A 61,932-nucleotide genomic window follows, 5' to 3' on the forward strand; every position below is an offset into this window, starting at 1 on the left:
ACAGAGTAACAGGAAGAAATAGATATGAGGGAACTTTAATCTCAAGGCTTAGATTTGGCCATACTGCTCTTAATAGCAGTTTGAAGAGAATGGGGAGACATGAAACTGGAAAATGTGAATATTGTAATATGGAGGAAAATGTAGAGCATGTTATAATGAAGTGTCCAAGATACGGAAAGGAAAGAAAGATACTGATGGATGTCCTCAAGGAAAATAAAGAAAAACTTAATTTGATGAACATTTTGGGGAATAAATCAGGGGATAAAAACTTGTCATTTTTAATACGTTATTTAAAGGACACTGGATTATATAATAGAATTTAGTGAAGAGTACGGTCCTGATCCACACTCCTAATCAGTAGGTGGCGGTAATGCACCTAAAAGTTAAGCCATTAAACACCAAGAAGAAGAAGAAGGAGGAGGGAGGTCGCATTCGGCCTACTTGTAGCATCATCATTGTGCGACCGGTGTTGTCTGACGTCACACCGCGACCTGCAGTGCGCATTCGATTCCACATCGGTCGTTCCTCAAGCCATTTATTGAAGGAAGAGTGTCCGTGCTGTAATTTAGGTATATAGTACCTTACTTAAATACTGTGCACAGATATGTCCTCGAGTGACTTTTATTTGAGGTACTATGTGGGCCATAAAGGTAAATTCGGCCACGAATTTCTGGAGTTTGAATTCAGACCAGACGGTAAGTCAGGCGCCAACTTAGCTTGCTAATATGCTAACAGTCTTTCTATTGAAATCTGTGCTAGCTTTTTTTTACTAGGCCGAAAACGTTTTTCTAAAGCTGTTTGAACTTTTATTACTGGTTAATTTGTGCAGTAACAGGAAAGTAGAGGGGCTGTTTGTGTAGAAAAGCAAATCAACATGTTAGCTAACATTTGAGAAAACTGCCAGTTTACCTTGATAAATGATGTTTCTGCTAGGAATTTGTTGTTTTTATGATATAATATTTCAGTGACGGTTAAATATTCTCATAAAAGTTCTCAAGATTTCATAAAATATATGGATTTGTATTATATGATATGCATTTTGTTTTCATCCAGGCAAACTGAGATATGCAAACAACAGTAACTACAAGAACGACGTCATGATCCGAAAAGAGGTAAAGGCAGCTGCGTGATGACGTCACATACACCCAACGGTTGGTCATTTTCGTTGAAGAGTAGGCTTTGTAGCTTATGAGATATTTTCCCCCTCTTTCAGGCATATGTTCATAAAAGTGTGATGGAGGAGTTGAAGAGAATCATCGACGACAGTGAGATCACAAAAGAAGACGATGCCTTGTGGCCTTCTCCAGACAGAGTCGGACGACAGGTTTGTAGGAATATATATTTGAGCTTTTATTGATTTATTTTACCCTTGCTCTGGTCTCCATGTGTGGTGTAATACTCCGCATCCTGATTGCTCTTCTTTGTGCTTTATAGGAACTGGAGATTGTCATCGGTGATGAACACATTTCATTCACAACTTCCAAAATTGGATCTTTAATTGATGTCAACCAGTCCAAGTAAGCATATTTCATAGATGGATTTTTCTTTTTTAGTTCATAAACAATCTCTTCTTGTTCTCTCTGCTTTACTGCATTTTCACTTCTGCACTATCGTGTCAATCTTGAAACCTGGCATTGCAGTAAAACAAGCTTTATTGGCTTTTGTATGATAAATTGCTTGTGATGCATCTTATTTGCAAATCACTTAAGATAAAAAGCATCTGCTAAATGATTTACTGTAATGTAGTTCTTTTCTGCTTCACTTGTAATGTATTGTCATGCAATCTATTGTTTTCCCTCTACTCTCAAGCAATGCAGCACTCTGCAGTTTCACTGTTTGTTCTCTGTGTTATAAGACTGGTAATATTTATGATCTTGATCATCAGGGACCCAGAAGGACTCAGAGTTTTCTACTACCTGGTCCAGGATCTCAAATGCCTTGTATTCAGTCTCATCGGCCTCCACTTCAAAATCAAGCCCATCTAACTACCCAGTTGCTTTTATTCTGGATGAAAGTCATGTTTTAGTTATTGTTTGAGCTATTTTCAACATTTGTATATTGCTTGGTGGTTTCGTTTAGTTTTTTTTTCCTAAATAAAAAAACTTGTTCAACTGTTGATTCACTTTACATTCCATTTCAGAAGTGCAAAATATCTTTTCAACACCTTAATGTTGATACACTATAAATGGGGTGCTTTCAAATAGAAGGTACAATATGTACACTGCTGGTTTATAGTTTAGGGTTGGTGAAATTTTTTTTAATGCTTTTGAACGTCTCTTATGCTCACCAAGGCCGATTAATTTTTTTAATCAAAAATACAGTAAGAATTAATATTATTTAATATATTTTAAAACAATTTATTCCTGTAATGGCACAACTAAATTTCCAGTCTTGTGTTAAATAGATTTTTTTTTGTTTAGTGTTGAAGATTTTTTTAAAGTAAACTCTTGTACTGTTAAAGATTTTCTTAATTTCTTTCTAAAATCTTACCCCAAACTTTTGAAAGGTAGTGTATGTGTACCTCATAAATGTATATATGTGGCTGAAATATTTGAATCAAATTTTTATTTTAATATTAAGCTTGTTACAATATTTACAATCAGAGTATTCATAATCATCCACGTTGTTACATCTTATAAGGCACAGGACAGGTCTTTCAATTATGTTACATAATTGAACAATGCAGAATTCCGCAGCGTCAAAGATGATTGACATTTATTAAAGCTGCCCATTGAACTTGAGGGGAAATACACTGTAAATATTTCAAATACAATACATTTTTAGGAAATTAGCATTTCACAAAATTACCTATACCCCATTACAATGACTAATATTTGCTTCTGGATCAGTCCCTTAAGCATGAGTTCAATATCAAGCAGTCACAGTTGTCTGTCCACACAGTGCAATACTTATTAGTTCTACCATCAGCCTTTAAAGATAATCATGTCATTAACAGTTACATTGAGTCCTTATCTAATAAAAGTAAAACAAATGCTCTAAATTAAGACTACTCCACCTACCAAGTGTTTCAATGAACTTCAACACATTAAGTGCACTTTCAATGAATGGGTTTTCCATCAAGGACTGTAAAAATGTCTTCCAAGGACTTGTGAACACACTTAAGGAACTCATGAACATTTCTGGCAGGGTAGCTGGACACGTTGCACCCGATCCATTCATCATGGACACCATATCCCACTCCGAAACCATCAGGCACCACAGGAGCAAATCCGCCCAGACTGACCGCGGGGCTGGTGAGAGTACTGGTGGACAGAATGTTGTGGTTTATGGCAGCATATGCTGGATCCTGGTAGAAACTGGGCAGGGCCATTCCTTTTGAATTAGCCAGGTAGCGCATGGCAAAGAGATGGCGATCAAAGCCTTGACCTAGATGAAAATGCATAAAAAAAGATGACAATGAGGAAATATACACGTTGAGAGTGAACTAAAATATCTAATTTGATGCCCACCCTCCCCCAAAAGTTCTGTCATCATTTACTCACCCTCAAGTCATTCCAAACCTGTATGACTGCACGTCTTTTTTTGTCCATACAATGAAAATCTGTGGGGTCTAGTGCTGTTTTGGACCACATTAACTCACATTATATGGAAAAAACTGATTAAACATTTAAAAAAAAAATCTTCTTTTGTGATCCACAGAAGAAAGTCAGTCATTCACATTGGTTTGAAACAACATGTCAATGAGTAAATAATGACAATTTTTATTTTTAGGCAAACAATATTCATTTAAAAAAAAAGTTTTGCTTCGATAAACATCATTTTTTCCCTCCTAGAATCACAAGACACCTCATAAATACAACTGACAGGATGTCAGTGCTGCACTAACCCATTGCCGCCTCTTTAGTGAGCTGCCCGTGGTATTTAGAGCATTCATTCAACAGCCCCTGTAACTGCTCCACAGTGTGCTGTCCGGGCTGCTCGACGAATGCCTTGGCACAGCGCTTTGTGTGGATGGTAGCGGGACGGATGGTTTCTGTGCGCCCATGTTTAAAGGCTGCGGTGCTACAGGACTCATATGTGGCGACCATCTGGCCGTACTGCCGTAGGAAGCCCATCTGGAAAGCCAACTGTGCGATGGCATCTGGGCTGAGCTTCTTTTTTTTAAGTTGCTCCTTTCCACCTTTCTTGAACTCCATGGCGTCGATGGTGAGCTTTGACACGGCGGCCCGGAAGTTCTCTTTTGCTTTCGTGATTCCAGCTTTTAACTCTTCATTGAGTTTAAACTCTATTCGGCATACTGCAGAGGAAGAGTCCACCGCTGCAGGCTGGGATCCAGGCCCGACCACAGGCTTCTCCGTGGTGTCCTTGAAGACCTCATTCTGGAAGCGGAGAACGGCCACGCCGTCACCCCAAGAGTGCTCAAAATTAATTGCTGCCTGTCCGTCTTTAGCCAATATGATACTGAAGGACTTGTCGTACCAGCGGTTGCAGCCGTCTCCGTGAAGCATGTTGTGGGAAATGTGAATATGGTCTCTCATCACCTCCTCATCCAGGCAGAGGCAAAACAAAGCAGTGTCTACTAAATGCAGAGCTTCGCCATTTCCAGCATCCAGTAGTTTCTGTCGTAACCCTGCCCAGGTGTCTCTATTCTCACTGGTTAGAACGCCCAAGGGGAACGAAGGAGCTTGTGTGGGATCTGATAGGATGTATTTCAAGTGAGCTTGAACCTCAGCAGACTTTATCAGGTTGCCGTCCCGATCCAGCACATCAAACACATACAGGTTGCCTCGCCTTATTATAAGCAGGTGGCGGCCCTTGTCGCCTGTGAGGAGCTCGTCGCGCTTGTACTTGGGTATACGTGTGGAATTAAAGAGGCGGAAATACTGTGACATATCCAGAGGATAGGCATTCACCATGTAGGCTCCAAACCATGAGATGGAGGGGGGCACCCATCGGATCAACCTCTTGAAACTGTCTGTGTCACTCTTGGCAGGGTTAAGGTGAAACACCTCCGGCTCGAGTAGACCGGCACTAAGGGTCTTCATGAACCGGATGGCTGAACACACCATGTTGGTGCCTCGCACAAGCTGGTCGTTGTACTCGGGTTTGGGGTCAGGGTTAAAGGACATGAAGGGGTTAAAGTTGAGTACAACAGACTCCCGAGCAGACAAGTACATGTCAAACCATGGAGCTGCAAGAAACAAAGGATAAATGTATTAATGATGTTACAATTAACACAGTACTCAATTGTTATTATTTGTTACTACATCTCCCACCTGATATATAGCTGGTGTGCTTGTTCTTCTTGTCTAAGGCCACAAGTTCTTCATGTAACTGCTTACCTACACCACTCTGGAAATCCTGTGCTACTTTCTCTGTATTACTGATGGAGATGTCGGCAGAACATTTTTAAAACATTAAAAGTTCATTTGAATATGAAATTAAAAAAATGATTTAGATACTTTTGGCTTACCTGTACTGTTCCTCGTTCAGCAGGGGTCCTTGAGCTGCCAGATACCTCTGTATTGTATCTTCCAATTTTGGGACTGGTAATCTGTAAACAACATGTTAAATTTATATATTTTGGGAAACATATCCATTAAAAGTATACAAATATTATATAATGATTTGCAATGTACACAATTATTAGAATTTTTGATAACGCGTTTCATATAATTTTTATGAATTTTATTGTGAGACATTTTACTTGGTATAATTATTTACTGCTCTTATTTAAATAGTGATTTAACAATATTTTGTGTATGCACACCAAGGTCAGCATATTAAGGCGATTTCTAAAGCATCACGTAAGACTGAAGACTGGAGTTTTGCTTTCACAAGGATAACTGCATTTTAAAATATATCAAAAAATGTAATTGTAATTATATTTCACAATATTACTGTTTTTCTGTATTTCTGACCAAGGCGACTTTTTTCAAAAACATTTACAAACTTTTAGGTAGTAGTATTACAGCCTCACCATCACAAGGCCAAGACAATTAGAGTACATTTTATTTTATTTCTTTGAATGCAACTCTACCTCTACAATTAACCACGGACCAATACTGAGGGAACTAAAATTGAAGCAAGGGGGCATATTTACGTGTAACACCATGTCCCCTTCCCCCTTGCAACCGAAGCGTAGACTTTGCACTTTCACCTACATTGTCTAATATGACCTAAAACTTTCGTAGAATAAAAAATAACAATAAAATAAAAGTTCTATTTCCATCTAAAATCAGATTGAACATTAAAGATTCAATATCAAAGCACAGCAAAATGAATTATATGTCGTGGTTTCTATGTACTTCTCTTACCTTGGTAAGCTCTTCTGGTAGTGCATGGTCGGGACGACACTTCTGTGTAAATACTCAATCCCAGCTCCATCCTTACTGCTGTATTTACGTTGAGTGTTCGTTAGAGCTGACAGAGCAGGGTTATTCCTTAACAGTTTTAACTTGCTCAGTGTTGAATTATATTGCGTAGAGAGCAAACCTGCCATCATACAACTTGTAATTTAAGACGTTATGAATTGCGTATTTTTGTTAAAGCTCAACAGTGAATGCAGTGCGTCTGACAGATCCTGTCGCTGACGGCGCGGCCAACCACAATAATCTTATTTAAATAGTGATTTAACAATATTTTGTGTATGCACACCAAGGTCAGCATATTAAGGCGATTTCTAAAGCATCACGTAAGACTGAAGACTGGAGTTTTGCTTTCACAAGGATAACTGCATTTTAAAATATATCAAAAAATGTAATTGTAATTATATTTCACAATATTACTGTTTTTCTGTATTTCTGACCAAGGCGACTTTTTTCAAAAACATTTACAAACTTTTAGGTAGTAGTATTACAGCCTCACCATCACAAGGCCAAGACAATTAGAGTACATTTTATTTTATTTCTTTGAATGCAACTCTACCTCTACAATTAACCACGGACCAATACTGAGGGAACTAAAATTGAAGCAAGGGGGCATATTTACGTGTAACACCATGTCCCCTTCCCCCTTGCAACCGAAGCGTAGACTTTGCACTTTCACCTACATTGTCTAATAGGACCTAAAACTTTCGTAGAATAAAAAATAACAATAAAATAAAAGTTCTATTTCCATCTAAAATCAGATTGAACATTAAAGATTCAATATCAAAGCACAGCAAAATGAATTATATGTCGTGGTTTCTATGTACTTCTCTTACCTTGGTAAACTCTTCTGGTAGTGCATGGTCGGGACGACACTTCTGTGTAAATACTCAATCCCAGCTCCATCCTTACTGCTGTATTTACGTTGAGTGTTCGTTAGAGCTGACAGAGCAGGGTTATTCCTTAACAGTTTTAACTTGCTCAGTGTTGAATTATATTGCGTAGAGAGCAAACCTGCCATCATACAACTTGTAATTTAAGACGTTATGAATTGCGTATTTTTGTTAAAGCTCAACAGTGAATGCAGTGCGTCTGACAGATCCTGTCGCTGACGGCGCGGCCAACCACAATAACAAACCTGTGCTCTCTTACTGTTCTATTTACAAAAGTAATTGCAACAAACTTAAAAAAGCGATTTTCAAGAATACTTTTTAATAGCTACTTTTAACAAGCAGACAAAATTCCCAGCAAAAAAATTCAGATTTTAATATTTGATTCATTACTTCCGCCTCACCAACTATCAACTTTTTCAAAATAAAAGTCCAATCTATTTAAACAGGCCATTTATATACAAAACACATGTAGGCTGATAAGTTGTGCACCTAATGATTCAATTGCATTTTTCATTATGTGTTAATTAAATTGGAACTCACAAAACAACACAAAATTAAGAGATTTCGCCAGAAATAAATTACAACTTTTATATGTACATTTAATTATATTAATTTATACAAATAATCTTAGTCTTTATATTTCGACTATTTATTACATTTTCATGTTTTGAATCCATTTCAACATGCACCCAAGGCCATCAAAGCGTGAGACCACAAGCTCCGCCTTTTTGTTCTGATCCTTTCATATGATTGGTTCAGCCACAAATGCGCAGGAAGATGATTGGTCATCGAATGTCCCTTTGGGAAGCTGTAATCATGAACGACAGACAGCATCAATGGGAATCATCCATCAGGCGCATAGCCAGCATCATCTGGACCGATTGTGCTGGAAGCGCGACATCATTTTCCATATTTAGATTAGAACCTAGTCGAAAATTATATAGCTTTATTCTAAATTAAAATGTAACTAAGAGAATGTGTACAAAACTTAACATTTTACAGACCCACAGACATATTCTACTGCGGTTCATCGTTGTCTGAGTTGACTGTGGAGGTGAAGCGCTGCTCCTCCTCCTCCTCCTCCTCCGCTGTCGCGCTCTGTAACGAATTGTACATTTTCAGATATTATAATTCTCATTTAGAGGATACAGCACCTGTCATCGATATTACAAATAGCTTACATCTCGGCCGTTCAGACCGTGCATGTATTCTAACAAATATATTAAGAGTACCAACAAGGATGATTTTCTTTTCCTTCCTGACGAGTATAGATTTCTATAATGGAATTCTAAAAGCTGTTGCAATCATCACATATATGTGTCATGGGATTCAGTATTAACCCTGAAATTAATTTTACAAACACTATGTTCTGACCTCATTTCAGCCTTGAGCTTATCTTAACCTTTGAGGCTTGCCCACACATTATTGATTTGCTTATTTAAGGTACAACATCTAATTTACGTTATTTTATTTCTCAGTGTCTAACAGTCAAAGCAATGGGTGCTCTAAGCAAACTGGGATCCGGTTGCTTGCTTCCGACTGTCCAGCACAGTCTGGAACAAGTATGGCAGCTCTTACTCATCTGCCTAGTTTGTAGGCTGTTGTGGAGACTGGGTAAGAGGGGTTATACAACACATAACATGTACTGTAATATTTTAATCCAATAAAGAAATTGTTCTTCTAAAATCAAAATGATTTACTCTCTCTCGTGTCATTCTAAACACTTTCTTTCCTCTGTTACACTCATGAAAGACACATTTTTAAAAGCCCTAAAAAGGACAAAAAAATACTGTAAAAGCCACAAGTCGGTCATGTACAATGTACAAAGTCTTTTGAAGCCATATGATACAGTAGCTTTGTGTGAGGAACATCTTGCTTGACAGCTGCGATCACCATTCACTTTCATCGTGTGATAAAACACTTTGGACATTCTGCTATAAATAACTTATTTTGTGTTGCGTGGAAAGTAGAAAATGAAAGAAAAAAAAACATAACTGTGAGAAAACTGATAGAATTGTCATATTTGTGGGAACTACTAATACTACTACTAAAGTACAATAAAAAAATAGGTATTTAAATTATCTTATGTTACAAATTATGTTGAAGCTGTATTTCCTCTCTCAGGTCTGCCCCCTTTCCTGAAACACCTGAGTACAGTAGCAGGTGGTTTTTATACTCTTTACTTGTTCTTCGAGCTGCACATGGTTTGGGTGGTGCTTCTCAGCCTCCTCTGCTACCTCGTCCTCTTCCTGTGTCGCCATTCAAGCAGCCGTGTACCCTTCCTGTCCATCACTATCCTCATCTACCTCCTTCTGGTGTATATAGATACATCCTCTCTGTTTCTTCATTTTTGTTCAATACAGGATGTACAGTAGTCAATTTGAGTACAATGGGTATACACATACACATACACACACACACACACACACACACATACAGGTGCATCTCAATAAATTAGAATGTCTGTGAAGGGTGTCTATGATTGTCTTCTGGACAACTGTCAGATCAGTCATGATCGGTCTTCCCCATGATTGTGTAGCCTAGTGAACCAAACTGAGAGACCATTTTGAATGCTCAGGAAACCTTTGCAGGTGTTTTGAGTTGATTAGCTGATTGGCATGTCACCATATTCTAATTTGTTGAGATAGTGAATTGCTGGGTTTTTGTTAAATGTGAGCCAAAATCATCACAATTAAAAGAACCAAAGACTTAAACTACTTCAGTCTGTGTGCACTGAATTTATTTAATACACGAGTTTCACAATTTGAGTTGAATTACTGAAATAAATGAACTTTTCCACAACATTCTAATTTATTGAGATGCACCTGTATATATATATATATATATATACAATGTAGATCAAAATTTGAGAACAATCTATAAATACTTGTTTTTTTCACTGTTTTACTAACTTGTTTGACAAAATAACCAAGGCATTTCAACAAAAACATTGTTTTTTTTTATTTTAATTAAAAGAACCAAAGACTTAAACTACTTCAGTCTGTGTGCACTGAATTTATTTAATACAACAATTTGACAATTTGAGTTGAATTACTGAAATAAATGAACTTTTCCACAACATTCTAATTTATTGAGATGCACCTGTATATATATATATATATATATATATATACAATGTAGATCAAAATTTGAGAACAATCTATAAATACTTGTTTTTTTCACTGTTTTACTAAACCAAGGCATTTCAACAAAAACATTGTTTTTTTTTATTTTGTGGAAAACACAGTGATCAAAATTAGAGAACAGTAACCCCTGTAGTACGAAACTGAAACTGACATTTTGTAAGGTTACAGCTGTCAGAAATTAGGAGGAAGTGTAGAGGCCCTTGCTTTGAGTGACTTTAGCACTTTGTTGCCAAGGATTTTCCAGAGATTTTCAATCAGGTTTAGATCAGGACTCTGGGCTGGCTATTTCATTATTTCAATGTTCATAGCTCCAAGGAACTGCTTTACCCATGTTTGACGGGGAGATGAACGCAGGGAAAGCATGTAAGCATGTAAGCATGTAACGATTTTGCGATTGCGACATACATGTTGTTGAGGGGCCCCCCTAGCAAATTCAGTGCACAGCACCCAGAATTCCTAGCGACACCCCTGATTGTAGGTTGTCCCCTAATTTTGATCTCCACAATACAGTATATATATTCATTGGCAGGGTGGTATTCAAGAAACATTTGTTATTGTTAAGAATATTGTAAACAGTTGTGCTTAATAGTTTTGTGGAAATAATGATAGATTTTTTTTCAGTATTCTTTGAAGCATAGAAAGTTTGATAGAATAGAATTGATTTGAAATAACATTTGTTTGTAACATTATATGTCTTTAATAACTATACATCTCCTATTTTTTCAAATTAAGGTATATTTTTGATATTATATTTTTAATAGTACGTAGGACCTGGTGAGTCAGAGATACGGTGTTAAGATTCTGTTCTTTCTGTTTCAGAGAGTTGCACATGATGGATACAACAACCTGGCATAAAATGAGAGGTCAGTCTTTGATTGTTTGTTTTATTACCTGACCTCAGTGTCCATTAGATCATGATTGTATATTTGTTTCTTATACTGAATTGTGAGTAAATTTAAAAATAAATAGTTGTTGTGGCCTCGTAGGTTCCCAGATGGTAGTGGCCATGAAGGCAGTTTCTCTTGCCTTTGACTTGGACAAAGGCATAGTGGAGAAATTTCCCTCTCCAGTTGAGTTTATGGGCTACATTTACTTTGTGGGGACGGTCATCTTTGGGCCTTGGATCAGCTTCAATAGCTACATGGATGCAGTAGAGAGTCGAAAACTTGTGAGTCTCAAATTGGAACTTTCGTTCTAAAACAAATTAGAATTAAAGGGGTTTAAGAGCATTAGGTGCTTCAACCAGCAATATATGTGTATCTATATGATGTATCTATATTACAGTATCTACATGATCTTTTTTCAGAGTGTCTCTTGGTTTTTGAAGTCAGTCTTCAGCTGTGTGAAGAGTCAGCTCTGTCTGGTAATTTCCAACTGTATTGTACCCTATCTCTTTCCATATTTCATCTCGGTCTTTGGAGACAAGCTGCTCCGCAAGTGAGTATAAGTTTGAGTTGAGAAAAATGATGTTGTTTTTCAGTGAGCAATGAGATGTAAAATATTGATTGATTCTTCTACTTCTAATATCAAATGTGTTAATATTAATTGTTGTGTTGCTGTCTGTGACTTCGTTTTTCATTTTTGACTGATCTGTTTTCATATTCTTTCCTCAGCAAGAAGCGAAAGATTAGGTATTGTCCTATTTATATTATTCATACATTTATACATTTTAATCATGTGGAATAAAGACTCATACAAATTCATACAAGCATAAAACATACATCTATATTTTATTCACAGTATATTCAGTGTCACATGATCCTTCAGAAATCATTCAGATATGCTGGTTTGGTATTCAAGGAACATTTGTTATTGTTATCCATGTTGAAAACAGTTGTGCTGCTTATAGTTTTGTGGAAATAATGATAGATTTTTTCCAGTATTTTTTAAAGAATAGAAAGTTTGATAGAACAGAATTAATTTGAAATAGAATTATTTTGTAACATTATAAATGTCTTTATTTAATGTCTATATTTTTAATGTTATAATGTTAATTGTTGTGTTGCTATCTGTGGCTAAGTAAAACATACATCTGCTAAATTTACGTGTAAAAAGAATGAAAACAATGAATCCTAATAGGTTCGAGAATTCTGTATAAATTGACTTTCATTTTTATCTGCTTCTGTCCATTTATAAAATACATTTTGGATTGAGTTTAATAATGTTTTTCGTTTTGTATTTCAATGCAGGGGCTCTGTTAAAAGGTAGGCAATGCACAAGTCTTTAAATAGTTTAGTGCCTATGCGGATCTGTCTCTGATCTGTGATAACCTGCAGCTTTGTGATTCTCCTCATCAGGTGGCTACAGGCCTATGAGAACACCCTGTCCTTCCATTTCAGTAATTACTTTGTGAGTTACCTTGGTGAGATGAGCACCACACTGGCAGGTGCTGGTTTCACTGAGGAGAAGGACAATCTTAAGTGGTTTGTATAAATTGTACAGATTCACATACTGTCAGCATCAGAAATTAAATAAAGGACATATCTAGCAAAAATGCCATTGAACATGACAAACATGCCCTAATTACTTTTGGCTGTCAAACCCAGAATTGATCAATATTTCATGACCGTCTATCATTTCTTTTCTCAATCACTCTTTTTAATGCAATTTCTTTCTTATTTTTCAGGGACTTGACAATAGCAAAGCCGCTAAATGTAGAGTTTCCCAGGTCTATGGTCGAAGTGGTCACTTCCTGGAACCTGCCCATGTCCCGCTGGCTTAACACATGTATGTGTTTTTTAATTAATTAACTAATTTATTTACTTATGTATGTATTTCTTTCTTTATTTTTATTATTTGACTTCTTTGTACTTTACTCAAGTATGCTTTTGTATTGGTTTTAATACACTGTTCTAATGCATATACTTGCTTATTGGTTTTAATACACTCTGAAATAAATTAAATATGTATTTTACCTCCCAAAAGACTTGAATGACATTTTATTTAGAGCAGGCTTTCGTGTCTTTTTTTTAACCTTCAAATAAATGGGTAAGTCACATTTCTCCTTGCTTTTTTTTTAGATTGTTTAGGAAGGCTCTCATTTATGGGAGCTTCACAGCCATTATCTTGACATACACAGCGAGCACCCTGCTACATATGAGTGCATTTTGGCTCAATTCATTTGAACTGATTGCATTCTTTCTCAGGTGTAAGTACAATATTGTATTTCTGTGCCCACAGGGTCTAAGCTTCCACATTGGGGCAGTATTATTTACACTAGGCTTCATAACATATATTAAACATGGTGAGTATCTGTTCAGGTGCATTTGTTTAGACATGAACACATATTATTTCTGAATTCACTTTGTTTTCAGTTATCACAATATCTAATACTTCTTTCAAATGTTTTAATCAGTTAAAAAGCATTATGTTTAGCGGTTCAGCTGACAAACACATCTTTTCAAAGTATTGATCGTCTTTCAGCTTGGATCTCGGTTGTGTGTTTAATGGACTGTGCCTTTATCTGTGTTTTAGTGCTTAGGAAAAGATTGTCGGTCATTTTAAATGCATGTGTCCTCTCCAAGAGATGCCCATCTGACTGCAAACACAGATATAAAAAGGTGTTGTATGTGTCATTATGGCTATAGAACCACTTGTGCTTCTGAATATCTTAAAAATAAAATAAAAAAGGCAAAAAAGGGCCATAAATAAATTAAGCCTTTACTAAAAGATATTTTATTTTGTTTTGCCATTTCAAATCTTACAATGTTTTTTTTTTTACTATTTTATATTAATATTCAAAAGTTAAAAATTCTTTAAAACTGATACAGCTGTCATGTATGTGCGTAGCGCTGTGTTTTTTACAGTAGGGGGCAGCAGCGCGCAAGCATTTGGACAGCGCAACTTTGAGACAGAAACTGAAGCAAAACCCATTACAAGTGGGACAACATGGCGATGTCCTCAAGCATGACACTTTTTTGCCGTTTGACAGGCAGATCTTTAGGGACCGTACTCGGTCACGGCCGCGGAAAAACTCTCACAGCTCGGAGATGGTATATTTGTGCCAGTGCAGGAAACAGTGAGTAAACGCATGCTTTCCACGCACCTCAATGTTGACTCCAGTCAAACCGGGAGGTCAAGAGGAATTGAAATAATATTTCAGGCTATAATTTCACGTCAAATATCTCCTTTTTATTAATTATCATCACCTGATGTTGTACGGAAGCTCAGTAATGTGATATGCAGAACACAAGAGATATCAATTCTGTTGTAGACAGCATGCAATAGGACATATGTTCTCTCACATCAAGAGCGTCAGTGTTTTTCTTTTACCCGTTCTCAAATTACAGTTCTTTGATACCAGAAAAATATCACATACAGCTATTGCTATCACTAATTGTGGCAGGGATGATTAATTAATATGGTATCTCCTTCATTCAATTATAAGCTTTCAGAATATTTCTGTAATTTTTTTAAATAACTTTTACAACAAAAAGTACTACTGTAGCTTAGAGGTGTAATAATTGGGTACTAGGTAACACCATAATCATAAAACTGATCTCCCAGTCCGAGCAGCTGAAGTCCCCAACCCTCCTTATTTATTTATAACAGATTTGCAGTTTAAGCTTGATGAGCGGACAGCCCACAGCAGCCTGGACCTTTTTAAGAAGGACACGGGTGTGATCTATCGAGTGCTTGGTGTGGACCCCACTCTCGTGCAGGACACCCCTCTCCGATTCCGGGACTGGGCTGTGGTTCTCGCTGACACCCACATTGACTCTGGACGACACTACTGGGAGGTCACTGTGAAAAAGTCCCATGAATTCCGGGTGGGTGTGGCCGAGGTGTTGACGTCACGTGATGAATGCGTGGGCACCAATTCCAGTTCCTGGGTGTTCGCGTTTGGCCAGAGGAAATGGTTTGTTATGACCACTGGAAAGCAGGTCCCAGTGCCCTTGGTGGGGAAACCCGATCAGGTCGGGCTCTTGCTGGACTACGAGGCTGGACGGCTCAGTCTGGTGGACATCCAGAAAGCTGAAGTGGTGTACACGATAAAAACACAGTTCCGCTCACCCATCTGTCCTGCGTTTGCACTCTGGGATGGGGAGTTACTCACACACTCTGGACTGGAGATCCCACCAGGGCTTTAGCGACTTTTAATTCACACATGGATGCTACATGCCTCTTAATGGATAGAGAAGGAGATGTAGGGGCCTTATGAAAAGACTAAGGAAGTCAGTGGGAACACAGCTGCTTTTCACTGCCATTAAACCAGATTTGAGCAAGATTTGTCCATTCAGCTGGTGAATACATCCTCACAGTCTACTGTTTGTGATATGTAGATGAACTAATGAATCCATACATGCACAAATGAATACTTGATATGCTTAAAAGTCATTTTGCATCAGTGCCCAAGTACAGTGTTCAGAGAAGTTGTTCAATAAAAAGACATTCTTCACCAGTGATGTTCTTTATTTAGTTTATACATCCATTTTTTTCTTATCTCATTTCATGTAATTTTGTCCACCTTACACTTTTTCACTTTCATATGGAACAAATACACTCTTTTAACTATCTGAATTATTATTTTTTTCCCCAAAACGTCCAGTTTTGTATCCAGCAATAAAGTGAGTCCATGTACCAAGTTTTAAATACATTAATTTCTGGCAAAATACACACCAGATGCTTGCCAAGCAGGTTCAGTTAAAGCTTTTGTGCCCTACATTAAAATAATGTCTTTTAAATTATGTAATACCATAAAAAAATGTCTATTAACAATCTTAAGAAATTCAAACATCTTACAAATATACAAATACTCGCTCATAATGTTTAGCTGAAGATTATTAATAACCTAAATGACATGGAAAGCTTTATGAAGAGTACTGGTTTGCTAACCTCCTTAAGGTAATATGACATGATGACATTTCTAGTATGGTAACTTTATAAATAAACTACTTTTTAATGTGCATGCATGCTTTTCTTGATAGATAGCCTGCTAAATTTACATTAGCTTAGTACTTTGTAAACTAGAGGCAGAGTCACAAAAAATCTTCCTATGAAAGAAGTCAAGAAAGTTCTTAAGATAAATTCCGACAGGTTTAGATGATTTTTGAATAGATTTATATATATATATATATATATATTTATTTCACTTTTTTAAATTTTTGAATAGTTCTCATATTTTCTTAAGAACATCTTCAAGAGCAATATTTCTTAAAATGTCAGTCTTTTATATTTTATAATTGTATACTAGTTTGCTCGTGGCTGCCTTATATAATACAACAATTTCAATGGTATATCTTTTTATTATGGTATATCTTAATATGCATTTATCCATCTATTAACATTTTAGATAGTAAGCCATTCACAATCATTTTTAATAAAAGTAAAGTATTCCAGTAGTAATATGTATTATATGTAATCTTATAACAATTTAAAATAACTGTTTTGTATTTTAATATATTTTAAAATGTAATTTATTCCTGTGACGGCAATTTTCCAAATGCTTATTATTTGAAACAGCCCCAAAAATGAAATAAACATCTCACCTTTAGGGATTTAAGAATTCAAAAAACATTCTCTCAAGAATTTGAATACTTGCATTTTGTCTTAAGAATGCTTAAGAATCTCTTTTCTTAAGTATTTTGGGAATACAGAATACAGTCAGTAACGAAGAAGAAAATAGCAGTTAAGAAGAATTTTAATCTAAAGAAAGTTTTGTGAATCTGGCTCCTAGTTACTAAGGTTACTGGCTAAGTGATAGACGTGAAGGGAAAGGAAGCTTCTGCATTTCTAAATTGGTCCAATCACAAACCAAACTGTCCTTGAGGAGCTATACCAGAAAATACTTGGAAGAACCTGGTAGTTTCATAATCCCACATTAGACTGATGGAGGTCTGAGAGACTACAGTAATGATCATCTTAAACCATCAACAGAAGCTAGCTGAGGTCTACATACAGCAGAGCTTTGGTTTGAAGCACTATCTCTATAACACCTGCGCGCACCTGCTCAGCATGTCCTTACACAGGCTTTGTCATAAATCTCACACCCACATGCTTCCCAGAAGTCATGAGCGACTGAAGTTTGGGATGTTCATGGTAGTTCTTGCTCATACTAAACCCTCCAGAGTCTTCATGCTCTTCAGTTCCTCTGCGTCCATGGTGGAATCGGGACACGTGTCTGCGCTGAGCTCCTCTGGCATTAGTGTGTGTGTGTAAATGCTCTGGTACTCTTGTAGTACCTTGACCACGGCGTTGTGCCCAAACTGCATAGCGTCATCAAGAGGTGTGTTCCCCCATCTGAAGAACAGATGCATTTTAATAAAGGAAACAAAAACAGAAAAAGTGCAACAGAGGGGAGTTCTGCCGTACCTGTCCTTTGCATTGGGGTTGACTTTGCAGGTATGTGTTAAAAACTTGACTGTATCCAAGTGCCCTGAAATCAGAGTTTTAGAGACCTATTAATAAATGACTTGTTAATTCCAAAAGTGGAATTTTGTGAAACATTATAACAATTTAAAATAACACTTTTGTATTTTAATATATTTAAAAATGTATTTTATTCCTGTGATGGCAAAGCTACATTTTCAAAAGCTATTACTCCAGTCCTCAGTGTCACGTGATCCTTCAGAAATCATTCTAATTTTATTTTTATTCTATTTTTGTGGAAACTGGAAATCGTTTTTCAGGATTCTTCAGTGAATAAAAAGGTCAAAAGAACAGCATTTAATTAAAATAGAAAGTTTTGTAACAATATAAATGTCTTTACTCTCACTTTTGATTAATTTAATGCATCCTTGCTAAGTAAAAAAAAGTATTAATCTCTGAACCTAAACATTTAAACAGTAGTGTAATTACACCAATAAACAAAGCAAATGGTCTTATTACCTTCTGCTGAGGCCACATGTAGGGCGGTACGGGAGTCATAGTCAGTCAACTCCATATTAACTGCAGAGAGAGCGATTCTGCGAAACAAATTAATATCTTACTGTTACTCATGACCATTCTCATGAAAATGTTTGCATGTATTTTTATTTGCAATAAAAAGAGAAAATTTTTACCTTCTGAGAGCTGAAACATCACCACTGTACGCAGCAAACATCAGGTCCACCACAGACTTGTTCTGTAATATAAATATAATGATCGATCACAACTCTGAGCTAGCTCATATCTTTTAGCTTTACTTTGTTAGCATTGTGTGAAATTGAAAATGTGGTCTGTGGTCTCACCCTCTCGTGGCCTGTCTGTCTGCGAGGGTCTAACTTCTTCGCAAAGTGTCTCAGGTTGTCATAGTTGTGGAAGTTAAAGAGGGAGACTAGCTCCTAAAGGAGAAACAAATTCAGTTAATGGTCTCGGAGAAAAATGAAGAAATAGAAAGAGAGACAAGCAAAGCTCATGAAAAGGTACCTGGCAGAAGTGAATACCTCGGATGCTATTGCCAACACGGTCAAGAGCTGGAGACCAGCACATAACCCCCATGATATTAGGAACCACGAGCAGCACTGCACCAGACACCCCAGATTTAGCAGGCAAACCCACCTGAGGAAGAGAAACACAAACAACAACAGTGATTTTATTTAAGCAATTAGCTGAGGTTTAAAGCAAATGACTGAAATAGTTTAATCTAGCTGTAAAGTCCTCTGTGTATGTGTACTTTACCACACTGAGGAATTCAGCAAGCAATCAATCAGCTGTGTGTGTGTGACTCACGTGAAAGGCAAACTGGCCGGAGAAGTCGTACATGCCACAGGAGTGCATGAGACTGAGAGTGTTCCGGACGGCCTCGGCACTGAGCACACGCTCGCCTGTGATTGGACAGATGCCTCCATTAGCTAAAGTGGCTGCCATGACGCTTCCAGACTCACATGTCACCTCAATAGAACACAGCTGGAAATGAGAGAAAGACAAAGTCTTTGTAGTGATTTAGTATGAGCGATAATAGCAAGTACTGTTATTAAAGACAATTATGTGTCAGAATGACTGATTTACCTGAAAGTAGAAGTCAAGGGCTGCCGTCATGTCAACTCCACTGGGAAAACACTACAGGAAAAAATGCAAAGTAGTAGGTTAGAAAGCAATACAAATCCTGTCAATATGCTTAAGAAAATGACACTCACTTTTTTCTCTTTGAGATAATAGCCAATTGCATAGTTCCTGTCACCGGTCTCTCTCTCTGACTGGAAACTTTAAATATTTAAATATCAGTACATATTAGAAACCAAATTTTAGGTTCACCTCTAAAAGAGTGTAATTTGATATAAATAATGAGGTTATATTTAAAACTCACGTCGCATTACTGAACGCAACATATTCTCTGCCAGCCATTCTCTTCAGATAATCCATCATCTGACCCACAAACAGAAATCAATATTTTTAACAAGCGAGATAACAGCTAACACCTGGGATAGTTCACATGGTGGAAATGTTGCAATGTACTCACAAAGTCAAACTTCTCTGCCTTGTTGGATCCAGGCTGTAATAGAGACAAAAATGGAGAACGTGAGAGAAGACGACAGAAAAATCACCAATACCCTTGTGAAAAAAGTACACTTCACCATAGTTTAAAACTGAACAGAATGTAATGTTTTCAGACACTTCATTGCTGATAAAAAGTTTAATGGTAAATTAAAATACATTTGAATGTTATTTCTAATGAAACTTGATAAAGTTGCAATTTAGTGCATTTAAAATATATCAAGTTCAAATGGAATATCTAATCAAGTACTAGTATGTTAGTCAACACATCAAATTTTTTTTACTTCTTTAAAGCACCAACATAGATTATTAAAATATGATTCAAAATGTACTTTAAAGTGTAACGTTTAATTTGGCATTATTACAAAGTGCATATTTTAAGTGTACTTAACTGTGCTAAGAAACAGTCATGAAAGTGTACTCTCTTTGTGCACACTTAAGTGGCCTTTTATTTCATTAATATTAGACTATCTATAAATGCAGTTTCACACATTCAATTTAACCCATAAGAACCCGGACCAATTTCTCCTCATAGGAAAATTATGGGGCATATAAAACAGACCAAATGGACCACTTATAACATGTTTCTGCAGTTGTTTTTGAAATACAACCCCTCCTTGTGAAAGATCTGTAATGTGACATATATATGACATTTGGCGTTTATGATACATTTTTAATGTTACATATATGTTACATTGGGCGTTTATTTCTCAGTTGAAAAAAAAAGATATTTTGTCAGTTTTTTGCTAAATAACAGCTTTTCCACAACACGTATCAAAATTATTAAATTTCTGGGAAGATAAAACAAAAACTTTTTCAGAAGTAATACAGTTTTGCATTTTATTTGCTTTGCCACACTTTTCACAAGGGAAGTCAATCCAATAAAACTAACCTGGAAGGCTAATTCAACTGAAAGGCTAATTCACTGGTTTATGAGTAAATTAAAGTCTGTGCTTAAAATTACTTAAAAGAACTTCCAAATATTGTTTAACAATATAAATTACACACAATTATACCTCAGATGTGAGATGCTTTAAAATGTAAGTTGCTAACAAGTTACATCCTTGTAGTATATGTAATCTGTCTTTACTCATACAAATCAAACATTTCAAAACCCCATTAGAAATTTCTGATGGCTAACCCAAGGCTAATGCTAATCCTTTTTAAGACAACAAATTGAACAGCTCTACAGACAGTCAAAAAGATCCAGAAGGAAAGAGTAAGATGTTAAACACATTCAACATTCACAACGTCCACTGTAGTTTTTCACATTTAGTCAAATGTGCTAAAAATGAACTCCATATAAATAAAATGTGATTATTTAATTTAATTAGTGATTCCAGTGACACAGTTTACTTTGGAACTGATCCAAAGATCCCTCTGCATACAGTAAAAGAGTGCAGTATTTAGACACATGGTGGCAGTGTGCACAAACGTGTGCAGGTATGGACAGCACAGAAAAGTATGATATGAAATCATAACTGTCTTATCCTATAAAAATGCATAGAAATCTATAAAAGGTTATGAGTTTGTTGAATGTGTTATGCACGTGAAACCATAATTAGCATCTTAAATGAGAATAAATCTTATTGTCAAAGAAAAGATTTTGCAAATGTGGACATGATCATTATCAGTCATGTTTTTCATTGCACTGTTGCAGTAAACATGAAGTTAAATGACAGAACAAGAAGGACGAATATAAAGCCAAACGATTTGACATGAACCGCTGGTCCCTAAATGGTATTGAGTTTCATATGTCCTAAGGTGTGATGTTAAGATGACCAGTTCCACAAGGTCCAAAAGTGAGTTCCATGTGCAAAGGTCAGTGCAATGCGATCACAGCTGTGAGATGTCTTCATCTTAAAAAGTATTCCTGTGTGTCTGTGCTCAGTGATGTTGTGTAACATATTTAAGGACATAGGTCAAACTAGAAACACGAACACTTTTGAACTTGAAATAAAAGTGGGGAGTCCCTTAATTATACATGCAGTTAGGTACTGTTTTTATATCAGTTCATTTAAACCACTGAAAACTTTTAATCTTCCTTTGCAGTCTTTTTAAACACGCTGAAAGGCGTATTTCTCAGCTCATCCTCTGATTGGCTGTTTAGACACACCTCTTGACCACTAACTGCTCTTATTTTGCCATTTCTAAAAGGACCACCCACTCCCCCCATTACACACAAACACACACCTTGTCAGCTATTTAAAACCAGGTCAAAAGGACAGACATATAATTGTGTCCAATTAAAAGCACTTTGTCTATCATAGCAATCATTTCTGAAATCAATAACATGCAACACAGCATTGCTGCTGAATTTAAAGTAACTATTCAAGGCTTGTGTCCCTGTAAAGGCTGGGACAAAAATAAAATAAAATAAACCTTAAACCTAAATAAAAATTACCTTTAGGAGAGAGCTGATTACAATGGCTCCTGCATTTACCATGGGATTATGAGGTTTATCTAGGAAACAAAACAAAAAAAGTTTACAAATTGTCAAAACTCAGTGTCAAAGGGGCATTGTGCTGACTGGGAATTATTCCGTATCAGATTCAGTACAGACTGCAGATGCAATGTTCCTCAGAGGTGAGGAAATCCATTGATAAGATTCATACTGAAAGGACAACTGACAACTGTTTTACAACTTCCTCTTATACCCGGACTTCATGTTGCAATAGAATGCTATGAGCCTGTGATGTCGCTAATTTTGAGTCATGCCATTGGTTTGGACCTCTGCAGTTTCGTCCAGGGCAAATAAGAGAAAGATTATAAAACATAAGTATACTGACATATATATATATATGTGTCGTTTTAAGTGGCCAAATACCATTCAAGACCACTTATTTCTATTGTAGATAGCATCTACAATAGAAATAAAACAGATTGTGATGGATTCTCACCCTCTTCATCTAAATAGAGTTTGTTGAATTTGAGGCCACTGGGTTCTTTCCCCACATATCTGTGCACATGTTCAGTGCCAGCCTCGTGCACAGCCAGCGCATACTCCAGAGGCTTCACACATGACTGCAGACAGAATGGCATATTGGTGTCTCCTATAGCATGCCTATGTAAAGAGAAAGAGAACAAATTTTTCATACAATGAGTGAGAGCGAAAAGCAAAAGAAAAACTAAATTATCATTCAGGGTCCAGAAAAATCAGAAAGCATCACATGCGAGTGAAATTTGGGTTAGGCAGGTTAATAAAACATTAATTTGAACTAAATAATTTATATAATATGATACATTTGATGTAAGTGATATCCATGATTTAAAGACTGTCAAAGACTTGAATACATTACAACCAATGACCTACACTCTTTAAAAATATGTAAAGAAAAAAATAATTATTTTGTTGTTGAGACAGAAAGACATCATTAAAATAACTATAATAATTAAATATTAATAATAATTATTTAAATATAAATATTATATATATAAATATTTATAATGAGAAAAATATTGTAAAATATTGTTTTAATACATTATCATTCAAAAGATTGTGGTTGGTAAGATTTTTGAAAGAAGTCTCTCTTGATCAAAAATACAGTAAACAGTAATATTGTGAAACAATTTTAAATAACTGTTTTTTCATTTTAAAATGTAATTTATTCCTGTGATGGCAAAGCTGAGATTTTAAAAAGCCATTACTCTGGTTCTAAAGTAAAAATTATTATTATTACCAACACTGAAACTGGTTGTGCTGCTTAATATTTTTGTGGAATGTTTTTTGATGAATTTAAAGTAAAAAAACCCCAACAGAAACAGACATTTTTGTATCATTAAAGGGGTCATATGATGCGATTTCAAGTTTTCCTTTCTCTTTGGAGTGTTACAAGCTGATTGTGCATAGATAAGATCCCTGAAGTTGCAAAGACTAAAGTCTCAAAACCAAAGAGATATTCTTTATCAAAGTTAAGACTCTGCCACGCCCCCCTAAAACGGCTCGTTCTAACACGCCCCCACATATCTACGTCACTATGTGGAAATATTTGCATAATGCGGCCCAAATGTGACGTGGAAAGAAGGCGTGGTTTCAGTAACCGCAGTTAGTGTTGAAGCAGCCATGTGAGGGAGAAGCTGTGTGTTTCTAGGCGAAAGCAAAATCACTTTATTTGGCCTTCCGAAAGTAGATGCATTTAGGAATCTTTAAGATTACTTACAACAGAGCAGCAATGCATTTTACCAATCAGAGCAGACTGCGCTTGTTGAAAGGAGGGACTTTGTAGAAATGAAGCGTTTGAGGGAGGCGAGCAATAGAGGACCTAAAATAATGTACAGTATTTGAAAAATAATGTGTTTTTTGAACATTAAAGCATGTAAACATATTCTGTTACACCAAATACACAAAATAATGATCTTTAAAAAAGCATCATATGACCCTTTTAAATATTACATTATATAATATATATATTTCACTGTCACTTTTGATTAATTTAATGCATCCTTGATGAATAATATTATTTACATAAAAAAAACTTACTGACCCCAACATTTTCAATGGTAATGTCTTTATGGTAAAAAAAATTGTAATTTCAACCACAATTATACATGTATGTACAGGTGGACCAAAAAGTTAATTCTGGACCCTTCTCTCATCACAATGATGTGAGTAAAGACAGTCAAAAGAAAGCATATTTTACCTTTGACCATCCACTGTGCACAGAGAAACTCCCCACAGGTCCGGACTGAACTTAGCTAACTGAGGGATGTAGTTTGCTACCTGTGCAAACACACACATAGACAAATACAGAGATGAGATGTTGACAAATGTGTTTGTGATTGTGATTCAGAAACAGTGATAAGGAAAATCAATGTCTTACTTTCCCTCCTTTCTGAGCCTGTGTGTTATAATACAGATGGTTTATGAGGGATGTAAAGGCTTCGAATTCTGGAATGATGAACTTCCTTTGGAAAGCTTGAGACAGGAGGACTATGTTACTGCCAACACATCTAGAAACAGAAACACACATATGCCCATGTGACACAACTGTGACTTAACAGCCACCTGTGATCTGTAATGTGCTAAGAGAGTTGTACATTGCCGAACATGATATTTGATCCATGTTTATTAACACCGACAGAGCTGGTTCAAAAGCAACTTAAATGGTGCCTCACACGAGTAACAAACACGTTTATCACTGCTTAACATGGCTTAGCTCCAGCCACACATGTTCCAGCAGAATGCATGTACACAAACATACAACACAACAGGTGGCTTGTTGTATTTACCTCTGTTGGAGAACAGAAAGTCAGGTCAGGAATTTGTATGTGATGACATGTGTGTATGTGTGCATGATGAACTGACTGTTTGTATTTCCAGTCTTCCAAGAACATTGAGATATCGTTTACCTGTAAGGGGCATGAGTGTGTGTATATATCATAACAGCTGCAGGTCATAAACGATAAGTGATGTCATGGCATATCACAAAAATCTCACACAAACACATACTCTCTCAAGCTTTGAATTGCTGCGTCAGTTTTACACTTACTTTCTGAACAGTTCCTGGTCCATCATTGCTGTTCCAACAGACTCTTGGACAGCTTGGTGAATCTGCCGCATGCAGTCTTTTAAACGGGGGTCAGAGGTCAGCAAGCCTGTGCTTCTGAGTGCCTAAGAAATACAAGGTGAACTCCATGCCCAAGAGGGTTAAGGCAGTGCTGGAAAATAATGGTGGCCACACAAAATATCGACACAAAATATGACTTTGGGCCCAATTTGGACATTTACACTTAGGGGTGTACTCACTTTTGTGGCCAGTGGTTTAGACATTAATGGCTGTGTGTTGAGTTATTTTGAGGGGACAGCAAATTTACACTGTTATACAAGCTGTACACTCACTACTTTACATTGTAGCAAAGTGTCATTTCTTCAGTGTTGTCACATGAAAAGATATAATAAAATATTTACAAAAATGTGAGGGGTGTGTACTCACTTCTGTGAGATACTGTATTTCAATATTGGAACAATTAAATGTTGAATTGTTCAGTGAACAATTACTGTTTGAAAATGTTAGCACAAATTTAGGGTTGAACTACTAGCACTGTGATATACAGTTGTAAGGTATAGTAAAATAAAGAAATGAAGAATTATTGCCTGTGCCCTATATATTTACAATAATTGTAACATATGGATGTCTTTAATCAAAGGTTAGAAATATTAAGTTCTTATGGTACAATACAACAGTGTTTACACTAGTCAAATGAAAGAGTTAACCATCAATCATTTGGTAGGAACATGTTTTCCTTGGTCAATGATATATATAATTTGAGCTGTTAAATTGCAGCTATGGTGGAGATGCCCATCATATATAGACAAAATAATCCCATGCACATAAATTATAGCAACAGACCTCTTAACACTTTAATGGGTGTCTATTTCTGGGTGTCATGTGTACTGAAGCGCACACACACACAGACACAGACAGAAGGTGCAGTATACCATGTCTAGAAATACAGAGATTAATGTGTTACCCTGATTAAAACAGTCCATAATTGTATGTATTCCTCCCTGTAATATAAACTCAAACATCCAAATATGGATCCACATGTTTAGGAATAGGTATATTTATTAGGTTCTTTAATGGAGCTAGCCACTTGGCCCAAAAATGAAGTCTATTTATAGTACCATTATATAACACCAACGATTTATGATTATAACTTATGTAAGAATAATGGTGTCTTATTTTAATTATACTAAATGGAAATAGCATGATGTTTATAGCATGTATTTGATTCCCTTTCCCTCTGACAAATAGTCACTACACTACATGCTGACCAAATCACACACACATGCACAATGTCATCAGCACTCTGACTATTAGTGCAACTCACAGCCAGGAAACGTCCCACTGAGATTTTCTCTTCTCCCTGGGTGATAGTGTAGAACAACATGTCCTCCAACCCAGAAACCGTCTTCTTACTGTTCAAAACACAAAACAATACAGAAAACAACGTTTTACCCAAAACAATTGATTTTAAAACCTCTAAAACCATTTTTTAAAATGCCGTTATATGATCTCTATGGCAACAGAGCCAGCAGGTAACGCCTCTCTGAGGATTTACCTGTACGCCCCGGCGTCCGTCTCTGTGATCACGTGCTGATGGCGCGGATGCTGGCCTGGAGTTGCGCTCGTGTGCAACGGCCGAGCAGGTGAGCGTCTTCTGTCCAAATTTCCCGCAACTCTCTCCCATTTTCTAGCGTTTCTAATGAGCAGAATGCCAGCTCTGGACGCCCGTAGGGTTTTAACAGAATGCATAATCAATCCAGAAGGTTTGTACTTCTAAACCAGCGACCTCTAAGAGCTCTAAAACAGTCCGAATAAACAGCGCGTGTCTTCTGCTTATGAATTCCTTCCTAGTGGATTCAGATTGCCTGATCGTCCCACGAGGCATGGGAGTGACTTCTGTTGACAAATTTAGCCGGTAACCGAGGAATCACAGGCAGGTGAGGGCACGCACCCTGGCGGATGTTAGGGGCGTGGCGGTGGGAGAAAAAAAGGAGATGGATTATTGGTGGATCCCAGAACAGACGTAGGCTATATGTATATGTCAATAGTAGAAACTAACTATGTAACGTAGGGCAGACTTACTGAGCCTGGGCATTTTGCTGCTTAAACATTACCAGTCAAATTTACTTTTGAGCTTGAAGGGTAAAAGAGTTAAAAGTAAATGAAAATGCAGACTGTTCTTATTCACATAAACCACATGAACATAATATGGTCAGTGGGGAAAATTTATGAATTAGTAACTGATTGATTCACATTCAGTTACCAGTTAATAAAATAGTATATATATATATATATATATATATATATATATAGCCTATATATATATATATATATATACACACTACCGGTCAAAAGTTTGGGATCTGAGCGATTTTTTATATTTTTTACAGGAGTTTCTTATGCTCATCAAGGCTGCATTTATTTGATCAAAAATACAGGAAAAAATGTAATATTGTGAAATATTATTATAATGTAAAATAACGTTTTTCTATTTTAAGATACATTCAAATCTAATTTATTCCTGTGATGTAAAGCTGAATTTTCATCAGCATCATTACTCCAGTCGTCAGTGTCACATGATCCTTCAGAAATCATTCTAGTATGCTGATTTATTATCAGTGCTGGAAACTGTTGTGCTGCTTAATATTTTTTTGGAACCTGTGATACGTTTTTTCTAACTTTGATGAATAAAAATTTTTAAAAAAGAGCATTTATTTAAAATAGAAATCTTTTCTAACAATATACACTACCGTTCAATACCGTTTTGGGTCAGTACATTTTTATTCTTTCTTTTTTTGAAAGAAATTAAAACTTTTATTCAGCAAGGATGTGTTAAATTGTTAAGAAGTGATAGCAAAGATTTATAAAAAATGTAATATTGTGAAATATTATTATAATGTAAAATAACGTTTTTCTATTTTAAGATACATTCAAATCTAATTTATTCCTGTGATGTAAAGCTGAATTTTCATCAGCATCATTACTCCAGTCGTCAGTGTCACATGATCCTTCAGAAATCATTCTAGTATGCTGATTTATTATCAGTGCTGGAAACTGTTGTGCTGCTTAATATTTTTTTGGAACCTGTGATACGTTTTTTCTAACTTTGATGAATAAAAAGTTTTTAAAAAAGAGCATTTATTTAAAATAGAAATCTTTTCTAACAATATACACTACCGTTCAATACCGTTTTGGGTCAGTACATTTTTATTCTTTCTTTTTTTGAAAGAAATTAAAACTTTTATTCAGCAAGGATGTGTTAAATTGTTAAGAAGTGATAGCAAAGATTTATATTGTTAGAAAAGATTTCTATTTTAAATAAATGCTCTTTTTTAAAAACTTTTTATTCATCAAAGAATCCTGAAAAAAGTATCGCAGTTTCCCAAAAAAATGTTTGGCAGCACAACTGTTGCCAACATTGATCATTCTAATATTAAATCAGCATATTAGAATGATTTCTTAAGGATCATGTGACACTACTGGAGTAATGACTGATGGAAATTCAGATTTGCATCACAGAAATAAATTATGTTTTAAAGGATATTAAAATAGAAACCATTATTTTATATTGTAATAACATTTAGCAAGATTACTGTTTTTGTTTCTGTATTTTTGATCAAATAAATGCAGCCTTGATGAGCAGAAGAGACTTCTTTAAAAAAACATTACAAGTTTTACTGATCCCAAACTTTTGAACGGCAGTGTGCGTATATATACATATATATAAGTACATATGTTTAAAAATAAATAATATAGTGAATTAAAAACACATTTTATTTATATTATCATTCCCCCTTTTTCCCTAAATTGCAGAAAAGTCAAAAAAGTGTTTAATTGGACTATCCAGACAGTAAAATACATGTGATCACATGGCTGAAAAAAATGGGATAAATTTGATTAATTTGCAGCAATTTATATAAATATAGTTACAAATAAATTTAGGTATATATAAATGTAGGTACTACACTTTCTACGTCTATTGCTGTAACAATATTAAACACCGCAAGGATGAACCTAGAAAATACAGAAAGGAATACACAGATAGGTATACCTGGAAATTACATTAAAATAAAAGCGAAAATAATCTAGAAAAATCTTCGGTCAGAAAGTAAAATAAGGTGTTATAAGGTTTGCACATATAGAATATTAACAATTTAAAAAAAAGCAATGCTTTCACTTTGAGGAGGTTGTGAGGTCAATGGGGTCTTTCTGAAAGATGATGCAGTTTTGAGTGGCAGAGAATCTGTGGTGGGGATCTTCTATGTATGAGTGGCAGAGGAAACCAGACTGATCCTGTTACAGCTGGAAGATTTGCTTTGAGGTTATGTTATGCATTCCTGAAAAATGCTTCCATGTTCACAATTAATTCCATGTTCATAATTAATTTCACAAGAAATGTCCTTCCTTCCTTTCGTTCTTTCTTTCTTTTTCTTCTTTTTAATTCCACTAGTAATTTTTTTTTAGATTTTGCATCACTGCTTATGAAAAGTTATTAGAAGAAAAAAAAAGATAACATTTTGCTGGGTGGAAAAAGTTTCCATTGTTGTCATACTCATATCATACTCCGGATCGTTACTTGAGGTCATAGGGTGTGGAACAACATTTTATGACTGGCCCCCTACACCCCCTATGCCTGACAAGTAGGGATGCACGATATATCGGCCACCATATCGGTATCGGCCCATATCGGCTCATTTTTTCTGTTATCGGTATCGGCCTGATAAGAAAATTTGGCCGATATCTTAAAGCCGATAAATAATGCATTATTTCCTTCAGAGACACTTCAGATGTGCGCTGTTCGTTTGCAGCCTTTTGTGCAATTGTACATTGTAATATTGTGTTTATTTGATGTATATCTGATTTATCTCATATAGAATGCGTTTGGTTAAGTTAAAAGAGCGCTTCAGTTTACCGGTGATCGTCTTTAGCTCAGCACACGCAGCTCAAACAGCAGTGCACAACATTAATAACTATGATTGGGAATGTCATGTATATAACATTTTCATCAACAATATGGTTTAGTAATTAAAATCATTTAATTATTGTCCGTGCAGAGGCTATTCCGTTTTATTGATCTATGGCGCATTCATTTTGATTCTTTACACGTGTAATGATGTCCAGTGACTTGTTTGCATTATTTATGCATAATTTTATTTATTTGTAAGACTTTTTTTATGACTAAATTTGGTAATGGGAGCGTAAAAATATTTTTAAAACGTACACCGTTCAAACTAGGCTGCTTATGTTGAAGTGTTTGGGATGTGGCTTTTAATGATGAGACCTTTTTTGTAATCAGGCTCTCAAAAAGTATATAACAATTTGGATATAGATTTATCGGCCAACATATCGGTTATCGGCTTTCAAAAATAAAGAATAATCGGTTATCGGTATCGGCCAAAATTTTCATATTGGTGCATCCCTACTGACAAGCAGGCTAGATTATATAATAGTGGACCTTAGTCAGCTCACCTCACGGGCCTGAGACAGCATCTCATGATGGCCTTGACCATACTACTGACATTCTAAACCATCTGGGACGTCATTTCGGAGTCTTGGGTCAGCATGACTCATGGCTCAGAGTCAACCTTGCCTTGGCTTTGGGACAAAGGTATACCTCAATACCTTATACCAATACCGTATACCATATCCAATGACCCCTTTACACTGGCCACATCAAACCTGGTATCACTGTATCCAATTAACTTAACCTTGCTCATGGTTTTTACACATTTGAGCCTTTGCAATAACTCATAACCATTACACGAGCTCATATAGCCTGTAAGTGATAGGTTAGGTATCTGCATCCAAAAGATTTGACTAAATAGGCTTACTCGATTTGAACTCCCCCTGCTGGACATTGGTGTAGCTACACAGTTCATAACTCTGACTGAACTGATGCACAAGTGTGTCCGTTGAACTTTTCTGTCTAAAACTTACACTTTTAAAAGTAAATTTACACTTTTGAATGCATTTATTTACGTTGAATTGCTTGTAACATCCATATAATCTGACTAGACTAAAATGAGGATTATAACCATATCCAATGACCCCTTTACACTGGCCACATCAAACCTGGTATCACTGTATCCAATTAACTTAACCTTGCTCATGGTTTTTGCACATTTGAGCCTTTGCAATAACTCATAACCATTACACGAGCTCATATAGCCTGTAAGTGATAGGTTAGGTATCTGCATCCAAAAGATTTGACTAAATAGGCTTACTCGATTTGATCTCCCCCTGCTGGACAGTGGTGTAGCTACACAGTTCATAACTCTGACTGAACTGATGCACAAGTGTGTCCGTTGAACTTTTCTGTCTAAAATTTACACTTTTAAAAGTAAATTTACACTTTTGAATGCATTTATTTACGTTGAATTGCTTGTAACATCCATATAATCTGACTAGACTAAAATGAGGATTATGTGGCAACAGGCTGTACCCACCTTTGGGTCCCGTATCCAACAAGGAGCGCAGTTAGTACCCCTTTTTTCCTGTAGAGGGCAGACCGTACCAACTCACCACTATAAACGGATACGGAGTATCAATCGAGTTCAGCACCAACATACCGACTAACCTCACCTTTCCACAGCCAAATGTTAGTTGAGACATTATCCTTTCAGTTACACTTGGGGTTTGTTTACAGTCTCAATTTGTTCAGTTTGTTGAAGAGCATAAAGAAGTGAAGTGTGTTCTTTTTTTTTTAACTCTACACTGACATAATTGAACGTGAACTCTGAATGAATGCATTCCAGAGAGGCTGTGTGGGCAATTGTACTGTCTTTGGGGACCTGTCACACACTTACTGGCACACACACATGCTCACACTAAGAAATTGAACCTTTTACTTTTTACCCACACTCTCAGAAAAAAGGTACAAAAGCTTTTGCTGGGCTGGCACCTTTTCAAAATCGCACCATTTAGGCACTAAAATGTACCATTTAGGTACTGATATGTGCATTTTAACATTCCAATATGCACCTTTTCTGGGATAAAAAAAAAGTCACAAAGGTGCACCTTTTGAAAAGGTACCACCCTAAGTGACAGCGTTAGTACCTTTTTTTGAGAGTGTGTGCCATTTGAGTTTCTCTCCGCTCTTTTCCTCTACCAGCTCCACTGCAGCTAGTAGATATTGAAGCGAGGGCTCCTTTTAACCAGAGCCTGGAGTAAAATTACACCCACTTATCATTAGATCAAACACCCCTTCCCCTCATATCAAATCCTTTCGTGTTGGCACACATACATCCATACACACGTGCACGCACACCCTAACCCGTGCCCTACTGATGACCATGCGTCTCTTGGTGGAGAATGTTTTTCATTCCTTCACTGTGTCCATGAATGCTGGCTTTGTCTACCTGCTCCATCTTAAAGCCCCCTCTCTTCCCTCCATCTTCCTCCTTTCTGCCTCTCCCAACATTCTCTGATCTCTGTACTGCAGAACTGCTATGTGTGTACACTCAAAAGGTAATACGATGTCAAGAATTTCAACAAACATTCTGACAAACACAAATATTCATTAAGTGCTCATTATTGATTATCAATTTATCCTTTAACACATTTTATGACCAAAAATTCACATTGCACTTAGTGTACATTACCCTTTAAAAATTAGGTGTCGGTACAATTGTTAAATATTTTTGAGGGAAATCTCTTATGCTCATCAAGGCTCCATATATTTGATCCAAAACACAGTAAAACTAGTAATAGTGTGAAATGTTATTAATAGTATGAATATTTTTATTTCTATTTTAAGACATTTTAAAATTTATTTTTCCTGTGATGGCTGCTGAAAATTCAGCTTTACCATTACTGCAGTCTTCAGTGTCACATGATTCCTCAGAAATCATTCCAATATGCCGATTTGGTGCTCAAGAGACATTTCCTATTATAATTATTACAGTTTAAAACGGTTGTGCTGCTTCTTTATACAGTATATTTGTGGAAACTAAAATTTTTTCTTTGAATATTTTTTGATTCATAGAAAGTTCAAAAGAACAGCATTTATTTGAAAGATTTTTGGTAACATTGTAAGTATCTTGGTTTTGATCAAAATTAATGCATCCTTGCTGAATAAAAGTGTTGATTTCTTTAGAAAATCAAAATCTTGCTGACCCCAAACTTTTGAACAGTAGTGTACAGTTTTATGAAGCTCTGTATTTATTTATGCTTATACAAGTAATTTACTTTACTTTAGTACTATATATTGTAGGTAATTATTTTGATTTACATTCACACATACAGATTGTTCTTTTGTGATTTTTAAAATGTATTTAAATGTATTTAAAATGTCAAGCTCTTGGATTGCAATGTCCACAAACAGGGTCAGTTTCTCAGGCCAGTTCACAGGACTTAACTCTCACCCTTTAATGTGTACCAGGGAGCTGCTAAGAGCCCAGAGGTGAATGGTTTGTTTTGTTTTGTGTGTGTATGTGTGCATGTGTTTTTTCTAAGATACAACATTGGTAAACACTATTGGTTCCACTGAAAGTAGACAGCATGAAGTGCCAGCTTTGCACAGAGCTCATGATATAAAATCACACCTGAGGAAATATTCCAAAAGTCTCAGTGATCTAGTGCAATATTTTCAAAATCTTTAATGCCTTATTAGATCCCCAATTATGATAATCAAGTATAATATAATATACTAAAAGTTATACATTTTTACTGTGACATATTTTTACTGTGTGAGAAAAAAAATAATGGATATAAGAATATGAATATTATGAATATGAATATTATGAATAAGGAATGTTATCTGGAAAATATTTAAATTGATCATGTGTCTGTTTCTGCCCACTATAGTACTGCTAGATCTGTATAAAAGTTAGATTTTTGTATGCATTTTTCCTGAAATTTCCCATGGACCCCCTAGCACCCCCTTGAGTGGGGGCCCCTGAACCACCATTTGAAAAACCCTGATCAAGAGTTTTGATTAAATCAAATAGTGAATGCAGGATCAGAGATGAAGCACATTAAGTTTTGGAAAAAGTAAAAGGGGAGCTATTAAACCCAGACAGTGGTGTCCTGGTTGAATTAAACCCATTTGTGGCCTAAATTACTTTATCAACAGGGACCTTTCATTCAGAAAATCCTCCGTCCCAGGACACCAGCCACTCTGTTTTGCCATAGCTTATCTCAGAAGTTATGAGAATAAATAGAAAGCTTTATGAGACCAAACAAAGACAGAAAGAATCCTTCCCCCACTTCAGGCACCCCATGTGGACTGTAATATCAAACAGAACAGCACGATTTCCCACAGTCGTCACAGTCTGACAATACTAAAGGCGAAAACGCAGAAAATGATATTTTAATTCACTGTCATACTAATTTGAGAGATCAAATATCCCATCTGTTAGAGTATTGAAAGAACAATTGTGCAGCACTTTAATTACGGTGTAGTGTCGACAAAAACGACACAATTGTTCACTCATGTGAGTCCGTTGGGCATCTTATCTTGGCACATGGATCAGAACATTTTGTAAAGTGAATATTTCAGGGTCTTGCAAGCCATCTAGTTGATTTTATTCACTTTTAAAGGGGTAGACCACCCAAAAATAAACATTTTGGCAACATTTACCCACTCTTGTGTTGTTTCAAACTTAGAAGTATGACAGAGTATGACTTCTGTGGAATGTAAAAAAATATATTTTGAAGAATGCTCATGAACATTTTAGGTTCCCCTTAGGTTCCAACAGTTTAGGTTCCCATTGACTTTTACTGTACGGACAAAAAATACAATGTAAGCCAATGGGAATAAATGCATTCTTCAAAAAAATTAAAATAGTTTGTGTTCCTCAGAAGAAATAGATGTATTCAGGTTTGAAACAATATGATGGTGAGTAAATGAATTTTCGTTTTTGGTTGGACCATCCCTTTAATTCAGCTTTATTCCCCTTTAGCCTTCAAAGAATGGTGAAAAAGCCTCACATTTAAAAGAAAGTTTGGTCGGTGCTTAATCTTCAGGCACGTATCAGCCTTCTAATGCCTGATGCCAATCACGGTCAGTGTTTTGCTCTCGACACGGGTTCTCGTACCAATCGGCAGACCTCACATCATCTGATCCACAGCAACCCAGCCACCCTACACACCCCTGGAGCCTCGTCATGTTTCTGCCACCACTCTTCTCCTCTCCTCATCCATCTACCTTTCCGCACCCTCCCTCCATCCACACCCGTGGCTCTCTTCTCCCCCACTGCCCGGTGCTCTCTCACATTCCTCAGGTCTGCACACAGAGCCGCATTGTGTGTGTGTCTTACAGAGCACACAGTCAGGTCTCATTTCGGACGCACACACATCCAACAGGGTGTGTGCACAGTCGCACCGATGAGCACACACACATACACATATGCCTTCATAAAACTAATAGACATGCATTCATGTGTGCACACGACCACAAACACACACACTGATTTTCATATGTGCATACTTTATACACACTCATCTACATACACAGGATGTCTCACACCGAGGCTGAGATTCCAGTGTCCGTATTCCTTCTTTTATGCTTTCACTCGCTTTTTGCAGTTTGATCTTTTAATCCCTTGAGCATTACAAATTTTCTCTCCTCCTCTGTTCCCACAGTGAGATAGATGATGGTAGATGTTTTATAGTGATTGAATTGTGGAACAGTTACATAAAGGAAATAAACTTTACAAAACTGGGGAAGACACGAACAAAAATACTATGATGGAGATTTTTTGCTAGTTTTAGTAACAAAATAAGTCGCCATTTATAAGCAGGCAACTTTACAGTTATATATTCAAAATATCAGTTTTTTTCAACAGCTGTGAAACATTTGAGAAAAAAATACACATGAACAGTGTTATTTTTGTATGTTATTGTAGTATTTATTAACATTTGAAATCATAATTTATTGTTATATTTTCAGTTTTCATTTTAATTAGTTTAATTTTGTAACTTTTACTTACTTGATTTGTTTGTTATATTTTATATTTCTTGTTAACTTTATTATTTTTTTTTGCAGTTTTAACAATTTTATTACCTCAACTGAAAAGCTTATTTCAGTTAGTTGCCATTGGCATCATTTCTAATGTGAATTAATGAAAGTGATTGTTAATAGTTTTAGCTTTAGGTTTGGTTTTATTGTAGACTTAGTTTTACTTTTAACAATAACAAAACTGCTTGTGAAACAAAGAGCTGCTGTTATGTTACTGCTTTGGCTGAACAGGACATTTATTTGGACTGTAATAACAATAACTCTGAAGTAGCTGGCGCTCTACCGGAGAAATAATGTTTAAATTTAGTCAGGTTGTGCCAAGTATTGGAGGTTTGTCGTTTGTTAGTTGATAAAGGTTAATACAAGTTTAGTAAGTTGGAATTGTGACATTGTTGAATCAATTAGACAATATGCTGTATGATGTTTCTTATCTTATTCACAGTGATTTGTGGGACATCCATAATCAAGATGTTCACTATAGCACCAGTAGCATGGTTTTTGGAATTCATAACCCCTTGCAAAAATGTCGACGTATTATTGAAAATGCAAACTGCAAATATATCTGATGCATCAGGTCTGACACCTTTTGTATAACCTCCCATGGTTCTCATACTCACAGTATTTTGATACTTCATGACATTATCTTGAGTTTTTAATGGTCATGTGCAACCTAGTGGGTCCAAATCTTTGAAACAATGAATGTATTTTGGTTCTCCAAGTCTCCTTCTGAGCAAAGGCCATTCTGATGCACTTTCATACAAAAGCACAGCGAGAAAGGCCACCATTTGCCAGGAAAGGGCAATGAGGGGAGGGGTGGATGGGTTTGGATGGAATTGTTCTTGAGACAGAGGAGTGGCGGAGTTTTTTCCCCCCTCTTCTTTCCCAATAGTGTGGGGTGGGGGGCTGATATGGCTCGTATTTCAGCGCTCATGGGGGTCGGGGTTGGACTCACTTTTTGGGATATACTAAGATTCATAAATGCGCCAGTGGACATAACACCGCGGAGCTCTGACTGACGCGGTGGGCTCTGCCTGTGTGTGCCTGGCGTCGGATCCTCCCAAATACACCCACATCCACTTTCACACTCCCCGCGAGCACAGAGCTGCCGCTCCGCCGGTTCTTCGGCGACTTTCACCCCTGAGGACCTGCATGTCTAACCTTTAGACATGTTCAGATTAGTGGATTCACGGACTCTCCTGCTATTTGTAGCAACGCATTGCGTTTTGCTATCCCTTGTAAGATGTCAACAAGAAGATGACCGTAAGTTGGAGTTTTTCACATTGAAATTCAAAGTATTCTGCTAAAAAATTGTACGGTGTTGCCATGGTGACATGAGAGGAAAGTTTGGAATGGATCAGTTTGGTTTGCGCGTATCACCTCTGGACTGTGGAATGTCTTGGCTCATTTTTTAAATATAAGACCCCATGCTTGTATTTTAAGTCTAAGTCTGCTGTTATCCAAAGTTTGACTGCAGTCTACAATGCAAACCAGCGACGCGTTAAAGCGCAAAAGCTGCTGTATCCAGCTCCATTGATGTGAACATTCTGGTTTTCGCTCTTCGGTCACGCGCAGTGCTGACAGAATGACAGATGCGGAGGTTGTGCGACAGGTTAACACGCGCAGACTCTTGTGTGTATTATTTCAAAGTTAGCTAAATGTTAAAGAACAAAACACCTAAAGTAGGCTATCTACGGATTCAGTTTGAATTAACGTTTCTAAACAAAGGTTCAGCAACCACAAAAGTTAGAATGCAGGTTAATCAGTGCGCAAAACTGATGCTCGCCAAGTAACTTTCTCGTGAGGAGGTTACTATAGCAACAATACACCGTTCGAGCACTTTCATTGGGAAAGGATCAGTATCATTACGGTACAGTGACAAAACGGATGTTTCTCTCATTACTTATCACTTTAATATACATTGAATGTTTTTAAAACAGTTAACTGATAGCTAATTGTGCTAGTAGTCGTGCGAGACCACAAAATTACTGACAGGAAAAAAACAAGCTCCATAAAAGTCATTGAATTATTAGATGTATTATTTCTTATTTCTTTCTTTTAGTTTTTAATGCAAACTTGCTTATGGAACATAAACCAGTGTGGCAAACCGAGGAACAACAAATGGATGCCTCAAGTGTTTTAATTTTATTTCTACAATGTAAAGGAAAGGCTTATGTGTAACCGTTTCAGCATTAAAATGGCTGAATTCCATATATATAGGCCATTAATACATCCACTAGTGGTAGTGTGAGCACTGTTTCACTCAAGATTGGGAGCAAAGGTTCCTCCAAGGGATCAAACGGTGCACCATTATTACACGTGCAAATGGTTTGGAAAGCAACAAATATTTCGGGTTTAGTTCGGGGGATTTTACTTCGATTAGAAGGAGATTTGGGGAACTAGGTTTGGTGGGTGGATAGGGAGGGGGTCTGTGGAATGTTGTTTGAAATGGCAAAACATCAGACTGGCAACCTCAAAGAGGCACAAGCATCTTAGAAGAGTGTCATCTGTGATATTTGGTAAACTATGAAGGGATAGAAGAATAATGACCAGGTTGATGATCTCATTGTGTTCTCACTGTGCTCTTTAAATTTCTCACTTCTCAGTAAACAAGGAAATGTTAATTACACAGAATGCTTGCTTAGGCCGGCCTATATTTGCATCCCACAAAAGTGGATTTTCCATATTTACAGTTCAGATTTAAACAGCTATAATTGCAGCATTCATGTGCACTAGGGCTCAAAGTTAAAGTCAAATTACACTTTCATATGAATATTTGAAAAGCAAACATTTCAAGGGGTTCTGTGTGTATAAGGGCTGTCCTTTCCGACCCATGAGGGTGTATTTGCCCTGGTGGTAAGTGAGACCATTAGATCCAGATGGAGCTTTTGAGAGGGGTGTGTTTGCATAAGGCACCAGGCTGTCAATGCAGCCCAGTCTGTGTTTGAGAAAGCCCCATTCATGGCTAGTTTAGTAGATTTGGGGGTTCAGTTACAAATACGCAGACTACAGAAGCCTACATTTTACGCCAGGGTGTCAGATATGCACCCTACAAATATTAATAGCCAGTGTTGTGGTGAATGTATAATGAAAATGTAACCAGATGCCAGCTACCAGGTGGACAGAAATTAATTACAATTTTATTTATGAATATAAATATAGCCATATATATATATATATATATATATATATATGTATATATTCTAAAATATTTCAAAATTATTAGGAGATCTGTACAAGCTATATAAGTATATTTTTATGTCGCTCACCTGTCTCTTACCCCCATGCACTCCTTTCTGTTGCCCCCTTCTGGTGGCTGCAGAGGAAGACTTTGGGGGCTGCATACAAGATGGCCAGCAGTATGCAGACCGTGCAGTATGGAAACCAGAAGCATGCCGCATCTGTGTGTGTGATGCAGGGGCAGTGCTATGTGATGAGGTCATCTGTGAGGACCTGAGAGACTGTGCCAATCCCATCATTCCACCTGGAGAGTGCTGTCCCATCTGCCCAGCTGACACCGACGAACCTATCGGTCCGCTCTCTGCTCATACACCTCTCTTTGCTTATCATACCTGTCCTGCTAGCCATCTGCTTTGAGTTCTGTATCTATGGCAACAGTGCCACATACCACTAGACTACACTAGTTGGTCATGTGATTGCATTCAGAACTCAAAGCAAACAATTAAAGGGAAGAAAGCAACACTTTTAAGTTTTACGTTTGCATTATAGTGCAAATTATGTTTTTCAGTTAAAGACTGTTATGGCTAAAATGTGTCCACTTTATATTTGACTTTGATAGTAGTTTTTTTCTTATAGAAAGAACACAATCTTGACACTAGTTTGCTGTGAAATCCATTATTTTTAGACAAGATATTTGGTCACTTCTTCAAAAAAGGAAATGTAGGATTGTATTGGTCATGTTTTAAGCTAACTTATACTTTAGTCTCAAAATATTTAATTTGACTTTTTTAATGAAAAGAATTATTGCAGCATTTTATTTTATTTTATTTTATGCTTTCACTGAGAGACACACATAGTTAAAATAGATTGATATTCAGTTTTTAACACAAAAAAGACAATAGATGTCTTGAAAGTGGACTCACCTTGGCCTTAGACTGCTTTATTTTGGAAAAAGCTGAAAAACAAGAAAATGAGTCTTTGAATGGGAGGTCATGGCACAACCTCATTCAAACAACCTAATTAACAAAAAATTTAGAAGTGTTCTTTCAACTTTTTTCATTTACTTCATGCTCAGTGAACCTTGACAGCTGATATTGTTCATTTAAAAAATGGTGTGTGTTGCTGCTGCACAGATACACACAATAATAAGATGAACATAGTTAACAAAATATGATGAAACGTTTTGATTTTAATATACTCTAGCTCACTGTAATCAGCTCATGCACTGATACAGAATGAGTTTTCACTAAATATTTTATTCTAACTTCAGTTTTTAACACAAAAAAGACAATAGATGTCTTGAAAGTGGACTCACCTTGGCCTTAGACTGCTTTATTTTGGGAAAAGCTGAAAAACAAGAAAATGAGTCTTTGAATGGGAGGTCATGGCACAACCTCATTCAAACAACCTAATTAACAAAAAATTTAGAAGTGTTCTTTCAACTTTTTTCATTTACTTCATGCTCAGTGAACCTTGACAGCTGATATTGTTCATTTAAAAAATTGTGTGTGTTGCTGCTGCACAGATACACACAATAATAAGATGAACATAGTTAACAAAATATGATGAAACGTTTTGATTTTAATATACTCTAGCTCACTGTAATCAGCTCATGCACTGATACAGAATGAGTTTTCACTAAATATTTTATTCTAATTTGCTGAGCAGCATATAGCCTAATATTGCTTCTAATTTAAAGATGATAAACATTTGATCATGTTTTAAACTGATCATGAACTTGCATCTTATTGTGCTTTTAACAATTTAACCAAAGCAGATTGGGAAGAGAATGATGCTGTTTTGGTACACGGCCTAGTGGGGTGCCGCTGAGTTGGTCTTTTCAGCTATGTAGTTTCAGCAGGGAGTAGCTGTTCATTAGTTCTTACAGTAACACTGAGTGTCTGACTAGTTTACCGTCCTCATTATGAGTCAGTATTAGCTGATTGCTGAGCCGTTTTTTTCCTGACCCTTTGGTGACCTCTAGTTTTTTATGATGAGCCAGCAGTATTGTTATGAATGTATGATTCAGATGTTACAACTCCAGACAGACTGTTATTCTACAACATTGGTTGTTTTTGTATGTGTTTGAATATTTGCTAATTGATTTAATACATCCAAAACTACTTCCTCCTGTGTCTAACTATCAATCTTTATCTTCTTCATCCTGTAACATGATTCAGCAGGGTCACTTGGTGCAAAGGTGAGACCTTGACTTTATCTTTATTTAAGAAATGCATAATATTCTTAAGGTTTAGTTTGAATACTGAATAGAATTACCTATGTAAATTATATATTAAGTCTTACTCTGCACAGGGACAGAAAGGAGAACCAGGCGATATTGCAGATGTAAGTCATTTCACCAGTAAAGATCTTTGTGTTTTGGACTGATTTGACCAAATGTTAAAAGCTGGAGTTGGAAAATAATATTTATTTGTTTGTGTCTGTAGGTTGTAGGACCAAGAGGACCTGCTGGCCCAATGGTGAGATGAACCATAAACACTTTGTTAGTTGGTTTCTGAATAATTTCACACATCATTGCACTTCTCCACTAGGGGGCTCTCCAGAACGTTTATTTGAATGTACTGTTGTCCTTTTCATTTCAGAGACCTACAACTTTACTTGTTGACTTTTTTGTTTTTTAACTTTTCTTTTTGTGATTTCAGGGACCCTTAGGAGAGCAGGGAGCACGTGGCGAGAGAGGACCTAAGGGTGAGAAGGTAAGTAACTTTTTTCTCAAACTTGTTTGGTAAAGTAATGTCAGACCTTATTAGCAGTTATCCGGTTACATTAAGGGGGCAGTGGACACACTCTGCAGGATGCTGTCATGTGAAAAGGCTTTAGTTAATCTCTGTTCTTTTCCAATTATGTTCTGTTTTTTTGTTTTTTTGACTCCCACCCCTTAGGGAGGTCCCGGACCAAGAGGGAGAGATGGTGAGCCTGGTACACCTGGAAACCCAGGACCCCCTGGACCACCAGGACCTAATGGTCCTCCTGGACTTGGAGGAGTATGTTTCTCCTCATTTAATCTACTCTCTAAATTTTTGTCTGCCCTTTTGCGGGGTTACTGTAAATTTGTTTTTCTGTGTGTGTGTGTGTGTGTGTGTGTGTGTGCAGAACTTTGCTGCTCAGATGGCTGGTGGTTTTGATGAGAAGGCAGGAGGTGCTCAGATGGGCGTGATGCAGGGACCAATGGTGAGAAAAACTGTGTACACAAACTATATGTATATTAAATAACTTTTGAAATTGTATGAAATACTTTTTTTTTCTGGTTTAAACTGCAACCCATTTTGAAAGAATGTCACATATAAGTCAATATTTTATAAGTACTAATTTTGGCTAATATGGATCTGTCAGAATAATACAAATATTAATAGTTATCATAGTATATAGTTCTATAATTCATAAACTGTTATATGAAAAGTTTGTAAGGTCTGCCCCCTTGCGGAATGCTCTGGAATGATATTTCATTTCAAGCTGGAATTTTAATTTAAAATTTTTACTCTGCATGTCCGTTTTTTCAGTCATATTGCCAAAGCATTTCATACAAAAAAAGCAAAAACAACATGCACAAATTAATAAAAGTCACCTGAAGTTTCAATATTTGAGCATTGTGCTCTATTTAAGGTGCTGCATTATAATTGTACTTGAAGAATTCTATGACTGTAAGCCATTTTTTTTTTTCAATTTAAATACATTTTTGTACTCTGCAACATAAAGAATAATATCAGGAGAGTCAAATGCTGTTGCCTGTTTTTAATCTTTAGTGCCCCCTAATGACTTATTTAGTCACAATAGCATTTTCAAATGCCACCTGTTCTCAGAACGTTACAGTGCTTGACAGATTCAAAGCTTGTAACATACAGTATAAACATATATCCAAAATAAATGTAAACACACATTGAAACATAATTAATCTTAAATGATTGGAAAACACAACAGTCATGCTGTTTATTTATTTTTTATTTCAAAGTTGCTATGCTGCATTTCAACTTTATCTGTTTCTACAGGGTCCAATGGGTCCCCGTGGACCTCCCGGCCCCTCTGGAGCACCTGTAAGTAAACACACATCATTCATATTCATAATCATGTCATATTTCCAGAAAAATACAACATAATGCTGATTATATCCTCAACAGAAGCTACCATTGACGAGACAGATATGAGTAATATGTTAGCACACACCAACACCAACTCCTAAGCCCACACTGTCATTTGTTTCCATTCCAGGGCCCACAAGGTTTCCAAGGCAACCCTGGAGAGGCTGGTGAACCCGGCCCTGCTGTGAGTGTCCAAAATTTTGCCAACATGCATACACATACAGTATGACATTTTATGTACTCACATATTACATGGCCCACACAGATGATGCATTCAGATGCACACGGAGAATGGCATGGCTTTGCAGACTGCTTTACTAGAACACAATGCAGTTTAATCAATTTATAACAATTGTTTTACTATAGGGTCCCCTTGGACCCCGTGGCCCACCTGGGCCCCCTGGAAAACCTGGAAGTGATGTGAGTAGTTTTTGCCACTGGATTGATATTCAACCTTGTCAGATACAAACTTCAATGTCTCTGCGCACTCTTTTTCCAGGGTGAGGCTGGCAAACCTGGTAAGGCTGGTGAGCGTGGAGCCCCAGGGCCTCAGGTAAACAACGTACACAAACAAAGACCAGGCTGCAATCGTTTTAGTCCCTTGTTTGTATTCTGATAATAGTCATACAATTTAATATAATCACATTTTTACAAAGATGGAACATAATCACTAAATATGTTTCTTATTTATATATATGACAGGGAGCCCGTGGATTCCCCGGAACCCCTGGCCTACCTGGCATCAAGGGACACAGAGTGAGCTTCATCTAGAATTAATTGTTTTTCTGTATGTTTACTTCTGTATAAATACATGCATTTAACCTTTGAATGTGTTTGTAGGGACACCCAGGTCTGGATGGAGCTAAAGGAGAGGCTGGTGCTGCAGGTGCTAAGGTAGAGCAACATAAAAACAGTCAGCCAAAACGCTAAACTCTGACAGATAAACTACGTAAAATTCATCCTAATACACTGTCTATAATCATATCTGACAAAAAAGTTTCACAGGGCATCAGAATTCTAACATATCAAATGTATGTAGTTTTAAGGCATTATTGTTTGCAAATCTGCTTTTGAAAAATATATATATTATTGAATAATTTAATTTAATTTAATTTCCAGAGATATTTTAAACTATAAAGATGTTTTAAAATAAAAGAACTCCTATAAAAACCTTTGAGAAATGGAGATTCACTACCTGCTCATTAACACCCAACTGTAACAGATAAACTACGCAAAAGTCATCATGACACTGTCTATACTCATATTTGACAAAAAGCACATAAGAATAAAATGCACACAGATTTCACAGGGCATCAGAATTATAACAGACATTTATCAAATTATTTGTATTTGTATTATATTGTTTTTGTAGTTGTAAAGAATTATTGTTTGCAAATTTGCCTTGGAACAATATATATGATTAAATAATTTAATTGAATTTTAAGTTTATTTAATTTCTACAAATAAACATATTTTAAACTATAAAGACTCATATAAAGATACCAGAACTTTGAGCAATATATAGTGAAATATATAAGCCTACCAAATGCTAAATGTGCTAATTCATTTTAATTATGTTCTGAGCAAATTGATTTGACCTAACATTATACAACTGTAAGGTGTAATCAGTCTCCTCTCTCTTCTTCCAGGGTGAAGCTGGTGCTAATGGTGAGAACGGTGCTTCTGGACCAATGGTCAGTATCTAGAGTCAGAAATGGCCTGATGATTAATTTAGCTGTAGTTTTCTGACACTGACATAGTGCATCTAACACTCTCCATCCTGTTTTTTTTTTGTCTATCAGGGTCCACGTGGTCTGCCCGGTGAGAGAGGTCGTCCTGGGCCTCCTGGTGCTGCTGTAAGTGAACTGGCCTAATTAACAATACAATATATGATCAAAATTTCTGCAGCTGAAGGTGGCTTCAGACTGTAATGGTCTACATATGTCTGTCCACAGGGTGCCCGTGGTAATGATGGTCTGCCTGGTCCTGCTGGTCCTCCTGTAAGTGCATTTCCTAACTTCTTCAACTGCAGGTTCTCACATACTAGAAGTCTATATACACTTAAAATCATGGTCTCCATTCTGTTTTTAAAGTTTAACTTCATTAATGCTATTGCTAATGATAACTAATAGAGATATCAAGGTGGACGATTGACGATATAATGCAGATATATATATATATGTATATATATATATATAATTAAAATTATTATCTAGCCAATAATTTCACTCAATATTTACTAAAAATATTTTGAAAATGTAGTTAGAAGGAAGTAAGCACACCTCTTTGATCATTTGTTGATGTTTCTGTCCTCAGGGCCCTGTTGGTCCTGCTGGTGCTCCAGGTTTCCCAGGATCCCCTGGTGCTAAGGTAAAATATCAGTCATCTATAGCACTTCACTGCGAATTCTTAACCCATTCTCAAATTTAAGCATTTTTAATTTGCACAGATCCTTGGTAATGATATATGATGTTCACTCCTGCAGGGTGAAGCTGGTCCCACTGGAGCTCGTGGACCTGAGGGTGCACAAGGACCCCGTGGAGAGGCCGGTACACCTGGATCACCTGGACCCGCCGGTGCATCTGTGAGTAATATTACAGATAATGTGACAAGCAAAATATGATTTGATTTTCTTTATCAGTGTAAACAATATATGCAGTATTTTGAAATTAAACGTTCACGTTATGCAGGGTAACCCTGGTACTGATGGTATTCCTGGTGCCAAAGGATCTGCTGTGAGTATAGCCATATAATTTATTGTTCTCTTTCACTCATTTCTCTGTATATTTTAAAATAATGTTTAGTCTTAACACTGGTCACACTGTTGCAGTGAATCTATTGTGAACATTTTTCTCTTTTGCAGGGTGGTCCTGGCATCGCTGGTGCACCTGGTTTCCCAGGACCCCGTGGCCCGCCAGGACCTCAGGGAGCTACTGGACCACTTGGGCCTAAAGGACAATCTGTACGTAATCATGTCCAATTAAAAAGCTCTCAGTGTTTCCCAGACATCTATTAGTAATTTCATATGGATGATCCGAATTGCACAGGTTACTGATTATTCTGCCATTTGAGGTTCGCCATTGTACTAATTGAAAACACTCTTGTGTTTATACAGGGAGACCCTGGTATCCCAGGATTTAAAGGCGAGGCTGGACCCAAGGGAGAGCGTGTAAGTAACCAACATTATACCTATCATCAGTCGTCATTTAGATTGTATACAATCATATGAAATATTATAGCAAACTAATCAGTCATATCTTTTTCCTAATTACACAGGGTGTTGCAGGACCTCAGGGTGCCCCTGGGCCATCTGGAGAGGAAGGCAAGAGAGGACCAAGAGGAGAGCCTGGTTCTGCCGGACCAAATGGACCTCCTGGAGAAAGAGTGTGTTTCTTATCTTAATTAGTTTTACTGATTAACTGAATGATAAAGAACCACACTAATAAGCCTATATGTGTTGTTATTTACTAGGGAGCTCCAGGTAACCGTGGATTCCCTGGTCAGGATGGTCTAGCTGGAGCAAAGGTTGGTGATTTAGACTCATAGTTGGTTACTCATCTAATCCACCCATGTATTTCCTCTGTACTCAAATGTTCTGTGCTATGATAGGGTGCACCTGGTGATCGTGGTGTTCCAGGTTTGACTGGCCCGAAAGGAACAACTGGAGATCCTGGTCGCACAGGAGAGTCCGGTCTTCCTGGAGCCAGAGTAAGTGATTGTGGTATTTCTGGGATTTACCTGGAAACTGATTATTCAGGGCAATTTAGATCATCATAACTGTAGATAACAGACAATACAATCTAAAATCAGCTTTTATGATGGTTGACCATTCATCTGTTTCCTCTTCTAACAGGGTCTCACTGGACGCCCTGGTGATGCTGGACCTCAAGGAAAAGTTGGACCATCTGTGAGTATCTATATAATTTAAATCACTTTCATTTTTCTTGTAACAGTAAAGAGTTACAGCCTGCAAACAGATATACACTACTGGTCAAACGTTTGGGGTCAAAAATATTTTTTTGAAAGAAAGAAATTAATATTTTCATCCAGCAAGGATGCATTAAATTGATCAATATCAATTAAGACCATTTAAATTTTAAAATAGATTTCTGTTTCAAATAAATGCTGGATCCTGAAAAAGTATTAGAATAAAGAAATGTTTCTTGAGCACCAAATTAGCATAAAATGATTTCTGATGGATCATGGTGACATTGAAGACTGGATTAATTGCTGCTGATATTTCAGCTATACCATCACAAGAATAAATTACATTTTAAAATATATTAAAATAGAAATAAGTTCTTTTAAATTTTAACAATAATTCATAATATTACTGTTAATGGACTGTTTTATGTTTGTTTTCCTCCCACACATGCTCCATGACCTAGTTTCTCCCTTGTGTTAATCATGTTTGATTATGCCCTTATTTGATTCCAGCTGTGTCCCGTTTAGTTCTCTATTTAAGCCCTGTGTTTTCCTGAGTCCTGCGTCCTGTCTAAAATGTAAATTCCCCTTCTACATGTGTGTTCCTCTGTTCCTTTGGATAAATAAAGACTTTCTTCATTGTAAATGCTCCTATGTCTCCTCACTCCTTCGTCTCCTCGTTCCCTCACAGTAGCAGCACCGTAACAATTACTGTTTTTACTGTATTTTTGCTCAAATAATGCAGCCTTGGTGAACTTCTTTCAAAAACAAAAAAATCCTTCCAACCCCAAACCCTTGAACGGTATACATAGACTCAATATCCACTGGGAAATTTCTAATTTCAGTTCAGTCCTGAACATATTTTATTCATTATAGGGTGCCCCTGGTGAAGATGGACGCCCTGGTCCTCCTGGGCCTCTGGGAGCTCGTGGTCAGCCTGGAGTGATGGGATTCCCTGGACCTAAGGGAGCCAATGTGAGACCATTGGAGTGTTTCTGCATTTCAGCTACCGGTGTTCATGTTTAGGTCCATAAAAATGTTTGGGAAGTGTATGTGTTGTACGTCATTGGATCATATCTCTCTCTCACAGGGAGAACCTGGAAAATCTGGAGAGAAAGGACTTGTTGGGCGCCCTGGTCTTAGAGTAAGTCATGGTTCAATAGACATGCATATCCAGATTACTTGGCCTTATATGTCAGAAGATACCAGATATCCAGACTAACTCCTATGAAATACAGTAACTGATAAGAAACAATTATTCATAAGCATACACCAAACATCACTATTATACCTAGTATTAATCTGGTTTACAGCTGATGAAGTCCTATAGATTTACAAACTTACAAGAAGGAACCCAAATCATAACTGTAATATCACACACACTTGGGTTGGGCTCTTTTGACCTAGCAACCATTCAGGACACCCTAGCAACCACACAGTGTGCTTGAAACCATTCAGAAAACCTTAGCAATCATATACCAACACCTAGCACCTAGTTTTTGTACAGACATGCACCAAGAAAATGTAGAAATGCATTTTTCTCATTCTTTCTCTCTTTATTTTTTCTTCTATTAGGGTTTGCCTGGTAAAGATGGAGAGACTGGAGCTGCTGGTCCACCTGGCCCTGCTGTGAGTATTACATCACATTACTCACAATGTCTTATGATCTCAATTCTTTCAGACCATGGTCTGAAACACTTCCTTGGAGACTAAATTGTGATTTCAATGTGCTTTTAGGGTGTAGCTGGTGAGAGAGGAGAGCAGGGTCAGCCTGGTCCATCTGGCTTCCAGGTACATTCATATTAATATCCAAATATATTATTCAATTCTGAAAGAGAAAACTGCACTCTTTTTAAATTACTGAAGCCAAACAGAGTCAGGACTCAAAGTATAATTATTTATATATAATAATAATCACAGTTTCATGGTATAAGGGTTTTTCTAAGAATTACTCTGTTTCTGCACAGGGTCTTCCAGGACCTACTGGATCCCCTGGTGAGCCTGGTAAACCTGGTGACCAGGTGAGCATCACTTAAGATATTTATTATAATTTTCCATTTTTGTTGTTGTGATGTTATTAGTGACTAAGTATTATGCTGAATTTCTCTCTTATTCTTTCTCGTTTATAGGGTGTTTCTGGAGAGGGTGGTGCTGCTGGTCCCACTGGACCAAGAGTGAGTTAATATCTTTAATTAACAAGTCTGGAAATCAGTAGTAATGTGTCATTACACAAAAATAACTCTTCTCTGTGCTTCTCTTAGGGTGAACGTGGTTTCCCTGGTGAGAGAGGAAGCGCTGGCTCTCAGGGTCTCCAGGGACCAAGAGGACTTCCAGGAACTCCCGGAACTGATGGACCTAAGGTGAGAACCACATCTCATCTGATGTGAGATTGTGCTCTACTGTTCTATCAAATCTGTTCATTCTTAAGCTCTTTAAATTAAAAAACTCGTCAAATTATTTAATAAATTCTTGTTCAAAAGTTTGTGAAGATTTTTTAAAAATGTTTTTGATAGAAGTCTCCTATGCTCACCAAAACTGCATTTATTTTATCAAAAGTACAGTAAAAACAGCAATATAGTGAAATATTATTACAATTTAATTACAAAGTACAAAATACAATATTTTGTACTTTGACATGTATTTTTTTTCCTTTGTTGACAAAACTGAATTTATAGCAGCCATTACTTTAGTCTTCACTGTCACACGGTCCTTCAGAAATCATTCTAATATGCTGACTTGGTGCTCATTTCTTATTATTATCCATGATGACCAGTTGTGCTGCTTAATATTTTTGTGGCAACTGTGATAAGGTTTTTTTGATGAACAGAAAGCATTTATTTGAAATAGATATTTTGTAACAATATAAATGTCTTTATCTTTACTTTTGATCAATTTAATGCATCTCACTGAATAAAAGTATTAATTAGCCTACTTTAAAAAAAATCTCACTGACTGTGCCATCTCTCAGACACCCCCTTTACATCTCTGCTTGATTTCCAATAGGGTGCAATTGGACCGGCTGGCGCTCCAGGATCTCAGGGCACTTCTGGCCTGCAGGGCATGCCTGGTGAGAGAGGAGCTGTTGGAATCCCTGGAGCTAAAGGTGACAGAGTAAGTGGCTTTAAAAATGGTACTATCCCTCTTCTCAGTGATTACATCAACCTAATGTCATATTACATATGTATTAACCTACTGAATGACTTTATGACTTAATGTCTAATTTTACTAGGGTGACACCGGAGAGAAAGGACCTGAAGGTGCTTCTGGCAAAGATGGTGGAAGAGTAAGTGCTATAAAGACAACAGATGTAAGAAATTGCTTGCTTTTTTCTTGCTCGTCATAAGTAATGATGTTTCTGTCATCTTTTTTTACCAGGGTTTAACTGGTCCAATTGGTCCACCTGGTCCTTCTGGTCCCAATGGCGCTAAGGTGAATGTCTCATCCTTACTGTGGTCTTCCACCAGTGGTTGCATGCTAAAATTAGTGAGCAGGTTGTTTAATTCTCGTTTAATGACACTTTGTCTTTGCTCACAGGGTGAAACTGGCCCCATTGGCTCAATTGGTGCACCTGGTGTTCGTGGCGCCCCTGTAAGCAACATATTTGTTTGTTTTTGTTTTAATGTGATTATTAGTGTAATTTATTACAACTAGACAGCAAATGGAAGAAAGAATGGAGTTTGTGGTTTTGTCAAAGGTTATCTTTAGGTTTCTTCTTATTCATTATCATCCTTTTATCATCCTGTTAGGGTGATCGTGGTGAGATTGGTGCACCCGGACCTGCTGGCTTTGCTGGACCTCCTGTAAGTACAAACACAGTTACAAAAAGCCTCCATTTTATTGCAGCGCTAATATCATAGACTGTCATTTATCATAAAATATCTTTTCCATTACAGTTTTTACTCCAAAATGAAAATGACTTCTAATAAGGCAACACTGCTATAATGGCTTAGCAACTCTGTAGACAGAAGATTAAACTGAACTTAAAAAAGCAATAAAAAACAACCAATTAATAATATTTAGAATGTAAAGGTATTCTACAATACAATTATGGGCACTAACACCATTATATATTATGTATTAATTTTTCAAATGGAATATTCTCGCAAGAGAAATATCTCAGGATTTTGTCATTTTAAAGAGCATCAATAAAATGATTAGCAAAACATTGTGTCAATTAATGTCATCATTTTCACATATATTGGATACCCAATAGACACGCTAAATAACACAGTACTCTATAGTTACACTTAAAAATGTACAATTCTCTATGGCTACAATGTAAAATGAGGCTACAATGACCGATTAGGGAGTGTCGTTTGTATTAAACTGGAAATTAAAGCATTTAGTCATAAGTAAGATCAATCTGATAACAACCTTTTGTCAATGTCACTCTTTAGGGTGCTGATGGCCAGCCTGGAATTAAGGGAGAGCAGGGTGAAGCAGGACAGAAAGGTGAGGCTGGATCCCTTGGACCCCAAGGACCATCAGGAGCACCCGGCCCAGTGGTGAGTGTTTCTGCCTCACTATCTATTGATACGTTGAGGCATTTTGTGAATCAGTTTTACACTGATATGCGGTTAAAAGAGGCAGTTTTTTTAGAAAGCAACTTGGTTTTGGTTACTGACACATGACATCTTTAAAATCTTTGTGATTTTCTACATAAATTAAGAGTTTAGTATAAAGCATCAACTTTGTGCTGTTTCTTCACAGATTAAATGATTATATTTGGCTCATCGGTGTTCACTGCTTGATTTCAGGGCCCAACTGGTGTTACAGGACTTAAGGGAGCACGTGGAGCCCAAGGAGCCCCTGTGAGTTACTTAATAAGTCAATTAATCATAAGTAATAATTTTCAATTCACTTTTGAAGTATTTACCAGTTACTTTGACAGTAAAAATATTTGACTGCATTGAGTTAAATTGTTTCTTAATAACAATATATTTCTCTGTTGTAGGGTGCCACTGGTTTCCCAGGTGCTGCAGGAAGAGTCGGATCACCTGGCCCCAATGTAAAGCTCCTAAATATAATAGACAGATCTCTGTGGTTCCTCCATAGTTCACTTAAACTGATTGACTGTATTATCCTAAATTTATCCTAATCCAATTTTTTTTTTAATTATTCTTTCACAGGGTAATCCTGGTACTGCTGGCCCCGCAGGTCCTGCTGGTAAAGATGGTCCTAAGGGAGTTCGTGGTGATGCCGGTCTCTCAGGCAGACCAGGAGATGCTGGACTGCGTGGACCACCTGGTGCGCCTGGAGAGAAGGGAGAGGCTGGAGGAGATGGTCTTCCTGTAAGGCTCAGCTTCATTCATACATACTTATTTTAGCATCGAAGGTGCAGGTGTATTCTGTACAGGTTCATTGTTTCTTTACTGTATTCTTAACATTTCTTCTCTCAATATTTCCTGTGTAGGGTCCTGATGGTCCTGCCGGCCCTTCTGGTCTTTCTGGTCAGCGTGGTATTGTTGGTTTGCCTGGTCAGCGTGGTGAAAGAGGTTTCCCAGGACTTTCAGGACCCTCTGTAAGTAAACAAACCCATGAGCAACATCATTTCTATATGAAAACCTCTCATCTTCATTCAAACACAGTTTAATTTCAAGTTAAAATTAATAGATTTGTGGGTTTTGTTTATAAGATCAAGAAAGTAATTAATATTAAGTGTTAATATTAAAAATTATTTTATATATAAATAATAAATATCTATTAATATCTAAATAAATATATTAATATCTATTAATATCTAAATATTTTTTTCTTAAAATTCATTTTGCATTATTACGCAAGAATATCTTTTGCCCAGAAAATCTGATACTGATGCAGTGCCCCTAATCTGACACTAACTGAAAATGATTTGTACCACAGGGCGAGCCTGGTAAACAGGGAGCTTCTGGCTCTGCTGGTGACCGTGGACCTCCTGGCCCTGTTGGACCTCCTGGATTAACTGGACCGGCTGGAGAGACTGGACGTGAGGTAAAGAACACATACATGCATAACATGGGACTTTCAGGACCCTCTGTAAGTAAACAAACCCATGAGCAACATCATTTCTATATGAAAACCTCTCATCTTCATTCAAACAAAGTTTAATTTCAAGTTAAAATTAATAGATTTGTGGGTTTTGTTTATAAGATGCAGTGCCCCTAATCTGACACTAACTGAAAATGATTTGTACCACAGGGCGAGCCTGGTAAACAGGGAGCTTCTGGCTCTGCTGGTGACCGTGGACCTCCTGGCCCTGTTGGACCTCCTGGATTAACTGGACCGGCTGGAGAGACTGGACGTGAGGTAAAGAACACATACATGCATAACATAATAAAATCAGTGCCAAACAAGGCAAAACTACACTGCAATAATCTGACTAACACAGAGATACATCTAAAGTGAAGTCAGTGAACACTTTACTGAACATTTTGTATTATAAGACCATATCAAGACCAGATCAATTCTGTTTGTCCTCAGGGTAATCCTGGATCTGATGGTCCACCTGGTAGAGATGGTGCTTCTGGTGTGAAGGTGAAGGAACAAACAAACTCATATAATATCCTTTTGTTGTCCTCTGATCTTTATAAATCACAATGCAGTCCAGCTTGAACATGTAATTTTAATTCCAGACAAGTAAACAATATATCACTATTGTCACATACACTGGGGTCCAAACTTCTGAGACCTTAAGTGAAATTACTTTTGTATTTTAGTAATTTTTTTATTTTTCTAATTTAATGAATCTTTTTTCATTTCTAAATTATATTATTAACATAATTTTACTGAAAAAAATATGAATTTCAAAATGACTTTTGGACTAAAATGTTGGTTAGTCAATGCACAGATGAATTTCCAACCAGCTATAATATAGAATGTGTTTTACTTGTGCTTTTCTAGGGTGAGCGTGGTAACACTGGCCCGATTGGTGCTCCTGGAGCTCCTGGTGCACCTGGTGCCCCTGGTCCCATTGGTCCAATTGGCAAACAGGGAGACAGAGGAGAGAATGTGAGTACATCAACTTCCAAAATCTCATTTTCAATAATATACAGATTATATCTTCTGCATACAAGAAAGCATGACTTCAATAATAAGCAAGACCATCCTTATAAAGATCAAAAGGCCAGAGCTAAAGATATTTAGCAATGTTCAGCACTTATATTAAGTATTTTTATTTATTATTTATGTACCATCTTTTCTCCTTTCTAAAGGGCCCACAAGGACCTGCTGGACCCCCTGGACTCGCTGGAGCTAGAGGCATGGTTGTAAGTACATTTTATGAAGTGTGTGGAACAAAACAGAACACTGAAAATACACATCAGGCTTTAAAAATCTTGAAATAGCCAGTATCAACATGTGTATATCACACATACACTATATGAGTATGAAGAAAATCCAGTAAATTGACCAGACGACTTCAGAAGAGTTTCTTACACCTAAACTCCATATAGTTATAATGCAAAAAGTGTGAACGATTTGTTAACATCTAAATAGACAAGTTTATTTTTTAAATAATATTTTTAAGTAAAAAATATGGATTAAGTCACATCAGGTCATTTTTGTGGCATTAGTGTATATCACTTTATAGTTACTAACATGTTGATGGAGCTTTTCCATTTCTCTGCATCAGGGACCCCAAGGATCTCGTGGTGATAAGGGTGAAGCAGGAGAAGCTGGAGAAAGAGGTCAGAAGGGACACAGAGGATTCACCGGTCTGCAGGGTCTGCCTGGACCTCCTGTGAGTCTCTTTTACAAGAATTAGTTTTTATAAACAAGTTGCAGTGGTAAAGTAAAGATATTAAATATGCTTACATTTCTGTTGTGTCTCCTCAAAAAAGGGCACTCCTGGAGACCAGGGTACTGCTGGACCTTCTGGACCAAGTGGTGCTAAAGTGAGTGTGACTCTCAACTAGTTAAACTGAGACAACAGAACAATTTAGAAACTTCATTTAATGCTCAGATGGATTACTAATGGTCTGTTTAACCCATATTACTTGAAATAGGGACCTGCAGGACCTGTTGGACCAGCTGGTAAGGACGGTACTAATGGTCAGCCTGGACCCATTGGACCATCTGGACCTCGTGGACGCTCTGGAGAGTCTGGCCCAATTGTGAGTGCATCTTACTCTAAAACATGCACATAAAACTTGAAATATTCACTGACATCAGATGAAAAGAAGATGTCTGATTCATTTTGTCTTCCTATCTGCTCTCATTAGGGTCCACCTGGTAACCCTGGACCCCCTGGTGCTCCTGGTCCCCCTGGCCCTGGCATTGACATGTCTGCCTTCGCTGGGTTGTCTCAGACTGAGAAGGGGCCCGATCCTCTGCGTTACATGCGTGCCGACGAGGCCTCCAGCTCTCTTAGACAACATGATGTGGAGGTGGACGCAACAATGAAGTCAATCAACAGCCAGATCGAGGTCATCCGCAGCCCAGATGGCTCCCGCAAGAACCCTGCACGGTCCTGCAGAGACCTGAAACTCAGCCACCCTGAATGGAAGAGCGGTAAGAAATGGAAAAAAAGTGATTCAGAGACAATCTAACGTTAGAAAATGTTAGAAGGTGTCACATTCACATGCTCAAAAAACAGTCAAGTGCACTTGTGTGTATCTAACAGTCAAGTGTGAACATGTTTGGTCCCTATCCACAGGTGACTACTGGGTGGATCCTAACCTTGGTAGCAGTGCTGATGCCATCAAAGTTTTCTGCAACATGGAGACCGAAGAGACCTGTGTGAAGCCCAGCACTCCCAAAATCCCACGCAAGAACTGGTGGAGCAGCAAGAGCAAGGCACAGAAGCATGTGTGGTTTGGAGAGAGCATGAACGGTGGATTCCACGTGAGTATAATCCTTAGATTTTGGAGATGTACACTTAAAATTTTTGTAAAGTGACTACAAACACACCTCAAAACAAATCATAAAAAGGCTGTTTAAAAGTTTACAGTACCACAAAAGGCACATCTGGAATTGATTATGAACAGCTGTTCTATTGTCGGCCTGAGTGCCTGCAAAATCCCACAGCTGGTTTGGGGAGCTGTTCACAGTTCTGAATTTCTGTTGATCCATGGTACTGAAAGTCTCTGTAACGTTCAATCATAAACCAGCAGAGACAAGGAGCTGTGCTGAAATACTCTCTCCTTCCCCATGTGTCACTACCTAGTGTTACAATTAATCAGCTCTCTTTTCTTTCAGTGATATTAATGACCATATTTTAAAAAAGGTATTAAAAGACATTTTCTCTTTCTCGAACAGTTCAGCTATGCTGATAGCAGCCAGACTCCTAGTACTACCAGCATCCAGCTGAACTTCCTTAGACTGCTGTCTACTGAGGCCACTCAGACCATCACTTACCACTGCAAGAACAGCGTTGCTTACATGGACCAAGCCACAGGCAACCTGAAGAAGGCCATTCTGCTGCAGGGCTCCAATGATGTGGAGATCAGAGCAGAGGGCAACAGCCGCTTTACATATGGAGTACTTGAGGACGGCTGCAAGGTGAGTCACACAATAAAATATAATTTTCGAACATACTGGCTATAGTTATAAAATTAATTAGTTGAAAATTAATAAAAATAATTAAATTTGTATTAAATTTTAATAAAATAAATTACAAGTATATACACTGCCATTCAAAAGTTTGGGGTCGGTATGATTTTTTAAAATAAATGAATACTTTTATTCAGCAAGGATACATCAAAGTGATCAAAAGTGACAGTAAAGACATTCATAATTTTACAATACATTTCTTTTCTTTTTTTTAATAAATGCTGTTCTTTTGAACTTCCTATTTATCAGTCAAATCCTAAAAAAATTATTATGGTTTCCACAAAAAATTAAACAGCACAACTGATTTCAACTTTGATAATAAAATGCTTCTTGAGCACCAAAATCAGCATATTAGAATGAGTTCTGAAGGAACATGTGACACTTAAAACTTATGACTGCTGAAAATTCAGCTTTGCCATCACAGGAATAAATTACATTGTAAAATATATATTAAAATAGAAAACTGTTATTTTAAATTGTTATAATATTTCCCAATATTTTATCAAATAACTGCAGCCTTAGTGAGCAATAAGAGACTTCTTTTAAAAACATTAAAAATCTTACTGACCCCAAATAAAATAATACAAATTTTCATATTAACTTATTATTTTATTTATATTAATTTTTTATATATTTATCAACGTTCAATCATAAACCAGCAGAGACAAGGAGCTGTGCTGAAATACTCTCTCCTTCCCCATGTGTCACTACCTAGTGTTACAATTAATCAGCTCTCTTTTCTTTCAGTGATATTAATGACCATATTTTAAAAAAGGTATTAAAAGACATTTTCTCTTTCTCGAACAGTTCAGCTATGCTGATAGCAGCCAGACTCCTAGTACTACCAGCATCCAGCTGAACTTCCTGAGACTGCTGTCTACTGAGGCCACTCAGACCATCACCTACCACTGCAAGAACAGCGTTGCTTACATGGACCAAGCCACAGGCAACCTGAAGAAGGCCATTCTGCTGCAGGGCTCCAATGATGTGGAGATCAGAGCAGAGGGCAACAGCCGCTTTACATATGGAGTACTTGAGGACGGCTGCAAGGTGAGTCACACAATAAAATATAATTTTCGAACATACTGGCTATAGTTATAAAATTAATTAGTTGAAAATTAATAAAAATAATTAAATTTGTATTAAATTTTAATAAAATAAATTACAAGTATATACACTGCCATTCAAAAGTTTGGGGTCGGTATGATTTTTTAAAATAAATGAATACTTTTATTCAGCAAGGATACATCAAAGTGATCAAAAGTGACAGTAAAGACATTCATAATTTTACAATACATTTCTTTTCTTTTTTTTAATAAATGCTGTTCTTTTGAACTTCCTATTTATCAGTCAAATCCTAAAAAAATTATTATGGTTTCCACAAAAAATTAAACCGCACAACTGATTTCAACTTTGATAATAAAATGCTTCTTGAGCACCAAAATCAGCATATTAGAATGAGTTCTGAAGGAACATGTGACACTTAAAACTTATGACTGCTGAAAATTCAGCTTTGCCATCACAGGAATAAATTACATTGTAAAATATATATTAAAATAGAAAACTGTTATTTTAAATTGTTATAATATTTCCCAATATTTTATCAAATAACTGCAGCCTTAGTGAGCAATAAGAGACTTCTTTTAAAAACATTAAAAATCTTACTGACCCCAAATAAAATAATACAAATTTTCATATTAACTTATTATTTTATTTATATTAATTTTTTATATATTTATCCTCTTACATGTTTTTTTTGCTGTCTTACAGAAGCACACAGGTCAGTGGGCCAAGACTGTGATTGAGTACAAAACTCAGAAGACATCCAGGCTGCCCATCGTGGACATTGCTCCCATGGACATCGGAGGAGCAGATCAGGAGTTTGGAGTGGACATTGGTGCAGTCTGCTTCTTGTAAAAAAAATAAATAAAACATATGTGGATTATGAAATAAGACACGGAAAAATACCAATGATGAGCAATAACTGTGAGGATGCAATACACTCTCCAAATAACGAAATATGGAAGAAAAGAATCTGAAAATTCACGAAAGTTTTTTTTCTCTAAAAACAAAAAGTCGTGCTGTCCACGTTTAGTGTGCAGGAAAACCAGCGTTAAATGGGATGGCCCCAAATAGTCTCTCCCTCTGAAATCCAGCCATGTTTCCCACAAGCTCTCAGTGCAGCACCTCCTCCTGACGGGAGCCAAGAGGGGGACAGAATGAGAGAGCGCAACCAAAAGAATAAGAGATTCAAAGAAAGACAGAAACATGGCTTGATGTCATCACATCCTGCAGGGGGTGGGTGGTTGGGTGATGCTGTACAGCGTCATGGCTGGATACCACAGTAGTCCCTCCCACTAAAGAAAGAAGGCCATGTCCAGTCCCTCTTCACCCTTCCCTCTGCCTCTTGACTTTGACTCAGAAGAAAACATCACATTATGCAAGATTTTGTGAAAAGTTAAACCTGAGGAGGGAATAAGTTCATATTTACTGTGTATAATAACAAAAAATCTTGATTCAGTCTGTACTGAAGCAGCCAGATCTATATATTTTCACAATTACATGTGTTTGTGTGTGTGAGCATGTGCCTATACACACTGACAATATTGGGGAAAGTGCAGTTCCATTCCTTTTTGTGTGTGTGTGTGTGTGTGTGTGTGTGTGTGTGTGTACCATTATTTTTCCCCCCATGATTGCCCGAACTAGGAAGTTTTGTTCCCTTAACATAACAGCAGAAAAAGAAAAAAAATCAAATAAATTTGGAAACCATTTCTATTTTTGTTTATTTGCATGATCTTCATATTTCAAGAAAAGCTACCTCACACAGGAAAAAAACGAAGTTAAAATCTGGATGTGAACGAGAGCAGATTGGGGTTCGAGAAGCGTCAGGAAGACCCCCCCGGCACGGCTCGGTCCATCTTCAGAAGGTGCTATTAGTATTGATCTATCAATCAGTATTTCCCACAATTCCCAGACCATCCCACTCCCTAACTAGCCTCATTCAACACACACAGCCTGCTCAGAGGATGCGGAACTATGCGGGATGATCAAAAGACAGAGGGACTCTTTTGGCAATGCCGGAATTTTGCTCCCAAAGGATCGCCATATCACTGAACAGGATGTGTGTGTGTGTGTGAGGGTGTGTATATTTTTGTTATAATTAATATTATGATCTTGGTCTTTTTTTTGTTTTGTTTGTTCTCTCTTTTTGGTTCTGGTTTTGTTATGATTTTAATTAATGTAAATTGAAAATAAAGGAAAAAACAAGGAATTATGAAGTCAGATTTTAATTGTGTTTTTAATCATCATGAGCACAAAAAAGTTAAATGTATGGAATTGGCACAGGAGTATGAAACTAGTGCTTTGCTTATGTGTGTGTGTGTACAGTAATTTTCTGAAATAGAAGCCTACAAGGTATCAGACATAAAGGCTTGTTTAACATGCTTCTTTAGCCTTCTAAAAATAAAAACAGAATAAAAAAAGGAGCTCCAACCACAATAATAACAGACATTTAGACCCTTAAGGCTCTTATAAAATGAGCAATATTGTAAGGTGTATATATATATATATATATATATATATACAGTATATATATATATATATATATACACGAGAATGTAAATTTGAGTTTTTTCCCTTTTGAACAATACTGTAAGGTATACATATTATGTGGACTCTGTATATTGCAGTTGTCTCACAATCAGCATGTCAGTCACTAAAACAAATCACATTTCCAGATAAAATCTCAATGAAATCATTATCATAATCACTGTGAATCTTAAAAATAGCTATAAACTAAAGAGCATGTTAGAGATAAAATGAAAGAAACACATATTAGTGAAAGAGTATAAAATGACATTCACGTCCCAGACCCACAGCTAGCTCCAAAACAATTAGGTAGAAGGGGCGTCAAACCTTGAGCAGGAGGAATCACTGACCAGAGGCATCATTCAAACTGACAAAAGACAAAAAATGTATTAATAATCGGTTAATTAAGTTCCACGATTATTGTAGGTACAAAATTAATAGTGGCTTAGGTCATCGCTTTTTGATGAATTTTGGTTCATCACAAAAAATGTAAAAAATATGTGCACATCTGATGGGCAAAAAAAAAAAATACTCAATGAGGGTGCTCAACTATTGTAAACAATAAGAAGAAAGAAAGGTTGGCACACCACAGCCATGTGGGTTGAATTCACAGGTGACATTTCGAGCCTTATGGCTCTTCATCAGACAATGATCACATATACTAATGAGCCCTTAAATACTAACAGAAATTACATCACATGATAAACCACATGACACACACACACACACACACACACAAAATTCAACACTCGGGCAAAAAATTACATAGCTGAAATAAAAGTGAAAACATAAAATATCAAGAATCCCTGTACAGGGAAAATTTTAAGATCAGAGGAACGATTTCTTGTAATGTTATTATATGCTGCACTGTCCGTGTGGACTAGCGGACAACTCAAAATGCAGACTGCCGAACATCTTAGTGCCATTAGGCTGACCCTAGAAGTCCAGTTGCACAACATTTTGTTACATTCAAACAGTTGGTTTCCACACCACAATATATTGGCACTGAAGCTGTCAATTTACCTTGTAGAGGGGGTGATATCAACAATTTGGTTTTTAAAACGTGTAGCGTTAGACTTATGCTCTCCTATACTCACATAATAACCTCTCCCTTCTAAGTATGACCTGAACCATTTAATTACCAAGGGTTAAAGCTTTAACGCAGTAAAGATAAGACAAATAAGTATATGAAACTATGGTACCATTTGATATTCAGCAGATTTACACCTGAAGGAAACATCAGATTCTTAGTTCAAACACACCTTTGTAAAAAGGTGCAAATTATCCCTAATGTATCAATTAATAAGACTAAGTTTGAATACTTGCACGTCTCGTCTGTCTGAAAGAAAGGCTTGATGCAGTCCAAAGG

General features: G+C 36.8%; 6 protein-coding genes across 11 annotated transcripts; 4 read left to right on the plus strand and 2 right to left on the minus strand.

Annotated features, from left to right (window-relative positions):
* Positions 1-452: 452 nt before the first annotated feature.
* On the plus strand, positions 453-2,081 carry LOC107549138 (protein mago nashi homolog). Its single transcript, XM_016230124.1, has 5 exons — positions 453-695; positions 1,054-1,112; positions 1,214-1,324; positions 1,435-1,517; positions 1,886-2,081. Exons 1-5 carry the CDS (start codon positions 605-607, stop codon positions 1,983-1,985), a joined length of 444 nt encoding a protein of 147 aa, XP_016085610.1. The 5' UTR covers positions 453-604; the 3' UTR covers positions 1,986-2,081.
* A 478-nt stretch (positions 2,082-2,559) lies between these two features.
* Positions 2,560-7,631, minus strand: LOC107549124 (carnitine O-palmitoyltransferase 2, mitochondrial). Of its 2 annotated transcripts, none has more exons than XM_016230113.1 (5): positions 7,166-7,631; positions 5,435-5,515; positions 5,238-5,344; positions 3,848-5,152; positions 2,560-3,387 (listed from the first exon to the last, which is right to left on the minus strand). In XM_016230113.1, exons 1-5 carry the CDS (start codon positions 7,351-7,353, stop codon positions 3,059-3,061), a joined length of 2,010 nt encoding a protein of 669 aa, XP_016085599.1. In that variant the 5' UTR covers positions 7,354-7,631; the 3' UTR covers positions 2,560-3,058. The 2 variants fall into 2 exon arrangements, with proteins under 2 accessions (XP_016085599.1, XP_016085591.1); XM_016230105.1 differs by lacking the exon at positions 7,166-7,631 and adding an exon at positions 6,279-6,569.
* A 1,083-nt stretch (positions 7,632-8,714) lies between these two features.
* On the plus strand, positions 8,715-13,923 carry LOC107549165 (protein-serine O-palmitoleoyltransferase porcupine-like). The gene is made up of 10 exons (XM_016230157.1): positions 8,715-8,836; positions 11,188-11,231; positions 11,355-11,536; positions 11,675-11,805; positions 11,982-11,999; positions 12,558-12,572; positions 12,666-12,791; positions 12,995-13,095; positions 13,389-13,612; positions 13,843-13,923. Exons 2-9 carry the CDS (start codon positions 11,198-11,200, stop codon positions 13,436-13,438), a joined length of 657 nt encoding a protein of 218 aa, XP_016085643.1. The 5' UTR covers positions 8,715-8,836; positions 11,188-11,197; the 3' UTR covers positions 13,439-13,612; positions 13,843-13,923.
* A 246-nt stretch (positions 13,924-14,169) lies between these two features.
* Positions 14,170-16,105, plus strand: LOC107549155 (SPRY domain-containing protein 4-like). Its single transcript, XM_016230147.1, has 2 exons — positions 14,170-14,386; positions 14,920-16,105. The coding sequence occupies exons 1-2, from the start codon at positions 14,257-14,259 to the stop codon at positions 15,456-15,458; spliced, it is 669 nt and encodes a 222-aa protein (XP_016085633.1). The 5' UTR covers positions 14,170-14,256; the 3' UTR covers positions 15,459-16,105.
* Positions 16,106-16,916: 811 nt separating this feature from the next.
* gls2a (glutaminase 2a (liver, mitochondrial)) lies at positions 16,917-27,196 on the minus strand. Its single transcript, XM_016230136.1, has 18 exons — positions 26,845-27,196; positions 26,614-26,701; positions 25,272-25,393; positions 24,603-24,732; positions 24,423-24,502; positions 22,683-22,846; positions 22,187-22,245; positions 19,748-19,780; positions 19,595-19,653; positions 19,425-19,491; positions 19,297-19,347; positions 19,018-19,194; positions 18,715-18,846; positions 18,537-18,629; positions 18,369-18,430; positions 18,196-18,272; positions 17,680-17,743; positions 16,917-17,607 (listed from the first exon to the last, which is right to left on the minus strand). Exons 1-18 carry the CDS (start codon positions 27,036-27,038, stop codon positions 17,418-17,420), a joined length of 1,842 nt encoding a protein of 613 aa, XP_016085622.1. The 5' UTR covers positions 27,039-27,196; the 3' UTR covers positions 16,917-17,417.
* A 9,989-nt stretch (positions 27,197-37,185) lies between these two features.
* LOC107549173 (collagen alpha-1(II) chain-like) lies at positions 37,186-60,147 on the plus strand. Of its 5 annotated transcripts, none has more exons than XM_016230169.1 (54): positions 37,186-37,509; positions 39,569-39,778; positions 41,607-41,626; positions 41,740-41,772; positions 41,874-41,906; positions 42,090-42,143; positions 42,330-42,431; positions 42,541-42,618; positions 43,434-43,478; positions 43,654-43,707; positions 43,890-43,943; positions 44,023-44,076; positions 44,226-44,279; positions 44,364-44,417; positions 45,173-45,217; positions 45,326-45,379; positions 45,479-45,523; positions 45,840-45,893; positions 46,009-46,107; positions 46,214-46,258; positions 46,387-46,485; positions 46,639-46,692; positions 46,800-46,907; positions 46,995-47,048; positions 47,133-47,231; positions 47,377-47,430; positions 48,324-48,422; positions 48,538-48,591; positions 49,023-49,076; positions 49,185-49,238; positions 49,415-49,468; positions 49,577-49,621; positions 49,709-49,807; positions 50,451-50,558; positions 50,677-50,730; positions 50,823-50,876; positions 50,982-51,035; positions 51,194-51,247; positions 51,845-51,952; positions 52,205-52,258; positions 52,402-52,455; positions 52,577-52,738; positions 52,861-52,968; positions 53,310-53,417; positions 53,907-53,960; positions 54,327-54,434; positions 54,638-54,691; positions 55,057-55,164; positions 55,265-55,318; positions 55,430-55,537; positions 55,646-55,934; positions 56,080-56,267; positions 56,682-56,924; positions 58,746-60,147. In XM_016230169.1, the coding sequence occupies exons 1-54, from the start codon at positions 37,416-37,418 to the stop codon at positions 58,890-58,892; spliced, it is 4,479 nt and encodes a 1,492-aa protein (XP_016085655.1). In that variant the 5' UTR covers positions 37,186-37,415; the 3' UTR covers positions 58,893-60,147. The 5 variants fall into 5 exon arrangements, with proteins under 5 accessions (XP_016085655.1, XP_016085668.1, XP_016085672.1 ...); XM_016230182.1 differs by having other exon boundaries at positions 39,665-39,778; positions 58,746-58,892; XM_016230176.1 differs by having other exon boundaries at positions 37,416-37,509; positions 41,610-41,626; positions 58,746-58,892.
* Positions 60,148-61,932: the final 1,785 nt, after the last annotated feature.

This window comes from Sinocyclocheilus grahami, unplaced genomic scaffold (genome assembly GCF_001515645.1).
Source record: "Sinocyclocheilus grahami isolate Dianchi unplaced genomic scaffold, SAMN03320097.WGS_v1.1 scaffold16.1, whole genome shotgun sequence".
Lineage (NCBI taxonomy): Eukaryota > Metazoa > Chordata > Actinopteri > Cypriniformes > Cyprinidae > Sinocyclocheilus > Sinocyclocheilus grahami.

Bases quoted from the DNA above. Each gene is read 5' to 3' on its own strand.
- LOC107549165 (XM_016230157.1), top strand. From the start codon at position 11,198: ATGATGGATACAACAACCTGGCATAAAATGAGAG. The intron at 11,537-11,674 runs GTGAGTCTCAAA...ATCTTTTTTCAG, and splicing joins CAGTAGAGAGTCGAAAACTT to AGTGTCTCTTGGTTTTTGAA. The intron at 13,096-13,388 runs GTATGTGTTTTT...CTTTTTTTTTAG, and splicing joins GTCCCGCTGGCTTAACACAT to ATTGTTTAGGAAGGCTCTCA.
- LOC107549124 (XM_016230113.1), bottom strand. From the start codon at position 7,353: ATGATGGCAGGTTTGCTCTCTACGCAATATAATTCAACACTGAGCAAG. The intron at 5,516-7,165 runs GTAAGAGAAGTA...TGTTGTTTACAG, and splicing joins TACCAGAAGAGTTTACCAAG to ATTACCAGTCCCAAAATTGG. The intron at 5,345-5,434 runs GTAAGCCAAAAG...CATCTCCATCAG, and splicing joins CTGAACGAGGAACAGTACAG to TAATACAGAGAAAGTAGCAC.
- LOC107549173 (XM_016230169.1), top strand. From the start codon at position 37,416: ATGTTCAGATTAGTGGATTCACGGACTCTCCTGCTATTTGTAGCAACG. The intron at 52,259-52,401 runs GTGAGTTACTTA...TCTCTGTTGTAG, and splicing joins GTGGAGCCCAAGGAGCCCCT to GGTGCCACTGGTTTCCCAGG. The intron at 55,538-55,645 runs GTGAGTGCATCT...TGCTCTCATTAG, and splicing joins CTGGAGAGTCTGGCCCAATT to GGTCCACCTGGTAACCCTGG.
- LOC107549155 (XM_016230147.1), top strand. From the start codon at position 14,257: ATGGCGATGTCCTCAAGCATGACACTTTTTTGCCGTTTGACAGGCAGA. The intron at 14,387-14,919 runs GTGAGTAAACGC...TATTTATAACAG, and splicing joins TTGTGCCAGTGCAGGAAACA to ATTTGCAGTTTAAGCTTGAT.
- LOC107549138 (XM_016230124.1), top strand. From the start codon at position 605: ATGTCCTCGAGTGACTTTTATTTGAGGTACTATGTGGGCCATAAAGGT. The intron at 1,113-1,213 runs GTAAAGGCAGCT...CCCCTCTTTCAG, and splicing joins ACGTCATGATCCGAAAAGAG to GCATATGTTCATAAAAGTGT. The intron at 1,325-1,434 runs GTTTGTAGGAAT...TGTGCTTTATAG, and splicing joins CAGACAGAGTCGGACGACAG to GAACTGGAGATTGTCATCGG.
- gls2a (XM_016230136.1), bottom strand. From the start codon at position 27,038: ATGCATTCTGTTAAAACCCTACGGGCGTCCAGAGCTGGCATTCTGCTC. The intron at 19,654-19,747 runs GTGAGTACATTG...TTTGTGGGTCAG, and splicing joins AGGCAGAGAAGTTTGACTTT to ATGATGGATTATCTGAAGAG. The intron at 19,348-19,424 runs GTGAGTGTCATT...TTTTTCCTGTAG, and splicing joins ATTATCTCAAAGAGAAAAAA to TGTTTTCCCAGTGGAGTTGA.